This window comes from Nuphar pumila, chromosome 14, assembly GCF_984573655.1.
Source record: "Nuphar pumila chromosome 14, dmNupPumi1.hap1.1, whole genome shotgun sequence".
NCBI lineage: Eukaryota > Viridiplantae > Streptophyta > Magnoliopsida > Nymphaeales > Nymphaeaceae > Nuphar > Nuphar pumila.
The window spans coordinates 88,280,796-88,352,884 of NC_143262.1; the positions used below are offsets into that span (position 1 = coordinate 88,280,796).

General features: G+C 35.7%; 1 protein-coding gene and 1 non-coding gene across 2 annotated transcripts; both read right to left on the bottom strand.

Annotated features, from left to right (window-relative positions):
- Positions 1-1,652: 1,652 nt before the first annotated feature.
- On the bottom strand, positions 1,653-1,734 carry TRNAS-CGA (transfer RNA serine (anticodon CGA)). The gene has a single exon. It is a non-coding gene; the product is annotated as a tRNA-Ser (tRNA).
- Positions 1,735-5,563: 3,829 nt separating this feature from the next.
- Positions 5,564-37,697, bottom strand: CIP111 (Cam interacting protein 111). Its single transcript, XM_089988098.1, has 10 exons — positions 37,166-37,697; positions 36,933-37,091; positions 35,868-36,763; positions 34,109-34,313; positions 32,666-32,873; positions 21,647-22,179; positions 20,982-21,408; positions 7,054-7,134; positions 6,615-6,805; positions 5,564-6,312 (listed from the first exon to the last, which is right to left on the bottom strand). The coding sequence occupies exons 1-10, from the start codon at positions 37,430-37,432 to the stop codon at positions 6,160-6,162; spliced, it is 3,120 nt and encodes a 1,039-aa protein (XP_089844224.1). The 5' UTR covers positions 37,433-37,697; the 3' UTR covers positions 5,564-6,159.
- Between the last annotated feature and the right edge of the window lie 34,392 nt (positions 37,698-72,089).

Below are 72,089 nucleotides of genomic sequence, written 5' to 3' on the forward strand. Positions count from 1 at the left end.
CATTTTTTTTAATATCTTGCAGTTTCATCCTGATTTTAACGATAAACGATGCCTGTTTATTACAGATGCTTGGCCCATTAAAGAATTCTTGCATTGGAATGGTCACTGGCGCAAGAATTCCCATGTCTGAGAATTCTCACCGCCACTTTCCCAAAGACACCTTTGTTTCACATAGAAGTGGCCTTTTCCCTTTTTCCTTACTTTGACTCAAGTTTGGAAAGATTAAAGGATAGTGTCGAGTGGGTGTCAATGGGTCGGGTTTGGTTCGGACCTAGGTAGGATGGGACCAAACCCAGATTTGATTTGAAATGCTAATATTGGGTTTGGACCCAGGTCCAATCAGACCTACTATAAAAAAAAAACTATACTTGGATCCTATAACATGAACCAAACCCAGACCATATCTAGTAAGATAATATTTTTTATCTTTTTTACATTGAAAAATTACATATCTTAGTGAGAAATTCTGGTCAGGCTCGAGCCTGGTATGAAAAATTTCACAAGCCATACCCGGCTCCATATATTAATTGAACCCTTTGAGTTGAACCTGAATTCTAATAAGACCTCCTTGTTTTTCACCAAACCCTGTCACTATAGAGTTTGGTACGGGTTGGGTCTGGGTCAAACCTGGCCTATTGACACCCAGTGATGTTCAACTCAAGCTTGGTTTGGTTAAGCCCTCTTGTAACTAGTTAGGAGTTTGGGTTCGGTTTGTTTAACAAAATGGGATCCATCTTACGTTCAATCTCGGCTTGTTTCACAAATAAACCAACTCTAACCAAACTCATATTGCACTAAACTCGGGTAGTTCACAGACTACCCAACCCTGCCAAGGGGATTGTGATGCCATGGATTTTGGACCTAAGGTGGACAAAATGGATATCCTACCAAACAAGTTGGGGAAATGGCAAGATCGTTTTTTCTAACTTGTTTACCATAAAATACCATTAGTACATCAAGTTAGGGGTGGGCCACCATGGGCTAGGTTTGGGCCATGATTTTAGAATCGGGCTCGTTAGTTACAAGGCCGAAACCTGGCCCATTATATACGTGGGCCGGGCTCGAGCTGGCCCACTGGCTATCGGTCCGGCCTGATGGGCTTGAGTTATTTATTGATTTTTTTAATAATACAAAATTTTTAAAAATTAATTACTACATAGTAACTTGGATAACTATTACTATTTACCTAATTAGTTGCATGGGAACTTGCTATTTGTTAATTGTTACTATTTACCTAATTAGTTGCACTAATTAAGAATTAGTGAAAACTTGCTATTCTCATTGACCCATAATTTTAGTCAAGCATTTATGCATTTTAAGATTGGGCCAGGCCCGGTCGGGCCAGACCAGGCCCACTTCACATTGGCCCAATGGGCTGGGTCATGGGCTTCTCTTCAAACCCGAGCCTGTTAAGAACAGGGCCAAAACCTGACCCATTAGTAAACAGGCCAGGCCAGCCCAGTCCATTAGCGGGCCGGGCCGGCCTGATGCCCACCCCTAGGTCGAGCTTAACTGGAAATCATCTTGATGGTTGGCATCACAGATAGACGGTCCAGATTTATTTGACAGGAGCTTCAGCCTCTCAAACAAAAAATTGAAACGGACTAAAAGAAAAAAAATAGAGTGCAGAACAGTAAAAGAAAAAATTAAATCGTCGACAGCAGGATTCGAACCTGCGCAGGCAAAGCCCAACAGATTTCGAGTCTGTCTCCTTAACCACTCGGACATATCGACCTATTCGATGATAAGGTGCAATATCTTATTATTTTAAAGCATTATAAAATTTCGTTCACCCACCCAATGGTTCTAGGCCCTTGCACAAAAACCTGGATCCATATGTGAATATATATAAAGACCTAAATAATGGTCCAGATTTACTTGGACTCAGGAGGGAGTCTGAATATATATGCTATTTTGTGTCCAGAGCGAGCTTTGACCAGCTGAGCTCAAAAGTGTGCTTACACAGCGTCAGTAGGGGAGTTGTAGAATGCCCCACTTCGTCTGCCGTTTGGGAGCAAGGCTTCTGTAAATCCATTGCAATGGAGCACCAAATCTGTCCCCAGTTTCACCATTTTGACGCCCTTCCAGAGGTAGTTGTTGTCCTTGACTGTTAATGGGTCAGGTTTGGTTCAGACCCAAGTGGAACCAGACCCAAACCTGATTTGAGATAATGGTACCGGGTTTAAATCTGGATCAAATTGGATCCACCATAAGAGAAAACATACCTGGATCCTATAAGGATTAATTATATGAACCAGACCAGGACCATAATCGCTAAAATAATATATTTTTTTATCATTTTTACATTGAAAATTTGCAGATCTTAATTGGAACTCGGGTCGGGCCTGGGTCTGGTATGAAATTTGATAAACCATATCCAGCTCAATATATTAATCGGACCCTTCAGGTTTGACCTGGATTCCAATTGAGCCTTCTTATTTATCACCAAACCCTGACCGTATAGGCTCCCAAATCCTGGATTTTCCATTTTCTCACCAAATACTGGCTCCCAAATAGAGCCTTACTGAAAACCACATCGATATGCAGCAGCAGTTTCCTTGAAAAAAAGGCTGGAAAACATGCCTTTTTTTCTTTATGACAAGGAACCTGCTTAGGAACAGAGGTCGCTTAATGGGCCTTCCCTCCTCGATAGTAAACCCCGGTGAATCCGCAGCCTGCAAACAACACTCACTGGATAGCAAGATGAGGTTCCACCACCTTCCCAAGAATGGGATAACCACTTGGGCGACCTGAGGTGGGATGTTTCTTGCTAATAACAGAAAAAAAAAACAATGTTCAAATGCTGTGTGATCCATGGTTTTACGCTGTCAGGATAGTGATAGTAAGTACGGCAGGCAGAGCCGGTGCGGCTAGGTCTCTGATCATGGGGATGATTTTTTCTTGTAAATATAAAAAAAAAAGTGTGATTCATGAGAACGATAGCATGATTCCATATAAAAATTTTCACAGACAGGTTGGCATTGTAATGTTTCTTGGCCAGTTTAAAGCTTCAACCAATAGGCACGCTAAGCCAACTCAAAACATCTTTGAATTCAAAATCATGGGTTTCCTTATTAAAACGCTCGACCAACTTGTACTTAGCATCATTCGTATAAAAGGATTGGGTGGTCTCTAATAGCCACCTTGCTTCTGTGTCCCTTCGTTTCTGCAAATTCCTTGTAGTAAGTTGCTGTAAAATAAGGAGCAGCTGGAGTTCCTCAAGAGCAGTGAGAAGAATGTGCGGCATTTTAACTGCAAGAAGATCAGATATATCCACGTTAACATGTGTCAGTGACTCGGTGCTGGAATTTTTTTCATAAGATTTTGCTATAATATGCCAACAGTTGATGATCAAGGCAACGCATGCTAAAATCTAGCATGAAATACTGGCAGATTATCTTACAAGTAACCACACTTTGCATTTAGTCTCTGCAACTTTTTCCTTCATATTTAAGCATAGAAACCACCCTAAGATTAGAGACCTAGACGCGTTGGCTCTGCCTCTGGTACTTATGGTCGCTGTTCTTGTAGCATAAAACTCCATGGGCTTATCTTTTTTTTTTCTAAAGGCAAGCTGGGGTTAGGCAGACTCCTACCAGATATCTTAAGCCCCATGTGGCAGAGAGATTCGAACCTGGGCCTTCAGCTTGGCACAGGACACCGCTTAACAAACACTCATGAGGTTAGAGGGAAAGAGTTCGACTGAAGCCTGTGGGACCCACAAGGAAAAAGAAACACCTTTTTGCTTTTTGCATCATGTTAAAAATGGGACGAAAATAGACTTGTGAGTCCTGACACATGGTTGACTGCATCCGACTTGGTCAACCGTGTGTCAAGCCATTAACACAACAGTGTCGTGTCGAGTATCTGTGCGCCTCATGCCAGACAAGCGACCAATTGGGCGATTCCTTGTGTCACTGTGACAAAGGTTATTGAGTTGCGATTCGATGTGTGGCTTAATTTGTTGGATATCCAACCCATTAGTACGTTGGTTGGATATCCTCTCATCATATCCAACCCTGTTGGTTCCCCACAAAATGCATCCGAATCGATATGAAACTGGTAGGGCTGGTGAACGCGCTTTCCGATATGAGCTTGAATTGTTCAAGCTTGGCTCGTTCTTGTGGTGAGTCAGGCCAAGTTTGAGCTCATAACCAGCTCGAGTTCGAACTACGTTGTTTATAGAAAAAATACATTGTTTTCTAGCTGGAAGAAATAGTACAATAAAATGATGCATGTAAAATATATCTAAAATATAGTTCTTACTAAGCAACAAGTTTATCCAAGTCAAGCCCACTTGAGGCGCCTACTTTACAAGTTTTAACGAGCCCTTTATGAGCCAAACATGAACCAAGCCACAAGCAACTCAGATAGTTTTTCAGCCCTAGCCAAGTGCCCCTAAAGTTATGAAGTTCCCTAGTCAAGTCCAACCCTCTTAACCCGATTTGATCTCAACATGACTGAGTCAACCTACTCTAGCTCACAACCCGACTTACCAAACCAAAATTATTTATATACTCAAATTGATTTGTACCCAAATTGATTCGCTTCTGACCCATTACAGACCCACCCCAGGTTGCATCCAAAATGAAGCCTAATCAAATCAAAGGACGGTTGACGAGCACCTATACAACCCAACTATAGTCAACCCCCACTGAAACCGGATGACTGATTTGAATCTAGAATAAATAGCACATCCATATCGAACCCCATTCATCAGTTCAGGTTTGGATCTAACTTTTAGACCCGATTCAAAATCAGGTCTAATGGAACCCAACCAGAAATACTTACCTACTGCATGTAAATGACCATCATTCTCGTTGGTTGTCCAACCCAGAATGTCTATGGGTCGTGGGTCCAGTCAACTGTGTCCTGTGGCCTCTCAATAGACTGGGTCCAAGATTTTATTTTTTTGAAAGGCAAGACTCCTAACAGTTATACAACTATACCATTAGGTTTTGAACCTGCAATGTCCCAACACATGGTGACATGCACTAGCTGCTCCTACCAGATAAGCAGAGCCCCCGTCAGTAGCAGTCCCAGACTTCACCGAGTAACTCATAATTGCATATTGATACCCGCCTGGGTCGGGCTGAGCGGTAGTGGGCTTGGGGAGAAAGTGATGACCCTTTCATCGCAGGTTCGATTCCCACCAGGCATGCAGCTGTCTTTCACTGGTTGGCCCCGTAAGGACTTTGATGTCGATGACCCCACCGGGAGATAAACCACGAAGAGAATATTTGACGTTTAGAAGTATATACTGGAAGAACCATCAGAGACCACTTTTGTAACAACCGATTTCTGTATCTTGAAAGGTTGCTGGAGGTGGATCCGGTAGCATAAAGAAACCTATGGTTATGTATCTTAAAATGACGGCAACCTTGAATCTTCCTTTCTCTATTTCATATCTTCATGACATGATGACCTTTGATATGGTTTAATTGGCTGCAGTAAAGTAAAATGATTCACCATGTGCATTTCATGATGTTTAAGGTGGTTATGTAATATGCAACCATGGGTTTTTTTTTTTCTAAAGAAGCTGTGAAAATGGAGGTCATCTTGGTTTGACTGTCGCCGTACAAAAGAGTCCTGTATTTGAATCAGAATACACTTCATTACAGTTCCTGCAATTGTACACCTTACAGGGCAGTTGCATAAAAGAAACAGGCAGGCGCCGCTCTGATAAATCAAGCAGATTCACAAAGTTAACAGCCGATGTCTGGGATTCTGTATCATGAAATACTATCTGAAAGGCAACTGAGTTCGGTTGATATTTTTGGCTACGCACCATGTTTAAAACAGTTGGACGCATAATTTGTATACCTGATAAAACATAGTTGCTTGATCTCTAACCATCCAAAATCAAACCATCTAAGCCATTGTCAACTTCATCCAAACTCCAAGAAAATTCACATCAAATCAACCCCGGCGATGAAACGTCTAATGACAGTCAGATGATCAGCCAGAATGTTTATCCTGCCAGTGAAACTTCACCAAGAGTAGCGCATTCACCAGAGTTCATTAATATGGATCAGTAACTCTCGATTGAGACCCATTTGCTTAGTTAGGATAATGCCATATTCGAACCACACTGACAAATCTGTGTCATGCACTTCCAGCAGGCATTTTGTTCTACACAGAAGAAATTCATACCATATCTCACTTGAGCTGTTCATCTCCAACATTGATACTCGATACATGCCTCTGAAATTTCTTTGATAACTCTAGGTACGATTCTGTCTTTGAAGGAGGCACTCTCTGAAGTGCAGTCTCAAAATTAGCCATTGATACACTCAACGCATCAAGGTTCTCCTGAAAACAACAAAAGCATGATCTATTCAAGCACATCTTTACATAGAACGGATGTTCAAAAAAGGTGGCTGCAGTCCAGGAAAGAACAACTCAATTCAACCTGAACCTAGAACCACAATGGCTAGACATCCCAGTCCACTGTGGGACAAGGTAATTCAATCATATCCCTATGGAGTTGCAGCATGTCATCATAGACCAAACTCAGCCTGAGACAAACAGGCTCTTAGGCATGTCCATGCTTGTGAGACAAGGAAACTGGACATGGTCGTTCAGTTTCAAAGGCAGAGAAGGCCAAAACAAACCTCTAATGCAGCAATAGCTGCCTCACGGCAAATCATGGAAATATCTGCCCCAGTGCACCCTTCAGTCTGATTAGCAAGCTCAGGTACGCTAACATCAGAACTACAGGGCATTTTACGCAGATGGATGTACAATATCTCTTCCCTGTCTTTTTTGTTGGGGGGTCCAACATACAGCAGTCTATCAAACCGTCCTGTCAACAAAATTGAAGGTAAAAGTTTAGCTTGAGAGACAAATAAAACTCCGATTTTGATAGGATTCTTTTGCATCAATACAGGTTACAGAGACTTGATTGGACCAGTCTGAGCCAACAAGAGACTGAAAACAGTCATATCGTCATTTCAGTCCCAAGTCAAGTCCTCGGACCAAAATACAAGCTTAATAACTGAGTATTGATCATATTCTATAACCAACAGCTAAATAATGACTATGCAAGAGGACCTGGCCGAAGAAGTGCAGAATCAATCTTGTCCGGACGATTGGTTGCTGCAATGACGGTAACACCAGCTCTCTGGTGTAAACCTGAAAAAAAGAAACATATTTGAATTAAAATACCAAGGCGAAGCTTAAGAAGAAACATCAGGGTAAGTGAAATCCACACACTCCCAAAGTAACAGGCACCAAAATCCAACCAATAAAAAGACAAACAGATGGGTTTGAATGTATATGCATTTTGTGGATCTGGGAGAAAACTGAATCCATCGTCCATCATTTGGAAAAAAAAAAGAGGAAAAAAAAGTGTCTTGTATTAGCAGTAGACGAGACAGGTTTAGTAGCAAGAGTGACACAGAACATTGCTTAAGAAATGGAAACCTGAGAATGAAAAAATTTTGTGGGCAACAGAGGATTACTTGATAATCACATTTCACCCTATGAGGTTCAGAGTCTTCAGACCCTTAAAGCAGCACATTGTCTTCTCTAGTAAATTTCTTGATAGATTTCCTACCTAGCTGGATCTGAAACAAAGGATTTGTCAAATAGCCAGCTGTTGTATTTTATGTGAAAGGGATGATTTGTGCACCAGTCATTTGTTTCTCCTTATGCCCTTTTCTTTTTAAGACTGAACATTTCTTTTTAAGACTACATGCTGAAATGGTCGGGCTGAATATTCAACAAGCTATTCACAATCGGGGAAAGAGTTGAAGGGAAAATATGCAACGGAATTTGGAGATGGCAGCATTCATCAGCATAGTGGTATGTGTGGCTAGAAAGGAGTAAGAAAACATTCAAGATGCAAACTAGAATTCAAAAATCAAGTCTTCTTGCACATGATGCGTGGAAGAAAACTAATTTGCATTGGACTAGGGTGACCAATCCTAAATTTGGTTAGGTAGATTTGTTCAATTGTATTTGCTTGGCTTTTGCTTGTTCATTTCTTCGGAAACAAATGCATGTGCATGCTATAGTGTAGTCATGGCAATAATTGTAACGAAGTAAGCGGAATTACAAGAATAAAGTGCAAAAGCAGGTACAAGTCCAAGAGTAGACAATACAAAAGCACAACACAAGCATTAAAGTGTATAAGCATAAGTATACGAAAGGACAATACAAAGAGCCAACAAAGGGCAACACAAGCAAGTAAAAAAACAAGAGATTTATTGATAATATGCTTGAAAAGCATAGTAGAATAGGGGGAAGTATATCTCCTATTTATATACAAAACCAAAGAGGGAGACCATTGGGAGCTCCCCACATAGAGTCGTTGGGGAGCTCCCAACGGTCATATTTATGACCATTGAGGCCCCAACGACTCTATGGTGGGAGGGCCCCAATGGCTGGACAAAAACGAAAAAAAAGAAAAATCTGTAATAAAAATAAATTAATAACTGTTTCTAATAAACAATTATTATTACAAGTGAAAAGAGCAAAATGCCCATATAGGGCATTAACTATTACAATACATGAGAATATATTTATTATACGAATATGTATATATATACTCAACCTCAATATAAACATGTAAATTTAATGAAGAACATGAGGACTCGAAACCCCCTTTTTTATGGTATTCTTGATGTATCTAACAATTCTCAAAACAACACTCATGTGTACAGTGGTCGGAGCATACTGAAACTAACTGAGTGAACTGTATGAGCTATGTCTGACTGAGTGATAGACGAATAAGTGAGTGACCCAACTAGTTGGTGGTAAGGTGTAGGATCTTCAAGCTAAGCCCTATATTCCAGATCTAATTTAGCATTAATCACTTCTGGGATTTTTATCTTCTTTATCATCTGTAATACTAGACTTAGTACAAATATCAACACCAAGTTTCATTTGGGAAAGAATGTACCCTCTGCAAAAATACACAACTTCAATACCTAAGAAATATCTTAAAAAGCCTAAATCAGACATGTCAAAATTTTCTTTTAAAATATTTTTAATATCACTAACTTCCTGCTTGTCACTTTCAATGATAATCATATCGTCTACATAAAGTAGAAAGAATAACAACTTTAGAACTTGTACTTTTGAGAAAAAGAGAAGTATTAATATAGCAAGAATGAAAATCCAAATAAGTCATAACATTAGCCAAGCCTTAGGAGCTTGTTTAAGACCATAGAAAGTTTCCAAATTTTTTCTTTTTTAATACAAAACTCCGGTGGAGGATCCATGTAAACCTCCTCATTTAATTTACCATTTAAAAAATTATTTTTAACATTTAGTTGGTATATAGGTCATGTTTTAATAGATGCAACGACTATGAGTGTCCTAGCACTAATCATTCTAACAACTGGGACACAAGTTTCTTCATAGTCAATGTCATATTCTTGAGAGTACCATTTGACCACTAACCTACCTTTATATCTTTCTAAAATCTCATTACTCTTAGTTTTAACCTTAAAAACTCATCTACATCCTATAGATTTCTTCCCTAGGGACAATAAAGTTATTTCTCATGTTTTAGCCTTTTTAAGGGCTTTAAATTCTATATTCATTCAACCCATTATGAAAGATTTTTGACTTCATTATAGTGTGATGGTTCATGATAGGAATGTAAAGCTATTTGACATGTTTTATAATTTGGTGTCAATGTGTCATAAGATACAAACCTACTTAATGGGTTACATACACGATTAGATCTTCTAATAAAGGGTTTTTCTCAGGATGAATTTTGTGAATATTTTTCTAAGGCATTTAAAGGATTTCTTTGCTCAAGCCGAGTATATATTTATATGGGTTTATCAATAATAACATCATTTCTTATAGGTGATTCTACATTCTAATAATTTGAATGCATATTATTATCATCATTTTCATTGTCAATCAAGGTATTATCCCCGTTATCATTGAAAGAGTCATCACAAGAAGTCAACTCTTCTTGTGGCAAGAGGTCAAATAGAAAAGTATAATCTACTTGTTTTTCATGGTTCTCTTAAAACCATTTTCATTTTCCAAAAATGTTACTTCTTTAGAAACATTAGTTTGTTACTCTTACAGTCAAAACCTCTATATCATTTTTGGTTTACACTCATTTAGTAGATTTTGGAGACAATTTATCTCTTTTATTTAAGAGTACAAAACACTTACAACAAAAAATTCGCAACCTCTTGAAATCGGGTGTTCTTTCAAATAATTTTTTGTAAGGAGAAACATTTTTAAGGATAATGAAACCATTCTATTTAGTAAATACATTGATGTTAGAGCAGCCTTGACCCAAAAACCTTTTGGAATATCTTTAGAAATAAGTAATGTACTAGTGATTTCTATAATATGCCTATGTTTTCTTTTGGCTAGTCCATTTTGTTGGGAAGTTCTAAGACAAGACTTTTGGTAATAAATCTCATTTTATTCTAAATAATTTTGAAACTCATTTGATAAGTATTCACCACCCGAATCGGATCTAAGAATACAAATGTTGCTTTGAAATTGATTTTTGACAATCATATGAATTTTTTTAAAGAAAGAGAACGCATCGGATTTGAAGTTAAGGAAGTAGATCTACACATATCTAGTAAAATCATCGATAAAAATAACATAATATGAATATCCTCATTTTTTATATGACGAGAGAAAGATCTCAAACATCTGAATGTACTAATTCAAAAGGTCTCTTAGAGACAAAAGTTCTATTCGGAAAGGGGATAGATTTCATCTTTCCAAAGATACAATCTTTGCAAATTAAATTTTTTATTACAAAATTTCTCTAAAAAAAAGAAGATACATTTTTTTAGCTTGGGTGTCCAAGTCGTTCATACCAAGTTTCAATATCCTTGACTCAGACACAATTACAAAAAGAATTTGAGAAAGATTTAGATAATTCATAAAGTAGAGATTTATCCTCTTATGGCCTTGCCCAATCTACTTCCCGGACCGGAGATCCTGCACAGAGCAAGCCTTTGATGGGAAGGAGATTTCACACCCATGATCAGAAATTTGAGAAACGGAAAAGAAATTTAAATTTAGTTGTGGAACAACCCTAACTTTTGGTAAACAAATTTTTTGAAAAGTCTAAGGTTCCAATACTTTTAATTTGCAAAGATGTTCCATCGACAATAAAAACATTAGTACATAAATTGGATAGACCATGAGGTGTCATGAAAGAAGGCTCTTGAATCAACGATCCAAGAAGACATACCTGGAGGGTAAGATGAGGCTATCGTGGCACCTGATGTAGATGGAGATTTGAGTAATTGTTAAAGTGCCTCCAATAGTTGAGCAAGTGAAAAAGAGTCGCTTACGTTACTTGGTTCATCCTTCTTTGGTGTGGATTCTTCAACGAAATCCACCTTATTCTTCGGAGAGTCATTCAACTTAAGGCAATTAGGTCTTATGTGCCTTGATTCATGGCAATGATGACAAATCGTCTTTTTATACTTATCATTATAGCTATTTGGCCTCCTAACCTAAAATGTGAAGGCTTGTAAGATTTCACATATTGCAGGGTTTAGAAACGACCAACATTTCATCTCCTCCTTTAATCATACCAAGACGAGCTTCTTCTTGACATATTTTGGCAACAACGTCTTCCAAAGGAAGAGGTTTAGATCGATAGAGGAGAGAAGATCTTGTTCAAATTCGGGCTTAAGCCCATGCAAAAATTGAAAAACATACTTTTTTTTCATTTATTCCCTTCTTAGTTCGACATCCTCACTAACAACCCATTTGGGTTCAAGAGGGATAACTCATCCTCACTAACATTCACGTCTCCTTGTTTGATGGTATATATTTTTTCTTGAAGAAAAAATTGCCTTGCAAGCTCTTTTGCAGTATACATACCCTTCATAAAGAATCATGCCTCATTAGCTTTGCAGAACTTAGCAATGCTGGCACATATTTTGAGCTCAACATTATTCATGAACCATACAAAGATTTTTGCATGTTTACTTTCCCAATCCTCTAACTTGTATTGATGATCTTCAATGGCTTTAATTCAAGCATCTCCTTCCAATGTTTTTTCTTAATTTGCTTCAAACTTAGTGAGTTTGAGTTGAGATTTTGGAATTGAGCCCATCATGTATCCCAAAAGCTTTTTGCTTTTAAGATTATTTTCCATAGCGAACGCCTACATCATATAGTTGGAACTATTTAATTTGGAGAGATCTATTTTTTTGTTCATTCTTTATTTTGACTTGATAGAAAAAAGAAAAGAAAAGATGAAAGACCACAAGAGCTCCTCCACCTTGAGTTTCGCAAGCACCATCAACCCAAAACACTTTCCTAAAGGAGCAAGAGAACTATGGCTTGTAATGAAACAAGGTACAATGAAACAATAGTGAAACAAACACAATGCCAACAAAGGGCTTTAATAAACTCACTTAAGGTTGGTCACTAATGGACCAAATACAATCTCAAAAGAGATAAAAATATCAAACAACACAAGAGGCATACAAACCTATAAGATGGAAAAAAACTCTAGAGAAAACCCTCAATTGCTTCTAGGAGCATTGAGAAATAACAAGGGAGTGAGGCTCTCCAGCACATGGGAGGCAGTCCAACTCTTTCGACTACCTTCCAACAGTCATAAGTAATGACAGTCATATTTTGACTGTTGTGCCTAACAGTCATAATATGACTGTTGGGCAGGTTATTTATTACAATGCTAAATTACATTTTAGTCCCTAGTAGACTGTACTATATGATAAAAGACACAAATACCCTTAATGAGTATTTGAATATAATTTTATTTTTAACACTCCTCAAACTTATGGAGAAATCACCAAAAGTTTACTAAGAAGATACAAAAATTGAGGCAGTAGAAAAGCTTTGGTGAAGAAGTCTGCAATCTGAAATTCGGACCAGACATATGGCAATGTAATAGTCCCCTTCAAATATTCTTCGCGAACATAGTGACAATCCATCTCAATGTGTTTTGTTCGCTCGTGAAATGTGTGATTGTTGGCTATATAGATGACACTTTTATTATCATAGCATAGCTTTGAAGGTTCTGAGACATCAACACCCATATCGGAAAGTAGTTCTCTCATCCACACAACTTCAGTGGTTGTGGTAGCTATTGCCCTGTACTCAGCTTCCGTAGAGGATAAAGACACTTTATGTTGTTTTTTACATCACCAAGAAATGAGAAAATCACCTAAAAACACACAAAATAGTTGAGTGACGGTTATTGAGATCTCCTCTCCAGTCAAAATCAGTGTAAGAAATAAAACTTAAGGATCAAAAAGAGGATAAGAATAGTCCTTTAGATATAGTTTTCTTGATGTATCGAACTATTCTTAATACTGCACTCATATGGATGGCTGTAGGCGCATGTTGAAATTGACTTGCAGAATATATGGCATGTGCAATATCTGGCCGTGTAATGGATAGGTACATTATCGATCTAATAAGTTTTCGATAAGGGGTTGGATCATCTAATAATACTCCATCTTCAACTCGCATTTTCGCATTTATTACTTCAGGAGTATCAACATATTTTGTGTCATAGATTCCTGAATGCTTAACAATATCAGCTACAAACTTGATTTGAGATAAAATGTATCCTCTTGGTGAGTAGGCTACTTCAATTCCTTAAAAGTATCTCAAAAAACAAAGATCAGTCATATTCAGTGTTATAAAAAGCGTTGAGGCATAGCGAGGCGCTCCACCAAAATCTGAGGCGAGGCGTAAGCCTTGAGGCGTAAAGTGTAAGCCTCAAAGTTTTTTTTTTAACTTAAAAAAACTATAAAAAATATCTAAAATTATAAATAAATAAAAAATTCTTTATTGATGAAGCAACAACCAACAAGAAATAAAAAAATCTCAAATAAATATTGAAAAAATATGAGATTAACATGTAAAAATAGCATTAATGCAACAACTTGATCTATGTAAGTATCTAAGAAATAAAACATGAGCATTCATTAAATAAAAAATTAACATTAACAACGAAATGCATATTAGCATTAACAATATCACGTCATAATTAGAAAATGCATTTTAGCATTAACAACCAAATGTTAATATATATATATATATATATATATATATATATATATATATATTAGAAAATGCATGTTTTCATTTCCATATATATAAGGTTGTGACTGCATGTAATTGCATGACTTGATTTTGCCAATAAAAGGGTTTAACGTCACATTCTAGAAGAGATTATTGCTCCTGCGAAATTGAATACATTGAAGAAGTTGACACGGTGATATTAATTTTCTATGAAACGAAGCAACTAATCTCAATGACTTAATTAACGTGGTTGCTTTGAGTGTCTATTAGATTGCAAATTGGTGAACCTGCTAGTAAGGGTGTCAATGGATTGGGTATGACCCGATCCTGACGCATATTGGATCTTATAGGGCCAGGGTTTGGTTGCAAAGAAGGGATTCTGATTAATTATTCAGGTTGGACCCATGAGGTCCGATTATTATATGGGTTGGGTATGGTTTATAAAATTTTATACCAAACCAGGTCTGACCGGAGTTTCGGTTAAGATTCTCAAATTTTCAATGTAAAATAATTAAAAATATTATTTTGCCAGGTATAGGATGGGTCTAGTTTATGTAATTTTTATCGGATCTGGGTATAGTTTTTCTTATAAAATCCAGTTAAACCCGAATCTTGATCTGATACCTACATTACTTAGTCGGATTCAAGTTTGGACCCACTCATTTTAACATAGGTCCAACTGATGAGTTGTGGAGCCTGATTCAGAGTTTTTGCCCTTACAGTAAGGGAAGTCCGGGGGAATATTTTTTTTGGGCTTATGTTTGAAACCCGGTGTCTTATGGATAAGACCCGATTTGTTTAGGTTTAGGGTTGTCTCCCTTGCCTTGTATAAATTCTTGCTTTTCTTTTTCTCTTGTATCTATCGAGAAAGAGCAATAAATTTTTTTCCTCTTGGCGACCGTGGTTTTTTATTCCCTCTCGGATTTGAGGGGAGGTTTTTTCACATAAATCTGTGTGTTCTTGTTGTGTTTTGTTTCCTTCGGTTGTTTCTTGCTCGCGGTTTTCGTAACACCAACCCATTGACACCCCTACCTGGCACTGCCTCTGCATTTATCATGCCCCTTTTTTTATATTTATACATAGAAACCACCCCTAGGATCAGAGCCCTAGCCGTGTTGGCTTTGCCGGACGTACTTACGGTCAGCGGGCTTGAACAGGGTAGTAAATGGCCTTTTTACTAGCAGCTTAGTAAAAACTTCATAAAAAAAACCTAATTTTTGGTCAAATGAAAGCTTTGACCCTCATTTGACTAAAAAATTCAAGGCATGTACGCCTCGGCTTGAGGTGTGCCTCGCTTCGAGGCGTGTGCCTCGCCTCGAGGCATGTGCCTCGAGGCGTGTGCCTCAAAGCCGTTGCGCTTTGTACATGCGCCTCAAGGCATAAAGCCCCTTGCCTTGAGGCAAGGCGCGCCTTTTGCGCCTTGAAGCGCGTTTTTAATAACACTGGTCATATCAAAGGATTTTTTAAGCAAAATTTTAATATCATCAATTTTCTTTTGATCATTTCCTCTGATGATCATTTCATCAACATACAAAAGAAGAATGATCAATGAGGTACTTGTAGATCTCACAAAAAAGAGCATTGTCAGTGTAATAAGATTTAAATTCAAGTTTTAATATCGTACCACTGAACCGATCATACCATGCTTTAGGGGCTAGTTTAAGCTCGTATAGGGCTTTTTGAAGACGAAGGATCATGCCTTTTTCAATAGACAGACCAGGGAGAGGATCCATGTATACTTCTTCATTTAAGTTTCCATTCAAGAATGCATTTTAACATCTAACTGATATATCGGCTATTTTAGAATGGATGCTATAGTAACTAGAGTTTTAACTTCATACGAGCTACTGGGGCAAAGGTCTCTTCATAATATATATCATACTCTTGAGAATATCCTTCTGCAACAAGTCTTGTTTTATATCTCTCAAGAGACCCGTCAATTTTTGTTTTAATTTTAAACACCCATCTACACCCTATTGTCTTCTTTCCGATAGGAAAAGGTTGAATTGCCCAAGTGTGAGCCTTGTGTAATGCATCAAATTCAATTTTCATAGCTTTAACCCATTTGTTTATATTTTTAGCCTCGTTATAGTTGGATGGTTCATGATAGGAATGAATGACTAGAAGACATGCCCTGTAGAGGATTCGTATGAGACAAACCTACTTGGAGGCCTATGTGTTCATTCTGACCTTCTAACACTAGTTTCTTCAGTATTTGTTAGTTGATTATATCTGTCAAGGGCACATGAATGCTCCACAATATTTCACCTAGAGTATTGAAGAAGATCATGAGATGGTTCACTACTTGAGTCATTAATAGAGTCGAAAGTTTCAACATCACTACTAATACCCTTATTGAGTAACAAATCAAATAAGAAAGCATACTCGGATTCTTCCTTAGGAACATCAAAATCAAATCCATTGTCATTTTCTAAAAAGGTAACACTTCTCCATATCCTTTTTTATTATCAGCATAACCAAGAAAGACACATTTTATGGCTTTAGAAGAGAGTTTGCTATATTTTTCAAGAAACACGAAGCATTTAGAGCCAAATACCCTTAGCCTTTTTAAACCAGGAGAAATTTTAAAGAGTTTTTCAATAGGAAACTTGTTTTCCAAAGTTTGAGAAGGCATTCTATTTATTAGATAGACTGCGGTTAGAGCAACTTCAGCCCAAAATTGCTTTGGAATTTCTTTTGAAATAAGTAGAGTTCTAATAGTTTCAATGATGTGACGATGTTTTCTTTCATAAATCTAATTTTGTTGAGGTGTCCTAGGGCATGATTTTTGATGCACAATTCCATGATTTTTAAGATATAATTGAAATTCATTTGAAAGAAACTCTCCCCAAGAGTCAGAGCAGAAGACTTTAATATTTGTTTTAAATTGATTTTTAACTAGATTATAAAAGTTTTTAAAATGTGAAAAAACTTCGGATTTGAGTTTTAGAAAGTAAATCCAAGTATATCTACTAAAATCATCTATAAATGTAACATAGTACGAATAACCACCTTTTAACATAACAGAAGCAAAACCCCACACATCCGAATGCACTAATTCAAAATTTTAATGTGTCACAGAGGTTCTAGACCCAAAAGGTATCATTTGCATTTTTCCAAGTATACAATCTTCACATACAAAACTTTTATCTTTACAAATTTTTTCCAAAAATGGAAAAAGAGATAATTTGGATATACTTGGGTGTCCTAATCTTTTATGCCAAAGATCTATATTAATGTCTTTGACATGATTACAAAACAAGTATTTTGGTAAACACAGGAAATCCATGTAGTAAAGGTCTCCTCGTCTATGGCCTTGCCCAATCAACGTCACTGATTGGAGATCCTGCACCCAACACGCTTAGATGAGAAGAATACTTTGCAACAATAGTCAACAATTCGAGAGACCGAAAAAAGATTTAAATCCAGTTTGAGAATGACTCACTTTTAGAACAAAGAATTTTTTTAAAATATCATCAAGGTTTCCTAAGCTTTTGACTTTTAAAGAGGTACCATCGACAGTTGACACACATGAGAAATATGATTTAGTGCAATCGGATAATAGAGACTCATTATGAGTCATGTGGAAAGAAGCACCCGAGTCTAGAATCCAAGAGGTCTTACCTGGAGGAGACGAGGAAGAGATGGTAGCCCCGAATGTAGGTGTAGCCTTAAGAAGTTGTGAGACGGCTTCTGCTATTTGAGCAAGATTTAATTCATTGAAATTGCCCTCTTTTCTTGATTCTTGAGGTTCTTCACTTAAGGCGGCTACCTTTTTAAATTTTAGACATTCTGGTCTTATATGTCCGGGTTCCTTACAATGATGACAAATAATTTTACCTTTGCATCCTCCTCCGTTGTGTCCTTCCCCATTGAACTTCTTCTCAAAGTGAGGTGGTTTATATGTTTTCACAAAATTTTTGGGTCTTGCCATGGCAAGGACCTCATCATTAGACTTGTAAATTCCAAGTCTTGTCGCTTCTTGACAAATTTGAGCAAGGGCCTCACTTATTAAATTTGAGACATTCCGGTCTTATATGTCCGGGTTCCTTACAATGATGACAAATAATTTTACCTTTTTATCATCCTCCGTTGTGTCCTTCCCCATTCAACTTCTTCTAAAAGTAAGGTGGTTTATATGTTTTCACAAAATTTTCGGGTCTTGCCATCGCAAGGACCTCATCATTAGACTTGTGCATTCCAAGTCTTGTCTCTTCTTGACAAATTTGAGCAAGGGCCTCACTTATAGAAGGAGAAGTAGTCCTATGAAGTAAGGAAGATCTTACTTGCTCAAATTCCGATCGAAGGCCATAAAGAAAGGAGAAAAGATTTTCTCTTTAGATTTGGGTCTTTCTCATATCAATAGCCGAACCTTCCCATTTTGGTTCTAACATGGCTAATTCATCCCAAATAGGAGATAAAATACCGTAAAAATCCTTACACTTTTATTTCCTTATTTTGAATTACGTACCTTGTCTTGAAAATAATAAAGTCTAGCCATATCCTTTTGGATAAAGGTACTTCTTAGAAAGCTCCATGTGTCACGTACCTTCTTGAATTTGATGATATTGGTGGCAATCTTGAACTCCATGGTATTCATAAACCATGAGAGTATTTGTGCATTGCTTGCCTCCCAATCTTCCAATTTATTTTGGTATTCTTCCAAGGATTTTTCTTTTTCTTCTTCGACAAGGCTTTGACTTGATCTCCTTCTCTTCTAGTCAATTTGAGTTGTGGTTCACTAATAGAACCACTAACAAAACCCCGCAATTTTTTTTCTTTGATATGATTCTCTATAGCCATCGCCCACATCAAATAGTTGTTTTCATTGAGTTTGTAGGTGATGACGGTGGCAGACTCTCAATGATCAAAGAACACTTCCTTAACGAGATTCTCCTTCTTTCAAGAGCCTAGCTCTGACACCATGTAATGAAACAAGGTACAACGAAACAATAGTAAAACAAACACATAAACAACAAAGGGCTTTAATAAACTCACTTAAGGTTGGTCGCTAATGGACCAAATACAATCTCAAAAGAGATAAAAATATCAAACAACAAAAGAGGCATACAGGCCTATAAGATGGGAAAAAACTCTAGAGAAAACCCTCAAATGCTTCTAAGAGCATTAAGGAATAGTCATTATTATGACCGTTGGGTGGCAGTCCAAGTCATATTTTAACTGTTATGCCCAACAGTCATAATATGATTGTTGGGCAGGTTATTTATTACAATGCTAAATTACATTCTGTACCATATGATAAAAGATAGAAATACCCTTATCAGGTATTTGAATATAATTTTATTTTTAACATGGCTATGATACCATGTAATGAAGTATAATTACAAGAACAAAGTGCAAAATCACATACAAGTCCAAGAGTGGACAATACAAAGGCACAATACAAGCACCAAAGTGCATAAGCACAAGTCTTGTCAGGGAAAATACAAGGAGCCAACAAAGGGCAACACAAGCAAGTTAAATAATAAGGGATTTAGTGATAATATGCTTGAAAAGCATAGTAGAATAGGGAGAAGTATATCTCCTATTTATATACAAAACCAAAGAGAGAGACCATTGGGAGCTCCCCACATAGAGTTGTTGGGGAGCTCCCAACGGTCATATTTAAGATTGTTAGGGCCTCAACGACTCTGGTGTGTGTGTGTGTGTGTGTGGGGGGGGGGGGGGGGGGGGTGGGGGGGGGGGGGGCAATGGCTGGACAAAAAAAAATACAAAGTAATAAACATAAATTAATAATTGTTTCTAATAAACAGTTATTATTACAAGTGAAAAGACCAAAATGCCCCTATAGGGCATTAACTATTACAATACATGAGAATATATTAAATATACGAATATGTATGTATATATAGGGGTGGCAAAACCTGACACGACCCGCCAACCCGCCTCTTAGGCGGGTTCGGGTTGGGCTTAAACTAACCCGTTTAATAAACGGGTCGACCCGCCTAACTCGTTTATTAAGGGGGTCGGGTTCGTGTTAGGGGTATGCCAACCTGGCTGACCCACTTAATAAACGGGTTAGGCAGGCGGGTCAACCCGCCAACCCAACCCGCCAACCCGCCCACCAACCCACCAACACGCCAACCCACCCCCACTAACCCGCCAACCCATTTACCCGACCCAACCCGTTTATTAAACGGGTTGGCGGGTGGTGTCGGGTTACCTGTTTAATAAACGGGTCGGGTTCGTGTTGAGGTATGCTGACCCGCCAACCCGTCGGGTCGACCCGCCAACCCGACCCGATTGCCACCCCTGTGTATATATACTCATTAACAAATAATATCAGAACAAAACACATATTTCTCCAGAAAAAAGTGCACTTGCATGCTAAAATCATAGTCACAAATATCAATATCGGATATATCTCGGTGAGACTATTTCTCGTGATATTATAAGTTTGGTGATAAATCTTGGAAAATCTCAGGAAAATATTAGGGCTTAAAATATATATATATATATATATATATATATATATAAAGTAAGAAAATATGATGTTTAGATAATAAAAAATAACAAAAAATGCAAAATAAAGACGAAAAACACATTTAACAACAACTACGCCTTCATCCCAAAACAATTGGGGTCAGCGATATGAACCAAAAAAGAAACACACATTTAAGATGTAGAAAATACATAAAAACAGTATCAATAATTGATAATATCACAATAGTATCATGAGAATATCGTGTTATTCTCGTGATAATATCACGATATTATCAAATGGGCGATATTTTCAAAACATCACAATATTTTACCTATAGTATCGTTTGCTGAAAATACATAATATCGCGATATTTTGAAAATATCGCCAATATTTGTGACTATGGCTACGGTACCGCCATGGCAAACAACATCAGAGTTCAGGAGTAACAAAACAGTAGCAGTATCAGAAGCACTTATACAGGTGGCAGCAATAGAGATATCACAAGTTGCAAGGATTTACTCACCATCCATTTCAACAAGAAGTTGACTCATCACCCTGTCAGAAACAGATGCTCCATCACTGTCATGTCCACGAGCTATAGCAAGGCCATCAATTTCATCAAAAAATATGATTGATGGAGCAGCTGCTCTTGCCTTGGAAAATAAAGATTTAACCGCTTTTTCAGACTCTCCAACCCATTTGCTGAAAAGTTCTGGACCTTTAACTGCAAGAAAGTTCAGATGTGCTTCAGAAGCTACAGCCCTGGCCATTAGCGTTTTACTGCAACCTGGGGGACCAAACATCAGAACGCCTGAAGGTGGATGTGTTCCAATACGCTTAAAGGCATCTTGATGTTTCTGTGGCCAAACTACAGCTTCTATCAGTTGCTGTTTGGCCTCTTTTTGTCCACCAATGTCACTCCAGGAAACTTTAGGAACCTCTAGCAATACCTAACCAGCAAAATTCATCCAAACAGAGCAATAGATAAGGAAAATTTATTTGCTGATGCTAGCTTAAATCACATACCGAGATAGGCATGCACTATTATGTTCTTGGGTGACACACCCAAGAATAGCATAACCATGTTTGCGAAAATAAGTGCAGACACAGTTTACCATAGAAAACTCAGCTCACGGATCCAACATCATTGATTCATTACAATAATTCAGACTTCTAAAAGAGTAGTACCTCTCTCATGGCACTGGGTCGCACTTTCATCCTTGCTTGTTCAAAATCATGGAGGGTTAAATTGAGTGAAGATTCTCTGATCGAGTAACAAGATCTAGCTTCTTGTTTTATATCTCCATTGGAGCAGTGTGCATTTTCAGAGGTATTACTTTCCATATGCTGCTTATCTTCACTAGAAAACTTTGATGAAATAGACAAATTTGAGAATGCTAATGAGATGTGATCTACTTTGTTAGGGGTAGCCATATTTTCATCTGGCAAAGGCCGAGAACTATTTTCATCTACCAGTGAGGCATCAGGAAAGTGCCTGAGCTGCTGTACAGAGGAAACTGAAGCACTGCGTGCATCCTTCAACTTAATGTATCGCCGAAGAGAAGATAATGCTGCCTCATTGCAGAGAGCAGCTAGGTCAGCACCAACAAATCCATGTGTGCTTGAAGCAAGAGAAAGAATTTCTGCATCAACAAGGGAATGCTTCATTTCTCTAAGAATAGCATGCAGTATTTCAACTCTCTGACTTGGAGATGGCACACCTGAGAAAGTGTAAATTTACAAGTTACATTCAATCATGGTTGTGCATTTTCCAGCATATACTAAATAAAAAAACATAATATCGAGGCACATATTGAGAGAGAACGAAATGTAAAGGTTAGCTTCCACAACAACCCACTACAGCTCCATAATAATTCTGATGAATGAATCCCAGCTCTACAATGAATACCAATGCAAAATAAATTTTCAATTGCTTGTACAGCATATGATCAAGACAACAAGGAGATGCAAACTAAGTTAACTCCACACTCATGCACCACTAGAGTGAACAATTGTGAATCGTTAATAGAGAATCAAGCACAGACGACTATGATGGTCCTGAGTTTAAGATCTCAGCAAGTTTTTTTTATGGCTAAGAGATGAAGCTACAGCGAGATGATCTATATTAAGATTCAGGATTTTTTTTACATGTCTAGAAGACTACTTTTCATGTTGGTCTGAGCCCTATCGTGATGTTAAGGACTTAGGAGTCAACAGCGAAATTTCAAAATGTTGTGGTGCAAAGCTGCGATCTCTCTTAGTGCGATATTATTAACCAGAACTCTCAAAATTACTTTGTGTTATCTTGTTTTCTTGTAAATTCCTGCCCTAAGTTATCCTATTATGCTTCATACAGCTTCTCATCCTACCTTGGAATTCAATAATTCTTGATGTGTTGCAAGAGATACATCCTAAGTTATATTTTTTCTTATAAAGAACAAACTCTTCCCTAATTTGCTTCTTATTTACTGGGGACAAGTTATGATGGGGTTCACCCTAAATAGACTCTCTGGTGGCCAAGCGACACCATTGTTTCTACCTAATTCCAGTAACACAAACCAACATCTTTCCAGTCTTCCAATCATAAACCTATTGGCCACTACATTGAACCAAGAACAATTTCTATTGCACTTTTCCCATAATGCAAGCACTGACAAGCCCTTGAACATCATGACTGGACAAAAGAGCATGCACATGGCCTTCATCGGGCGACAGGTGTGACCTTCCATAGGGATATCCAGCAAATACAAGGCCAACTTGTGCTTTTTCCTTTAAATTTATGGTTCTTAATGTGTTTAGACCATTGTCACTGATATCGCCGATATTTTGAAAATATTGTGATATTATTGGCTATTTCAAGGTAGCCGATAATATCAAAAATATATCGTGATATTCAAAATATCGCCGGAAACAAAATATCGTGATATTTTTTGAGAAAATTTCTTCTTTTTTATTTTAAGTTTGCATTTTCTATTTTTTTGTTCTTTTATATTTTAAAACCTTTAAAGCATGTTTCTTTATATTTTTGAAAGAAAAATAATGCAAAACTTATTATTTTCTTACTTTTTTTGTTGTTATTTATATTTTTTTCAAAATTTTAAACTCCCGAGATATTCTCGAGATTTATCAACTTTTGAAAATCTCTTCGAGAAATTAGCTTTAACGACACAGGTGACTATGGTTCAGACAAGGGATGTAAGTACCGTATCATACGATACTGTACAATACATACCATAACTTTGGGAGAAACTGATACGACAAGTGTGTATCGTATATGTATCGGGTGTATCATACGATACACCTTCGATGCACTTTAAAAAACCAATAAGTTATATTTTTAATTTTAGGGTTTTAAATACCTCTTGAGGGTCGACTCCCTTATTTGTGTAGAAGTCATTAGAGGGGAACCAATGCACCCTACAAGTCGTGAGAGCGACTTGGGGGCCGATCCTTGCACAAGAGAGAGGACTTTTGTGATTTTCTCAAGAGTGCATTTTGTCGAGCAGGCGAACGTCGCGGTTGTCAACATTCGTACCGGTTTGTTATGTGTGTGTACACTTGTCGAATATTTATATGCCTATATTTTTATTTAGTTGTTAATTAGTTATCTTTTATTTTAGATCTTTCGATGTCGTCTTCACGTTCATCTTATAGAGATGATCTTGCATGGCAACACTGCAGAAGCATGGATGATGTACCACGATCAAGGTCATCATTAAGATGTCTGTTTTGTGGTGCTATTATTAGAAGTGGACTCAAGGTTGTCAGACTAGAAAGCAGAAGCGGGAAATGATACAGGAAGCGGAAGCGATGCATTTTAAAATGTATAGGAAGCAGTAAGCGAGAAATAAAAAAAGAAATAAGAATTGAATGAGAATCAAAATGACATACAAATAAAAACTAAAATAAAAGTGATTATTCTTAAATTTCATGATTCTTTAGTGTAAGAATTAAATTTTTAACAAAATCTAAAAATGATAACTACCGATTTAGAGAAAGCACATGGAAGTGAGCGAGAAGAGTGAGAGAAAACACAAAAGACACGAAAAGAACACATAAGAAGAATAGATGATGCCCGTGGAAATAATAGGAGAAACATGGGGGAATCGAGGTTCTCATCAAGTTTCGAAAGCGAGGAATATCACGCTTCTGAATCGAGTTTACGAGAAGTGGGCCTCCCACCTATCGAAGAAGCTTCCAGTAACTCTATAGACTGTATAGATTTAAGCAACATATTGCAGGTCTTCGTCAAAATGTATGTCCATGTGATTATCCATCTATTCTTGTCATTTTTCGTACTGATTTTATTATTGAACTAGAAGGAATTCAAAGAAGAATTCTACAAAAATGTTGAAGGGCTTCCAACCATTATTCAAGATTCTTAAAATGATGATGATGACCCACTTGCCAAAAAATAGTCGAAAATAAAGAGATCATTGAGCAGTAGTTAGATGCAACACTGAGGAATTATTGTTCTAATGCTTGACAAATAGGCTCTAGAAGATAGTTTAGTTTTAGGATCTTTATAGTTTAGAACTTTAGAGATGAAGATCGGCATGCAAGACATTGGTTAAATGTAATGCTTTCAGTTATCATGAACTCTTAGTTTAGTTATGACTTATGACATTTTAGTATGACTTGAATGTTAATTTAATATTGTTAATTAAGGCTTTAATTGTGTTTAAAATTTAAATTATGTAGTTGTCTTTTATTTACATTGTCAGTTATCAGTTCATAGATTGTTATTAATTTTTGCAGGAGGAGAAGAAGAAGATGACGATGATTATTAAGGCTCGGCAGGCTCGACTCGCCCTTGACCCATCCCACCCTGTTGAGCCCCGCCCTGCCTTGCTCCATCTCAAGCCCCGAGCCCTTTCCTCTGTCTCTCTCTCTCTCCTATGTAACCACAACATGACAAAACTATTGTTGTACCTGTGTTGACATTGGAGCAGGTACGAGGCATAGTGTGGGTTAGGTCCCGCACTACGCCTCGTTTCGGGTCTACCACACACCCAAATGTCTGTGGTCAAACTTGGGTCAAAGGGGTGGGGCCATTTTGGTCCCGCCTCACTCGACACTTAAAATCCCTCCCTCTTGATCCTCAACCCTAAACCCTAGACTTTCCCCATCTTCCCCTTCTCTATCCCTTGTAAGAAAATGGAATCATCAAACAAGCTTCAAATGCTTCTTCACGAATAAACTCTCTCAAGAACCATGAAGGTTCACACACAAAGCAAACACTTAAGAACCACTAAGGTTCACACACAAAATACCCAAAAGAGAGATTACAAATGGGAAAGTGAAGAGTAGATTTCATTCAAGTGGGATAAAACCCACAAACCAAAACTAAAAATTCAATGGGGTATCTTCCCATATTTATACACATAATGAGAGGCCTAGGGAGAGTCGTTGGACACTCCAACGGCTCTAAAGCCATTGGAGTGTCCAACAACTCTTTTGGCTTTTGCTTTTTGAATTAGTCAAAAAGCAAAAGGTCTACACTAAGTCCAAAATTTGTAAAAGAAACTAAAAAGTAAAAAACTAATTATCCTGTCCTATTGTAACTAAACTGAAAAAAAAAATTATTACATATGATGAGGTATTTACATATGAGATTATCTATGAGATTACAATTTTAACATCCCTTGCCCTCCTTCCCCTCTGTCTCCCTCTCCTCTCTCCCTTTGCACTCTCGATTCCCCTTCTCTCTCCCTCTGTCTCTCGATTCCTGTCATCCCCTTCTCTGTATCCCTTTCTCTCTCTCTCTCTCTAGAGAGGAAAGGTAGTAAGAGAGAGAAAACAGGGAAGGGACTAAGAGAGAGAGGGAGAGCGTACCTCCTCCTCCTCCTCTTCTTCTTCTCTTCTTGCTACAAAAGGAACAGAGAAAGAGAGAGAGGGGGAGCATACCTCTTCTTCTTGTTGCAACTCTCAAGAGAGAGGAAAGGGTGAGAGAGGGGAAGAGCAAGCGCGTGCGCGCGCGCGCGAGAGAGAGAGAGAGAGAGAGAGAGAATAAAAAACAAAAAACAAAAAGGGAAAGCGCTACGCCCCTTCCCCTTTTATAACACATGCCTTCGTTGACCAAGTTTCGACAAGTCCAAACTTGGTCAATGAAGCTGAGAGAAAGGTTTGGACTTGTGCGTGCTAAGCCTGGGCTCAGCTCGGTCCGTTGTGTAGAGCCCTTACAAGTTGGGTCGGGTCAGGCTCGGTACCCGACATGAGTCAGGTTCGAGCAAGGTTGGTCCAGGCTCGGATCGAGCTCAAACCCGATCCAGACTTTATTGACCACACCGGGTGCGACATGTAATGAAGTATGTGAAAATATAACCCAAGAATGCTTAATGCATTCACAATGTCCTATAATGGATAAACATTAGAGCACAAGAGAGATAATAAAGAAGTCCACTACGAGACAATACAAAAAGGCTTTAAAAAGCTTAAACAAGAAAATGTAAAGAACTTTATTCAAGAAGAGCTCTTCAAGGTTAAGAATACAAAGGGGAAAACCCCTATTTATATACAATGAAGGAGGAGAAAAAGGGGAACCATTAGGGGCTCCCACATGGTGTCGTTGGGAGCCCCTAACGGTCATATTTATGACTGTTGGGGGTCCCAACGACTTTATGCGTGGGACCCCTAATGCATATAAAAAAAAGGTATATTAAAAAAAAGAAAAAAAGTAAAAATAAACTACCTATTAAAATAGTTGTTTCTAGAAACAACTATGTAAAATGACCAAAATACCCCTATTGGGTATATATATATATATTAACACCCCCCTCAAATTTTACGGGGAGATGACCGAAAGTTTGCTAAGAAGAAAAATAAAACAGGGAGCAGGAAGAGCTTTAGTGAAGAAGTCTGCCAACTGATACTATGATGTGACATATGGCAGGGTAACCGTTCCTCTCAAATATTCATCACGTACATAGTGGCAGTCCATCTCTATATTTGTGGTGCGCTCATGGAAGGTGTGATTGCTGACAATGTAAATTGCGCTTTTGTTATCGCAACATAGCTTCGAAGGACCAGAGATGTTTGCACCTGCACCTATGAAAGGACTTTGTAACCAAACAAGTTCCATAGTGGTAGTTGTCATAGCCCAGTATTCGGCCTCAGTAGAGGATAGCGACATTTTCTGCTACTTCTTGCATCTCCAAGCAATTAGAGAATCTCTTAAAAAAACACAAAAACCAGTAGTGGAGATTTTATCATTAGGGTTTCTTCCTCAATCAATATCGGTATAAGCAAGTAAATTTAATGATGAGGATGATAATAGAAATAACCCTTTAGTGATAGTATTCTTGATGTATCTGACAATTCTTAGCACAACACTTATGTGAACAGTTGTAGGAGCATGTTGAATCTGGCTAGGAGAGTCAACAACATGAGCAATATCTGGTCTGATAATGGACAGATAGGTGGGAGAGCCAATGAGTTGTCTGTAGAAGTGGGATATTCTAGAAGAGTCTCATCCTCCAAACTTAATTTAGCAATGATCACTTCAGGAGTTTTCACCTTAAAATTCAGATTTAGTACATATATCTGTAGCAAGTTTCATTTGAGAAAGTATATATCCTCGAGGAGAGTATGCATCTTCAATTCTTAAAAAATATCTTAAGAATCCCAAGTCAGACATATCAAAATTATTTTTTAACATTATGAACACCAATTTGATCATTCCCTGTTATAATCATATCATCTACATAGAGTAGAAGAATACCAATACTAATTTCTGCATTTTTCACAAAGAGAGCAATGTCAGTATAGCATGAACAAAAACCCGGACTAGTCATGACATCACTAAATCTATCATAATAAACCTTAAGAGCTTGCTTAAGACAATACAATGCTTTTAGAAGTTTAAGAGTTTTTTTCTATTCAATGTTAAATCCCGGCAGAGGATCCATATAGACTTCTTCATTTAGTTTTCTATTAAGGCATTTTTAACATCCAATTGATATATAGGCCATTTTTTAGTTGATGTCACAGCTATTAGGGTCCTAACACTAGTCATTCTAGCCACGGGTGCAAAGGTTTCCTCATAGTCAATAACATATTGTGAGTATCCTTTAACTACTAATCTTGCTTTATATCGTTCTAAAGTTTCATCACTTTTGGTTTTAACTTTAAAACCCACCAGCATCCAATAGGTTTCTTGTTGGGAGGAAGTTTAACTATTTTTCAAGTGTTAGCTTTATTAAGAGCATCTATTTCTATATTCATGGCTTCAATCCAATGTGGTATATTTTTTGCTTGATTATAACATGCAGGCTCACGATGGGAGTGTAAAGTTATTAAGCAAGCCCTACAATTAGGTGTTAGTATTTCAAAGGACACAAACCTATTTGGTGGAATGGATTCTCTAGTTGATCGTCTAAGAGAGGTTTCTTTTAGAGACCCATTATTTTGAGAAAATTTTTCTAAGGTACTAATAGGTTTATTTTGCTCACGCCGAGTATAAACTTAAAGGTTTTTAGAGTTATCAATGATATCATCACTACTTGATGATGTTTCAATATTAGAATTTTCATGATGTGTCATCTATTATTTCAAAATGATTCAACGAATCATCACTAGAATGCATATCTTCCATTGGAGAAAGATCATACAAAAAACATATGGTCAATTTCATTTTTCTTATCAAGACTTTCAAAACCATTTTCATCTTCTAAGAATGTTATTTTCACCGTATTCAAGGAAAACACACTCAATTGCTTTTGGAGACAACTTATCTCTTTTGTGTAAAAGTACAAAGCATTTGCAATCTAAAACATGTAAGCGATTGAAGTCAGGTGCCATGTTGAGAAGTTTTTTATAAGGACAAATATTTTTCAAAGTAGATGATGGCATACAATTTATTAAATAAGTGGAGGTTAAAACGGCTTCGGCTAAAAAAAATTTGGAAATATTTTTAGAAATAAGTAATGTTCTAGCAATTTTTACAATATGACTATGTTTTCTTTCCGCTAGCCTGTTTTGTTGAGGTGTTCTAGGACAGGATCTTTGATGACAAATTCTATTTATCTTTAGGTAATTTTGAAAATCATTAGATAGATATTCTCCACCCGAATGGGATCTAAGAATAGATATATTGCTTTAAAATTGATTTTTAACTTTTATGCAAAACTCTTTAAAAAAAGAGAAACCTTTCAATTTAAATTTAAGAAAATAGATCCATACATACCTAATAAAGTCATCAATGAATGTTATATAATATGAATAACCACCCTTAGATATAACTGAAGATAGACACATCCGAGTGCACCAATTCAAAAGGTCTTGTTGAAACAAAGGTTTTAGTTGAAAATAGAATAGATTTCATTTTTTCAAGAATATAATCTTTGCAACTCATATCTTTTTCTTTACAAAATTTGTTCCCAAAAGGAAAAAGATAGATTTTTTAGTAGCTTAGATGTCCAAGTCTTTTATGCCAAGTTTCAATGCTCTTATCTTAGACATATGTACAAAATGAGTTTGAAGGAAGAGTCAAATAATCCATAAAGTAAAAGCCTCCCTTCATATGGCCTTGCCCAATCCGCTTCCCGAACTGGAGATCGTGTACAAAGCAACCATTAAATAAGAAAGATATTTCACATACATGGTCGAAAATTTGAGAAACTGAAAAAAGATTTAAGTTTAGTTTTGGAACAACTCTAACTTTTGGGATAAAAAAGTTTTGAGAATTTTTGGGATCTAGTGTTCATATACTTTTTATTTTTTAAAAAGTTCCATCGGACGTAGAGACAAGATATTTTTGAATTGATGCATACGATGCTCCCGAATCTAAAATCCAAAAATATGTACTGGGTGGTGATGTAGAGGCAATGGCAGCACCCGATGTAGAGAAGATAGCTTTGAGAATTTGTTGAAGAGCCATGAAAATTTTTCCAAGTGTATCTTTAAGATCTCCACTCTTACCTTCATCTTCATTTTGGTAGTTGATTCTTCGATGGAAGCAACCTTATGAATGAAAGTTTCATTCAATTTTGGGCAAGCGGGTTTAATGCGACCCGACTCATTACAATGATGACAAACAATCATCTTTCTACCTCCATCGTAGTTATTATTGTTGGTATAGTTACCTTGCCTCCCAAAATGTGGAGTTTATATGTTTTAACATTGTTGTCGAGTTTAGACACAGCTAAGACCTCATCAACACTCTTACTCATGCCAAGCCAAGTTTCTTCTTGAATAATTTCGACAATAGCATCCTCCAAAGGAGGAAGAGTAGATCTATGTAGAAGAGAGGATCTAACTTGCTCAAACTCGGGACGAAGCCCAACTAGAAATTTAAAAAACTTTTTTTGTTGCATTTGTTTCTGCCTAAGTTCCACATCCTCAATGGCAACCCACTTAGGCTCTAAGAGTGCTAATTTATCCCATATAAGATTTAAAGCACTATAGTAATCTTGAATGCTTAAATCACCTTGTTTGGTAGTTCTCACTTTTTCTTACAAAAAATATGTGCTTGCAAGATCTTTTTGGGTATACATACACTTCATAAAGAACCAAGCCTCATTGGCTTTATGAAATTTGGCAATGTTGGCACATATCTTGAGTTTTACATTGTTCATGAATCATGCAAGAATCTTTGCATGATTGCTCTCTCAATCTTCCACCCTTTTTTTATCAATGGCCTTGAGGCGAGCATCTCCCTCAAGAGCTCTCTTGACCTCCTTCTATCTTAGTGAGCTTTAGATGAAGTTCGGGAATAGAACCCATTACATAACCCCAAAAATATTTTTCCTTTGAGATTATTCTCCATTGCAGATGCCTACAACATATAATTCTTGCCATTGAGCTCGAACGAGAGATCAATCTTGGATTTTATTGTACGGACAAAAGAGAAGAGAGAGCGAGAGCGTTGTCACGACTTCAACTCTAAGAACCGTATGGCCCTCCATGTAATAAAGTATGCGGAAATGTAACCCAAGAATGCTTAATGCATTCACAATGTCCAATAATAGAAAAACACTAGAGCACAAGAGAGAGATAATAAAGAAGTCCACTATGGGACAATACAAAAAACCTTTAAAAGGCTTAAACAAGAAAATGTAAAGAACTTTATTCAAGGAGAGCTCTTCAAGCTTAAAAACACAAAGGGAAAAACCCCTATTTATATACAATGAAGGAGGAGAAAAGGGGAACCACTGGGGGCTCCTACGTGGTGTCGTTGGGAGCCCCCAACGGTCATAAGGGTCCCAATGACTTTATGTGGGACCCCCAATGCATATAAAAAATGTATTTTAAAAAGAAAAGAAAAAATAAAAAAAGTAAAAATAAACTACCTATTAAAATAGTTGTTTCTAGAAACAACTATGTAAAATAACCAAAATACCCCTATCGGGTATTTCATATATATATATATATATATATATATATATATATATGTGTTCATACATATATTTTAACACGATGGCCTATTTGGCGAGTCCATGTGACAGTATTTTGTTTTTGTTTTTGTAATATGAAAGTACAAGTCTTGTGACATATTCTTAATTGCAAGTCTTATGTAGCTAATATAGACATAAATGTTTCATATGTGATTTTATGGTTGTATGTTGTGCAATTCATCATTGTTTCATGTGTTATGATTTTTTTTAGAAATTTTGCTAATTTTTCTATTTTTTCTTGATGTTTTTGGAATTTTTGTAAATTTTTTCTTAAAAAATTACAATATGATTATGATATGATACAGGCTAATTTTTGCCCAACCGATATGGGTAATGATACGATACTTACAACCGTGGTTTAGACTGTTCAGACCTTGTTTTAAACTATTTATAGACGGGTTATCTTTGTAATTGAACACTTGAATTAGATGAAATCAGTTACTCTTTTCTCTTAATTTTTTATTTTCATCCTTATTTCTTGCATTTTCCATTAATTTCGTGCATTTCTACATAAAGCTAGTGGTAATTGTAGTTTTGTAGAATTTTCCTGTAGATTCGAGATCAAATCTACATCAGATCATTGCATTCTAAACGGGCTCAAAGTCCAGAAAGGGAAGCACTACAACAAGACAGTCACCCAAAAATCTTAACATAAAAAAATCAGTTCATAATATAAGCAAACCAACACAGTATGTAAGAAAAAGTCAACACATACATTAAAGTTAGATTCAAGTTCAATAAGTACTCAATATGCAGATTACCAACATATGCATGCCTTGACAATCTGTGCTTGAAAAAAATAATTACCACACACCGATTTCAATTTCTCGGTCAAGCCTTCCAGGCCGTCTCAAAGCTGGATCAATACTGTCAGGACGGTTAGTAGCAGCAATTACAAGGATCCCATCACTTCTCGTAGCCCCATCCATCAAGTTCAATAATGCAGCAACTATTCTTAGTGAGAGCTCTTCACCACCATCTTTTCGAGCAGGAGCAATTGCATCTAACTCGTCTATAAACACCTTGACGACATAACCAAATTAATTGTATGGACAGTTAACAGTTGACTCATAACAGCAAGAATAACAACTTTTTTGGGGAATTCAATAAGCATAAAATCCTTGATAATATCTCTTTCTCTCACGTGAAAAGCCAAAATAATTTAACCAAACTCAGTAATTTCGGTAGTCCATATTAGAGATACTTCATGTAAACCCAAAGAGTTGCATCCAGCAACAAACAAGAACATGACTTAGTTTAGGATCTGAAGACCCTAAACGGCAACTGGAAAGTATGGTGTTAGAATAATAGCCTCCATAACATGAACATATGATTATACCAGACACATTAAAATTAGATAAGAATAATGAACCATATAATCCAGTACAGCCAATAAGTTCTACCAGTAGTTATACTGTTATACACATCTTTCAAGTACATAAATAACAAATGGCATAGTAATTGAACAACAAAACATCAGAAAATCATAATTTATCATGCTACCAGCTACTTCAAGAACAAATCATAATGTGCTCCAGTATTTGGATAGCATTCCATTGGTGTGTGGTTTATATCATAAATTTTATTTGATCACAAGATAGAACAAGAACAAAAATCCTCTGTTCAGAAATCAAAATGCACATGCAAGCACCAAAAAGATACAGTAACACCGATAGCGTGATAGTGCAATACAGCCTTAGTGATACATCTTAGAATAGAAATGAACTTGACAAAAGCAAAATACCTCTCAAGGAATGTATCCTATGAATATGAAATTTTCCTGAAAACAATCAGGAAAAATTGATGCTCTACAAGCCATAGATTGTCATGAAATAATTTTTTGTGGTTCAATAAAATAGCACCTAAAATCAAACTAATACAGCATGCAAATATGTGTAAAAAAATCTACAAAGAAGAAAGCCAAGGGCGAAGCAGATTTGGACATTAAAGATAAGCAATAATGGTCATTTGAAAACAAATTCGATTGAATCCCATCTAACTTGTGAATGTGACAGCAAGAAAGCTGTCACAGATTAGCCTAAGCACCAGGATTTGTGCTCATGCATAATCCCCCACCCAGGTCTCTATACACTAACTCAAACTGTATATGCACAAGCACATGCACACATATCCAGAAAGAGATTAACAAAAAGGTGTTGTTCTAAAGCTTTACTTTCACATAGAGACTTTTTTCCCTCATCTTTCAGTTCATTTACTCTATTTTACTTGGAAATACAAAAAAGCTAGAATTTCTTACCACTGAAGGAGCAGCCTGTCTTGCAGATTCAAATATTGCATGAAGTGCTTGTTCACTTTCTCCATAGTATTGACTAATGATCTCAGGCCCATTTATGCAGAAAAGTTTGACACCAGCATGATGAGCACAGGCATAAACCAATGATGTTTTTCCGGTACCTGGTGGGCCGTGAAGAAGAATTCCTTTTGTTGGCTGTAAACCCATCCTGATATATTGATAGCCATAGGAGTATCACGCTTTGCCTAGATGTAATGATGAATATTATGGAAACAAATCATAAGGTTCTCTATATAGTATTGAACTATTGTCTATTGATATACTGACTTATACACTGACAATTGTAGAATTTCATAAGAAGTTGCATTCACAAGTCTAAGCGCCCAAAGATGACTTCACAGAACTAGTACTATAAATGACTCATGGCAGGAAATAGATTCAGAAAGTTATTGACAATTAGCAGAAGGATTATACACCACTGCCAAATCATAAACAAGCAATCATACAATGATACGAAAGAAAACATGCTGCCAGATGAAATAACCAAACATATCTCAAATGCCACATTAGCATCTTTGTGAAAACTATAAGAGACTCCTAAATTGGCATTATGTATGACACATTCAACAATGAAAACTAGTTTCAACTAGTAATCAACAATAAAGGATCTATTCCCAATCATATCAAACCATGATTACAGATTATACCATATATACAAAGTTCAACATTTCAGAAGAAAAGGAGTACCTGTGTAAACTTGAGTAATACCAAAGTTACCAGAAGCTTCTTAGATAGGTGGGAAGCTCCCTTCCTGGAAACTCGCTCTGGAAGCGCGATACTCCTCGCTTCTAAAACTTGATGAGAACCTTGATTCCCCCACACTTCTCCTATGCTTTACACACGCTTCATCTATTCTTCTTATATGTTCTCTTACTCAACTTTTCATGTTTTTTTATGTGTTTTTTCTCACACTTCTCACTCACTTCCATGTGCTTTCTCTAAATTGGTTGTCATCATTTTTAGATTTTGTTATAAATTTAATTCTTACAATAAAAAATCGTGAAATTTAATATTAGTCACTTTTATTTTAGTTTTGTTTGTGTTTCATTTTGATTTTCATTCAATTCTTATATATATATATATATATATATATATTATTCCTCGCTCGCTGCTTCCTATATATTTTAAAATGCATCGCTTCTCGCTTTTGCTTCCCATATTGTTTCCCGCTTTCGCTTCCTAGTCTGACAACCTTGATAATACAACCAAGTGAAGTAAAAAGACAATCAAATTACAACTATGCTAATGTCCAAAATAAAGACCTCCCCAGATAGCCAAACTACACTTGTACACATAGGATATACACAAAATGGAATATGGCTGAACCATTCACAATTCCATTACTTGCTTTCCTAAGGGATTATGTTACACATAATCTAAGAAAGAATAATATTCAGTGGCCTCAGACTGAAAGAAATGTTTCATTTAGATGATTCATTACCGTCAATGAAATCAGAAATTAAGTACAGCAGTGTAAAAAAGAATCATTGTCCTGAGCAAATTCCTTTCATTTCAATCATGTAGTAAATGATGCACACAACTAAAAACAAATACATATGAAGTTCTGTTAGTGGAGTTCACTTTACTGATGAATTTTATGAATGCTAAAGTACAACTGAAAAATCCTAGAAATAAGACATAGGCAAAATTGAAAAAGTAAAAGTCAACTGAGACATGCATATAAGACAGCAAAGAGTAGAACCTGGATAAAGTCTCTCTCTTGATCAACGAGAAGTTGATTATTTCTCGTATCGTTTCAAATTCTTTTGATAGACCACCCAGGTTAGATATACTAAATTCCTCCTTGTCAATGTCTCTGTTTTCACCATCATTTATTGCTGACCTCCCTGAATTTGGGCTCTCCATTATAGCAGTAGATAAAAACAAACGTGTAATTGTCTCAGAGACAACCAATAAGGCAGTATCCATAGTTTTCACTGATCTATGATCAAAATTCTCGCAATGCAGCAACTCATTCCCGGTCTCGCAAGCCAAATACACACTAGAATTTCCAAGAGAAGATTTACTTGTAGATTTGACACGGAAGAAACACATCTGACCAAACATTGGGATCGATACAAGGTTACCAGGTAGCAGAGTACGTGAAAGCAACCATCTTTGCGAAACAAGCTGTAGAAGCTTCTTCATCTTTTCATCTTCCAAAATGCCTGAAATAGAAGATGAATCCATCTTCGGTATAGAAATCTCCTTGGGCACCACGAGCAATGAACGCTCCTTGCTTCTGCTCCAGAGCGACTCTCCTGATAAAGGAGACCCAAAAGATGAGAGCCTCGATCGCTGCGTTAATGGTGTCTTAGGAGATAACAGCTTCCCATCCTCGAATTGTTTCGATTCAATTGAAACCGGCGACAGCATTTCCTTCTTGTCAACGAGGCTGGGCCTCGAGGGAACAAACTTAAGATGGAGATCCACGCACTTGCAAAGCAAGATATGCTGGGACCCCGACGACGATGAATTATCCAAGTTTTCATCAGGAGCACGGGTTTCAATGGGCGAGATGAACACAATTCTCCCGATCGGAGGATTGCCGATGGTGCACGATAAATTCCATGAAATTCTCGCTCCGTTCTTCGGAACCTGCAATGAAACGCGACCAGGGAATCAGTCGCTGAATAATATTGAGAGAACTCACGATCTCTTTGTTGAATTTCCTAAGAAATTACATAGAGAGGAAGTGCTTCCACTACTCTTAGTTTCTCCCCAACACTCTTAACAATTGTCCAGCAGATTCAGTGCCCACACTAACCTTAGAAGACGGAAAAACAGCAGTGAGGGCGAAGAAATTGCCCAGTTCATCGCCTGCGGCATCACCAACATCAAGGTCGAAGCGCTCCGCACACGCATTCGCCAAAGAGTCGAGAGGGAAGGCACTGGAGGTGTCCTCCGCGGACGCGGCCAGCGAAACCTGGATTGAATAAGAAACATTAGCTTGCATTCAAGGTCACCGGCAATGGCGAGAACTGAAAATTGGCAAACTACCGCGACGATCGAGCCACTGCACAATTTGGCGGACATCATGGCAGATTCGGAGAGCCAGATCGTCGCGCCGGGCCATTTCGACTGCGGCTCGATCTCGGAGACTTCAGCCGGAAACACGGTGCTTGAAACGAAGGATGGGAATCGCAGCTTGGCTTCTGCGAGTGCCGAGGACTCCGGGGCGCCGCCATCGGCATCGCGGCTCGCGACGGGCGATCTCGAAGGCTTGGGAGACGGCGCCTTGGTGGGTCTTCTTTGCTTCGACGACATGATTCCTCGCGCTGTATAGCACAAGGAGATCTTCTGAAACGGAAGAAAATTCGGGAAGGTAGTGCACGAACACGCTTAATAATCCAGAATTTCAGGATAAACTGGGAATTTGCACTGGAATCCAGAGGTAAATTCCCAACATATCCCACTTTTCTGGATAATCTAAGAACTTGCACTGCATTCCAGAGGTAAATCCCCAACATAAACCCTAAACCCTAAACCCTAAATCCTCTCTCTCTCTTGCGAGCTCAATTTTTATACCACAGGGACACGCCATTTTGGTTGCTTTTAATATTTTTAAAACCATATTTTATTGCTTTTAACTTATTTCAATAAAAAATCATTTTTAATATTAAACTATTTAAATAGTAGTTTTTTATTGATTAAAAATCTTCGTGTCCTCGTATCCCATTTTTGAGAAAAGTTTCGAACTTCCACTCGAGTCTACGAATCATTGTGACAGGGATTTTTTTATCATTCATATTGTTGGATCCTTGGTCCGAGACGATCCGGCCCACATTATTGGGTTGCTTATTGTGGGTCAGATCCATAAGAAAGTGGCCGGGATTGCCAGATCTGGATCCAAATGCATTTAAAGTTGATTTGGAGCCACATTGGGTCTAACACTACTGGATTAACTTTGTCATGTCGAAAGCAACAGACGATGATGCCTGCTGGTATCACAAAGTCTTGAAGACAGACCCGAACCTCTAGTAAAGGCCAATCTAGATCCGAATCCGGATCTCCTTTAACAAAATGCATGATGAACACAGAGGTAGGGGATGTCAATGGGTCGGATGGTATCCGACATCTGAACCAAATTCAACTCTGATTAGTCAGGATTCGGTAAAAGAAAATCGGATTATCAGATTTGGAATTAGTTTAGGATTCAATATTACATTTTCTCTATCTGAATCTGACGTTTGTCCGATAACAGTGGGTGAATACGGATTACTTTATATATACATATATATAGTCAATATTTGGTTTTATTAAGTATAAATCAGCTTATTTTCATATTTTTTTTTTTTTTTTTTGGTAAAGTAGACCTTATGATGTGATCTATAAGGTCTTTTTAGTAGAAAATGAGGTTTAAATCATGGAATGTGACATTTAAGCAGGTTTTGTAAGGGCATAAAAAATCTACAACCCACGATGCATTAAAATTTTATGACTCAAACCTATGATTTTTAGTTGGATAGTTTTGTGCTTTCAATCATGCTAAATATTAACTCATATATATATATATAGGTTAATCTAACATTAAACTAATTGTGTTTAGTATTAGATGGAACCGTGTTAAAATGACTAAAATATTTAAAAAAAAAACAATATTTTTTAAAAATGCAAGTTTGTTTTTTTAAGCAATATAGGTCCTTTGAAAGAAAAATGAAAAGTCAAGCACCTTTTTTCAAAAAAAATATTTTTATAAATCTATCAAAGTTTTTTTTTTACCTCAAAAAGTAACCTTGCATTCTGAAAAATATCCTTATAATAAGGTTGAATCTATCTAATGTTAAATATAATTAGTTTAATATTTTAGTAACCCATATATATATATATAGAGAGAGAGAGAAAAATATGTAAGTTCCAGACTATTTATCACCTAGATTGTCATAAACTTCTTTAAAAAACATTATTGCATTTGTCTAATGCTTAATCCAAACACGTCGTTGATTGTTTACTAAGAACTATACCTCGAATCAAATCAATTTAACAAGAATTCTTGATTTTTAATTAACGTCTATACAACAACAACTACTACGCCTTCATCCCAAAACAATTGGGGTCGGCGATATGAACAAAAAAAAATCATTTTGGGTCTTCCACATGAATCCTTCTCCTCCAATCATTTCTATCCAATGCCATGTCCTCGGTGAGGTTCAAAGCATTCATATCCTTTCCTATCATCTTCATCCATGTCTTCCTAGGCCTACCCTGACCTCTTTTAACTAATATATTTTTCCATTTCTCCATCCTTCTAACTTGAGCATCATTAGGCCTTCGCCGAATATGTCCAAACCACCGTAAACGATTCTCTCTCATCTTATTTTCAATGGGTGCAACGCCTACCTTTTTACGTATCTCTTTGTTCTGAATCTTATCTTTTATTGTATTTCCACACATCCATCTAAGCATACGCATCTCAGCTACACTTATTTTTTGAATATGATGTCTCTTGGCAGCCCAACATTCTGTACCATATAGTAAAGCGGGCCTAATAGTCATCCTATAAACTTTCCCTTCAACCGCAATTGCATTCTACAATCGCACAACACTCCAGTTGCACTTTTTCATTTCATCCACCCAACCTTTATTCTATGATTTACATCTCCATCAATTTCTCCATACTTTTGAATGATAGATTCCAAACATTTGAAACAATCATCCACCAGTATTTCTTGCTCACCAAGCTTTACTACACTCTCATCACTACTTCGTTGCTTACTAAACCGACATTCCATATATTCTGTCTTACTCTTACTCAACTTAAAACCTCTTGCTTTCAATGTCTGTCTCCATAATTCTAACTTAGCATTAACCCCAGCTCTAGACTCATCAATCAAAACAATATCATCAGCAAACAACATACACCGCGACACATTTTCTTGAATCGATCTCGTAAGCTCATCCATCACTATAGCAAATAGGAAAGGGCTTAAAGCATATCCTTGATGTAACCCAACCGTTATAGAAAAAGTGGTTGTCACCCCTCCACAAGTGCGGACATTGGTTACTACTCCTTCATACATATCTTTAATCATACTAATGTACTTGAGAGAAACACCTTTCTTCATCATTGTCCACCAGAGAACGTCCCTAGGTACTCTATCATATGCCTTCTCCAAATCAATAAAAACCATAAGCAAATCTTTGTTCCTCTCTCTATTTCTCTCAATAAGTTGTCTAAGAAGATGTATAGCTTTAATTAACGTCTATGCATCATTAATTTTTTTATTTAATTAAAAATACATCTAAACATGAAAATTGTTTAAACCAATATAGGTTTTCTACTAAATAAAACATAGAGATCAAATTTATGCATTTTAAGTAAAAAGCATATGTAAATATATTTTTTAAAAAGGGTTTGTGATGGTTTGGAAGATAAATGATTTGAAACTTACACATTAGTCTCTCTCTATAGCTTCAAATGCAAAATCTAACCCTTAGATTATGGTTAGCAATGACCCGACACTCAAGAAATAAGTGGTAGGTTGTTTCCTCTGGGGTCTTGCAAAAAACACATTGAGACACATGCTCCAACCCTGCCTTTTCATCCTCTCGTGAGTATATAAACGATATCCTACTGCTAGACAGAGGGTGAGAGCAGCTATAGGGACGTGATTTTCAAACTAGATTAGATGATGCAATGGAAAAGAAATACCTTGCATCCTAAATCTCTACTTGACATCTTTAGATGGCAACTTAGGACTCGAGTGCCACAACTACAGATCTTCATTACTCGCTTGCCTCTTGGTTGCAGTAACCAGGTCCACATTATGAGGGTTCTTCGCAAGGAGAGGAGAATGAAGGGCGTCCTGATGAAGGAAGCATGAGTTCCTCATTGATCCATCCAACATCTCTGCAACAGTGATAGAGCAAAGGCACTTTAGCTTAAGCTTAGTTGATAATCACCCACTAAGTTGACCAACAAATAACAACCAACCCACAGATCAAATCAGAAAAAGAGAGAGCAGATCAAGTGATCTGAAAAGTGACTTGGCATCGTCATCACCCACAATGTACACAAGGACCATGAAGTCTTTGTGAGATGAAGCAATGGACGATGAAGATGTCGACTCGCTTCCTTAAAGTGATTTGACAAATCACCTACTATGCTCTCAGAAAAGGGTATTGCTCCCATGTCCCACTTGCCACTGTGCACCATCCACAATAAGACATTCCCAATGACTTTCTTCCATGCTCAAGAAATGGACGGTTAGGACACCAACACCAAATAAGACCAAGTGGCTCATACTTGGTCATCATCAATTGAACCCATGGACTATTTTGCTTAGATGCTACCATCCAAGCAAGCTTAGTCAGAAAGACAAGGTTAACCTCCTGCAATTTTTTAATGCCCAAACCACCTTCTACGGTCAGTTTACACGCATCATTCCATGCCAAGAGATGGGGACTCTTACCTTGATGAGATCCATTCCATAAAAAAACACACATAAGGTGCTCAATCTTATGCTCAACGTAAAAAAAGTCATCCTCTAACTAAACCATTATTGAGAAATTTTATCATAATTTTCAAAGTCTACATTGATGTTGTTGATTAGAAAAAAACACAACAAATCAGAATCACCATAGTTTGTCTGCCAATGCGAAACCCAAGGCGAGAAGAATGCTTCTAGTTAAGTCCTGAAAAAGAGTGCCTGAGTCATCCACTGAAGCCATCATTATAAAGGTTTCAGAAGAGGATGGTCCTACCATGGTTCCACAAAAAAAAATTCATATTGTGTTGAAATCAACTATTGATTCTCTTGCCTTAAATATATAAGAGGTGCTTGAAATTCTTATTGAAGAGGAAGACCTTGAGTATGATGATGTGATGAAAGTTTTTGACTTATCTAACTTGGTAGATGCACATGATCATGCTCAGATAAACTGTCTAGAAGATTTCTTAGGAAGCTAAAATTTCTCATGTCTTTCTTGAGAAAAAAAATTTGTTAATGAGATTCCTCATAATAGCTCAAAATTTGTTGAAAGAAGATGTAGCCTCATCATTCCTATGCTCATGTTGTTTATCAACCTTTTGGTCTAAGCTTGGACCATGAGTAGCATCTAACAAAGAACCATTTTTGCAAGATTAGTTTAAACTTCTACCTCTAATGTTGAAAATGGTGGAGTCACCTATGATTTGCACTATACAAAAAATCTATGCTGGGTCAAGTGAGCCAAATGGTCAACAAATGTTTGATAATATAGAAGATTAACATCATCTCTCATTTTACATAGCCACATCTGGGTTAATATTTGAGCAAAAGTTTAAATCATAATCATTTTCAACATTGGAAGGGAGGATGATAAAATCAAAATATAAGTCAAGAGAAACATGTCATGAACTTATCCTCACAACATTTGTAGTCTATCGCTTGGTCATATCCAAAGCGCACCTTGTTTTCTACATCGGGTCAGAGAGTCACAAGAGGTAAAACAACACCATTTGGATCAGAATTGCTTTTAAACTCTTATAGTATGAAGACATGCATCCATTATTTTAACTTTTTTTTTAATGTGAATAAGTTGTTTAATCATCTTTTGTAAATAGTTATTTAAAAAATTAAAAAAAACAAACTTTTTAAAAAGATTGCCCTTTTTGCTGTAAAATTTTTATCATTTAAATGAATTTTGTCAAACAAATCATTGCATTTATGAGAAGTTCACATGCACTTCATCTCACTCATTGTATTATTAACAATGGTCAATTTTTTATTATTATTATGAATATAAAACTTAAAGGTCGAGTCTTTTATGAAAAGGCAACATAAGATGATTACACTTACAGTGAAATATAAGGGTGAATTTCTTTATGAAGTCTGAAAATAACAAAAGATGAATCATATAAGCGCATGTATAAACTTACATTCTTTGGTTTAAGACCATGATGACCCACTTAGAGGAAAAACTCTTCAAGATGAACGATAACAAGACTATCTTATGTTTTGTCTTTTCGTCTCATCTCCTCCTTTGGTCAGTCATGTACATTTATCCATCTTATGCACAAATATATTTTGCTTGTAAGTCTTGTTTTCAATATCCTTGAAAATGACTAAGTATGTCATCTCATTTTACAAAGTAAAAACTATCCATTCACGCCTTATCTTGGGGCAATGTTATTATTTTATGAAGATGAGCATAAAAAAAAAGAGTTTTCACAAAAAAGAAATGCTAAAAATGCCAAAAAGTAAAAAAAGACATTATTAAAAAAAGAGTGAGAATACTTCAAAGATTTCAACACTTCTTCTGTCATTGAATATCTCAAGCAAGAGAGGCCTAGGATTCCTTATCCACTTGCTTTCCTTTGAGCCTCACATTAAAAAATGTCATATCCAACTTCTTTTATTACCCCTTTTAGTTCTCATGATACCCAAAGTTTGAAAAAAAAAGGAAAAAAGTTTATTTACCTTATTTTTTTTTATCTCTTACCATTGTTATTATCATTTATCTTCATTATCCAAAGTTCAATAACCTATGTCCCATTTGTTTCTTTTAAAGTCTTTGGAAAATTATTGACCCCTATTCAATATGGATAAGTTTGATGCAAGCCTTAGAGTGAGGAGGTTAAAGTGCATTAGAATGAAAAGTCTCATACTTTTATGTGCTCGGAACTCTTGTTTTCAGACCTGGATGGCAAAAAAGTTTTGCTCATTTATCGATTTCTATAGTCTCAATCTTTATGAAATTAAATTTATATCTATTGAAACATGAACTTATATATGCACTTCTATGACTAGTGGCTTTAGCATTTAAAGGCCAAACAAAGATTTATTCTAATAAAAAAGCATGAGTTTATCTATGACTTCAAAATTAAAAAGTAAAATCAGATCAACATTGGCAAATAATCAAACTGCTACTGAGTAATGCAAGTCGCACATACTCACTTTTGCACTCACTCTTCTAATGTCTGCAACACTTTTCATAGCAAGTATATAGTCAGATGAAAATTTTCTCTTTCAAAAAATTTTCTAAGATTTTTTAGCAAAAGGAATAGTTTCTTTTTCGTTTGAAAAAAAATAGAGCATCATTTCTAGACTTAGGCCATCATTCACAATACATTTCATAAGTCTTACCATGGTACTTAGCACTATGTCATGTACTACTGTCATTCAATCATCTTTGTCTTGTCAGTTGTTTGTCATAAAGTTCTTTAACATCATGATTTGATTATCTCATCAATATTGCATTCATTCATATTGTCTCATTTGACCCACAAAAGTTTACAAGTTTATCCTACAACAATATTTGTTTTGACAAAATTTTCTGCAATATTTATCAATTTTATATAAATTGGTTTTCTCATAATGCATGGATCAATGTTATAGATTTTACAAGAAGTGACATTTTGAGTTTTTTTTTTTAAATGTCTTTGCCTTACTGCATTTTGTCTTGCTTGTTTTATCTTGAAACCGATGATTGGTCGTCAGCAAGAATCCTCCCCCCCACCTTGAATGATTATCCATTACGTTGAGAAAACCCTTGTGTGAAACAAGGTTTCTTTTTTGTCTTTGAGACCAATGATTGGTCATTGACAAGACACTCCCATCTTGAATGGCTAATCATCAAGCCAGATAATGAGAAATACATTATGATAACATAATCTCTTTTTCATAAAAAATGACAATATTGACTTCAAGCAATCTAATGCCAAGTATGTTTTGCATTGTTTTTTCAAAATTTGATCTTTCATGAGTCAAAAAATTTATCCTAAAAACTTGCTTCAGGATCATCTTAATCAAAATGGGTCAAATCAAATCATTTCATCATGTATTATCATGTCATGTCATATGCATTTTTCTACATATTACTAACAAGTTTTCTTATAGCTAACATAGTTCTTAAAAACCCAATTGTCCCATGACCCATTAGAAAAAGACTACTCAACCCTATTTTAAGACCATCCTATAGATAGATGAACATTAGGTCTATATGTTGTCCCACAGATTGATGAAATAATCCGCAACACATCTGAAGAGCACATAAACCATCATAAACCCATCCTTGATCTAAATGTTCCTTTCTAAAACAGAATCATTTTATATCTTTCTAAAAGTGCAAAAATATATCAAGTCTTTTTTCATTGCTTTTGCCCTAAAAGTTTGCCTCTATCTTTGTATTTTAAAAAAAGAAGTCTTTGTTTTTGTCAAAATTATTAGTCGCCTTTCATGTGATTTTCAAACAATAAGGTACTTATTTCTTTTTTGTCTGACCTCGTTCAACAAAACTTTTTACTCACAACACCAAGTTTAAGGGAAAACCCTCATGTGGGATAAGGTACTACATTAGTCTACAGTTCAACCGCGCTTGGCCAGACCTCTTTACCTATACAATAGTTATCACAAGAGTCCCTCGTGTTAAGCTATATACACACTTTTAGCTATCATCTTGCACAGTCACATCGTTTATGTTTTTGTCTTTATTAAGATATCTTTTTTGAAAACTTTGTCTGAGCCAACTTTGTGCTCTTTTCAAAGCTTAAGTTCTACTTCTTTGTTATTGACCTAGCTTCGTATGCTCGACAACAAAGAGAGACATTTTGTAGACACCCAATTTTAGACCAAGATATTTTTTATACCAAAATCTACTCACCTTAACTCCACCCATTCACATTTTAAACTCAAACTTGGATATTCAATTGCAAAATCAATTATGAAACTCCTCTACAAAATGAAAATCATATCTTAAGCAACCTACCTTGGATAAATCTTAGTCGTTATATAAAAAATATCTCACTAAGAGTTGTCCATTGTAATCTGAATCAGATCCAAAAAATAAATCTCAGATATGTACAAAACAAGATTTAGATTCACCAGAAAAACTATAAATACAGAGCCACCCCCTATTTCATTTTCAAGTGTTCGTGTCTCTACTCTGCTAAAATCTCTAAACTGTTTAGCCTAGTCGACCAAGTTTGGGACCCATATCCTCTATCTCACCCCTCTTTTGAAGCCCACACCTAGTTGAAGTGTTGTTCGTACTTCAACACTTGTCAACAAAGTAGAAAGGGCTACCTAAGCTCGAGGTGAGATTCAGTTCTTTCTTTTTTTGTTTATTTTATATCGTTTATTAAGTTTGTATTTTCTAAAGAATATTATATTGTTTGTATGTTATATGTTTTTCCTGAGCATTGGTGGTTTTCATCATCAAGCTTGTTTTTTTTTAGGAATTCATGTTCGAGGTATGCCCATATTTGCAATGCAAGCTCCAACAACAATGATATGCAACCCTTAATCCGGTCGATCTTTGCTCAACGGAGGAAGAAAAATGCAATATCTTGAAGAACGGTTCTCATAATCTTCTCAAATTTAAATTTGGATCTTGGATTCATTTTCTAAAACAAATATTTTTGGTGAAAAATTGTATTTTAAGCTTTTAAAAATTAAGAAGTCCATAATCCCAAAGAAGGGTTTGAAGATAAGGATGACATAGGGGATGCGTGGAGTCAATTTGGAGCAAATTGGTTCCACTCATCCCCTCATTAGGTGATTTAGTACCTTTCACTCTCTTCTTTTGTGTCTTGCTCAACAATCAAGATGTTCTTGCAGCCACAACTGGACAACATAGACCCGAAAGGCTGCTTTGTCATTACATTACATTATTTTCTTTTTTTTCTTTTATGTATTTAGGTATTTTTTATTTCCACTCGGTGAATTTACATTTTTACCCACCGTACCCTCAAGGGTGCAGACCCTAAGGCCCATAAGCCACAGGCCCAAGCACCAAGTCCAGCAGGTTCAATCTGCCATCCGTTTAGAAAATTTGTTCATTATCATCCAGATATAACAGCCGGAACCGAATCCGAATTCATCTAAGGTGTGTCCAACCCGAACTCAAATTTTTCCAAGGGTGCGACAATATATAATGTGTGTGTGTGACATATCCGCTCTCGTGAAAAAGGCACCCCTTATTAGCATATTATCTGGACCCCTTCTCTAATATAGCAACAAATGCATGGACAACATGACTCTCAACTACTTGATACATAGAGATGCAAGTGCAGGACCTCTCCCATCCAACTTTATTGATGTTTTTTGGGATGAAAAACACAATTTTAAACATTCTAAATTTAAAAGTTATAGGCTATTGATTTTTCGACCATTTTTTTTTTGGAAGAAGATTTTTGAAACCTTAAAAAAAACTACTTACATGTCAGAATCCAAAGATTTTTTTTTATTGAAAGACAGAATCCAAAGATACAAAAGTCCCTCACTACTAGTTAGATCGTTAGAACACATCAGCATGATCATAATTAAAACAATAATTACAAGAAAACGGTGAAAACGGATAAATCCATGAATGTGTGTGCGTGTGTGGTTACGTTGGTACGAAAGAAAAATCATCACCAAAAACTACTAGCACCAAAATCATCACCAAAGTCGTGTTTTAATTGATTTTATTGGGGTGCAAGAAGAGTTATGGTTTCTAATTTCCACCAATTTTCATTGATTTTGCCATGCAATTAGACCTCTTAGCTTTTACGTTATAGTTGTGTTGAATACTACTAGCACCAAAAACTGATAAATTGGTCATTCGATATTTTAGCATTTAAACTTGGGGACAATGAATTCTGGCTCATAGCTTTGCTATTTAAAACTGGGCACTCAATGCAGTCGTTTCATGTCCAAACCAGCCATATAAATAAGTAGGTAGATGGCTTGAGGAAGGTGTCCTACAAAGAAGCATATCTAAAGGCAACATCAGGGAATATGGAAAGCGGTAAGGCCTTGCTTTTGGTATTGTTGGTGTTGGCTCCATTGGCCTTGCAACAGGCCCAGGCTCGCGAGCCCTCGGACCTGATCGACCCGTTTCTTCCTCCCATAGTGACTGATGACAGACTCTTCAACTGTTGGCTGAGGTCGGCTGGTTATGGGTCCGAGTATTCCGAATTCGTAGAGAAGGGAAAGACCCCAAGTGACTCGGCCTGTATGGTCCTCGTTAGGTTCCCCAGCGCATGCCTGAATGAGTTGCACTATATCCTGAAGCTGCCTTTGGATGCCACCAAGTCTCTAAAGTCGGCCTGTGGGGTGGTTCCTTGTCCATCCCATGACCACTCTAATTAGTGAATTTGTATGTGAGATGGAAAGGAGAGAGCTTCTGCACTTTGGCTCTAATTTCTGAATTTGTATGAGAGGAAAGGAGCTCTCTCTCTCTCTCTCTCTCTCTCACTCTCTGGGCAAGGAGAGAGCTTCCTGCTGATGCTACCTATCCTTTGTCGCAATCTGGGCAAGCGGCTCCGGCGTGAGCCCATTTTATCTGTCTAATGTTCTTTTCTCTTGTGCTTTCTTTATTTGTTTTGGCTTTTGTATTTTGTTGATCTTCATGAGTGGTAATGTTGAATTACTTTCGGCTCTCTCTCTCTCTATCTATCTATCTATCTATCTATATATATATATATATATATATATATATATATATATATATATATATATATATATATATATCAAGCCGTTGATTAATTTATTATGGCTCTAATTTGTCTCATTTTCTTTTCTTTTAATTTTTTTATGAATGATCATCAATTTATGTTAATATAGTGTAACCTGCAGCCATCCATGAGTAGAATGACCGATCTTATGTATTAACATCAGCCAATGTTGAAAGTTATAACTGAACCAGTTTAATGTCAGCCAATGTTGAGGATCCAACATAATGAATGAAAGTACCACAGCAGAGTGTCGCCCGCGAGGCCAGTGGGGTGTTGTGAGGGTGCTCAGATGAAGGCGCCGGATCAAACTCTGTCGGGGTATGGGTGTGTCCGTAGTTTCAGAGGTGGGCCACATATGGCAGTTTGTTTGTGGGGCCCCATCCAAGGTTTTTCTCACTTCTGGGATGGTGCCGCTTCTTCATAAAAAAAAAAACAATAAATCAATGAAAGTAGGCTTGGAAAAACATGTCATTTTCAAGCCGGTAATGAAGTGTACTGTAACCATCTTGAATTTAGAAAAGCAACATGATGTTTAGAAGTTGCAATTAAACAAAGACAATGATGAAAGAAAATAAGTAAAGCAAAAAGTAAGCCAAAAAAGAAATTAAAAAAAAAAAAACTATTCTTCATTTTAAAAATAAAATCGCGGAATCAATCTGGCATACCAAATCCCTCAGGGTGGTCTTTTTCATTTTATTTTTAAGAAAGAAATTTTGTTATTGGCCAAAAAGGTCTAGCTGTGTAATACACTAATTTGTAGGCGAGCAATTGGCCTAAGAAAGGAGAACTAGAGAGCCAAGCCTCCAATTTCATACCCTGATCTACAATGAACTCAAACCAGTTAGTCATCTAAGTGTATTCTATGTTGGGTTGGGAACCGGATCCGCCCATGATGGGCGAGATTCGGACCCGGCTACCAATTGAGAGAGGGGCCGTTTGATAACCGCCCATCATCCCCTCTTCAAGAAAAGGGTTTTCTCTCTAATATGCCAAATAGACAGAGAAAGAGGAAAAATAAAAAAGAAGAGAAACACAAAGAGGAGAACTGTGTTAAGGTGTATGCACAGTGCTTGCACAGTGAGCACAAAAAGGAGAAAAACGTGAAGAAGAAAGGTATCTTCACAGTTATAGAACATCGTGGAACATTTGGACGGTGGATACGCCATTAATTCTCTCCAAGCGAGCGCACGCATCCGTTGAGCAAAAACAAGCATCATCGATCCTTTGCGGAACTAGATATTAAGCATCTCTACTTCATTCCTTCTAGGCTTACGATTCTTAAACTCTCATGTACAAGCTTAATTAATTGGAGTAAAGCAAGGAACGCGTTTCAACTGGATCGTGCTTAGGGGTCAAGCATGCCCGTTGTCTCTTTTGGGCGATAACGTACCATGAAATCTTCTAGAAACAAGTCCCCTGGTCTTTTTTGATGGCTCCGTAACTTGCTGATCCGGATTTTGATCAAGACCAAATCCTGGAGGAAAAATTGGGTCCATGTCCAAAGTGAGAGAGGGCTCCCTATTCATATATTAGTCGAGGGGGAAACCCGTGTTCTGGTGGTGGGACCCAAGCGAGATTAATGCTCTGTTGTATGACCCACCCACCCCCAAGCAGCTAAAACCACTCTGCCATCCCGGTGCCATCAAAATCCCATCAAAACTCTGAAGTTAGACACTAATTCATCAGATATCAGCACTAATGCACCTGATCACATCATACCAACACTAATGCACCGGATACCAGCCCTAATGCACCGGACATCTCTCAGATTATTTAGCGCATTCCATTGCAGAGCAACTGATTGACAAACCAATTTGAAACAATTTCTCAAGAACATTTGCTGTCTTGTTATGGGTTGAATCATCCTATTGCGTTTCCATGGTTATACTCATTCAGATGGCAGATGGGATGGGTTAAATCATCAATCTTCAGCAAGTTTCAGCATGAAAGATGTATTGGGTATACCTTACATGATGAGCTTCTTGAAGTTAGGTTGAATGAATAAAAAGGCTTATGTCTCTGTTTGTGAATGGGTTTGGTGGAAGGAAATCCTCCAAGATGTTAGAGAGCACAACGCAGGCGAGATGTGGTTAAGGTGATAGAGAATATGCACTGCAGGGGAGAATCAATAGTCATCTGATCGTGCACCAAACAGTCGGTTTCTTCCTTAACTTTGACAGATTCAAGTGTGTTAGGGCCTCGAAAGAGTGCATCATCACTGTGGTGCACCTTGGTCATCTTGGGGTCTTGGGTGATGATCATTGTTATGGAAGGAAGGTGTCCCTTGGGGTCTTGGGTGATGATCATTGTTATGGAAGGAAGGTGTCCCTCTGGCTGTAACTGTGGTCTGTGATTGATGTATCAGGTGGGGGCCTGCCTAACCTTAGATAATCAATCAAAAAATAAAAAAGGGAACCCAAACCTACTAAGCCAAGTTCAAACTAGTTTATTTACAAAAATAAATAATTGTTTCTAACTTGTCAGCAATAGCAATAGGATTGAACTCTAAATTTATTTCTTGCAATTTAAACACTTTGAACCATTTTTATGCTACGACATAAAATATATTTCTAATTAGTTAGTGAGCCTATACGAGCAAAGTCCAAACCTAACATTGGTCATTCATTCAAGTTTGTCAGGTCTATCACGAGATCTTAACTAGCCGAACATAAGTCAAGCCACCATACCAAGCACAATAGTGTAAGCACGTTATAGTGCAATGCAGCCTTGCAAACATGTACATGCACTAACAAAACAGTTACGGAAGCCTTCCTGCTATCTTGTCAGCTTAATTCAGCTAAGACAACATGATATGCCAAACTCAATGGCGAAGTCAGATTTACCGTGTGTATGTGTGTGGGTAGAGAGAGAAATGTTGGTTCCTTCTAACCGTCCATAAAGTATGGTCAGTACTGATTTCAATGGTCCAAGGATGAATCCGACCCAAAGGATGCGTTCAACATGATCTATTTGCATGGAATTTATTGTTGGATCAAGCTTTTTTTCAAAATAATAATAATAATAATTTTATGTGCTTTAAAATTTATAAAAATGTTAAGACATTGATTTTGAATCCTTAAACCTGTTAGCATGTCCTAATCAGACAATTCATAAGCTGATTCCTACTAAAAAACTATGTAGATCACATCTGTCAGGCCAGATTCCAAAAAACTGTCAAAAAAAAAAAGACTGTCCACACACTTACTGTTAGGAGGAACCAACCACCTATATATATATATATATATATATATATATATATATATATATATATATATATATATGCATTAGTAATGATAGGGTGCTCCCAAAGCACCTACTCTCACTTAATTTCAATTTTTTTGAGCTTTTTTGTTGATCAGATCCTATAGATATGATCTGCAATCATTATTTAGTGGAATACAACTTCTGAATCATGTGATTAGGTTTTTTAAGATCTTCAAAAATCAGCAGCTCACAATGTACCAAAATTTTATGACTTAAAAAAACCTATTTTGATGTCCAAAAAATATGATCTATAAGGTCTGATTGAGAAGATGCAACCCACATCTATGATTTCTAGTATGTAACAATAGGTGTTCCAGGTGAACATACTCCCTCAGGTGAACCATTGGATCCTTTTCAATCCAATGGTTTAGATGATAGTTAAAAGTTTGACCTCCTTGAGGTTTTCAAAAAAGAGGAGGAGACGAGCAGTTTCCAAAGTTGAATATGGTGTTTACTTTGTATAACGCATGCACCAGCTTGACCAGCACATATCACATTCATGTGCAATCTTTAACAAATTTAAAACAGGAAAAAAAGAGATGTCTAAATAGGGTTGAACTAATATTCTATGTATCCCACGAAATGTGCTTTAACCCACTCGCTAGCATAGGTAGGGTTGTCAATGAGCGAGTCAGGGTTGACCCGGACATGCCCATATAACTAATAACCGGATCTTGGTTCGGGTTGAGGTTTTGTTAGGTCACAAAAATAGAATCTAAAGCCGGAACCTATATAATTTTAGAAATTTATTTCTATAAATCTCTCTCTCTCTCTCTCTCTCTCTCTCTCTCGAGAGAGAGAGAGAGAGAGAGAGAGAGAGAGAGAGAGAGAGAGAGAGAGAGAGAGAGAACTGAACATAATAGGCCCCATTTCTCATTCTGCCCCATAGGTTTTAAGTGTTCTATGATAGATCTAAACCGTTAGATGAGTTGAGCATGCTCAATTTAGTAAGAATCGACACTTGGATATGTTTTTTGATGAAAAAATATATTTTTATGAGCCAGGAAAAGTACCTTCATAGCCATTGATTTTGGATCACCAGAAAAACCTATATACAGGTCGGATTGCGATGATCCAAAAGCCGATTCTCGCTAAACAAAACCTATAGATCACATCTACGATGTTAGACACGAGAAAAATACTTAAAACTACGATTTTTGAAGTGGCCTAACAAAGAAGGGGCCTAAGGAACACATTTCTCAAATATATATATATATATATATATATATATATATATAATACTCAGGTTGAGTCGGGTACCCTGCAAAAAAGTCGGGTCGGGTCAGGTACATGGCAAAAATCATGGCCCTAACCTAATCCACATATTGCTCAGGATGGGTTTAAGTTGACCCAAATATTATTCAGGTCAGCACTTGTCCATACCTGAGAATTCAAATTCCGGTTGGTTTGGGTACGTGACATCCTACATATAGGAAGGTTTAAATTGCTTCTACAACCTAAAATCAAGTAAGACTTGAGCCAGATCCAGTCTCAACCAACTGCATCTTGGTGGACTCACATAACTATATGGCCCAAGCACCGAAAATTGAGCCCGAACAAACCTTATAAAAGATTGAGTTAGGTTCAATGGGTCACTATTCTTCATGGCCTGTTCATTACTAACGCAAATTACTTGGGTCAGCTTGGACCAACCCTTTGTACCGCTTTTTTCACTCTCAAGATCAAAGACCTAGCAGTGTTGGCTCTGCCCGCCATACTTACAGTCACTGTCTTGACAACATAAAACTCCATGGCTTTACCAATTTTTAAATCATTATTAAAAAGTCTTGTGTGCACAATGGACCTTTGATCTCACTTAAGCTCTATGGCGAGGATCCACAACTGAGACACATGACACATTCAAGTATGGAGAATATAGTTCATCCAAGATAGAGATACTAGTAATGCCATGCATGTGTGAACATGTTCATCTATGCATGGCATCAATATCACTTTGGTAACTACTCATGTGATCTATGAATATGCAACCGACATCTAGGATTTCTAATATGTGGCAATAGGTGTTCCAGGTGCACCTACTCCCTCATGTGAACCATTGGATCCTTTTCAATCCAATGGTTTAGGTGATAAATAAAAGTAACTGCTGTTATTTAACTTGGCCGGTGATTGCTGTTGTATGGCCAGATTTATGTAAAACATGAAAAAACCCTTCGAAAGCTCTGACATCCTAATCAGTTCCTTTATTTTTTAATTGCTGTTATTTTACATGACCAGTGAATGCTGCCATTCATGTTGGCTGTTAAATGCCATCCTCACATGACAGTATATATATATATATATATATATATATATATATATGAAGAATGTTCATTTGTTTATTTTGGTAGTGTTGGTGTTGGGTGCATTGGTGACTCAGTTGCACACACAGACTCTAGGGCCCTTTTCCTTTGATGCAAGCACCCCTTCTCCCGAAAGTACAGACCAAGTGGTTACATCTCTATCCCCATCACCCATCTAATGAGAATATTTGTATGTGGAGGGAATTGAGAGAGATTCTGTAGCTTAGATCTCTCTGTTTCTCTCACTCCCTAGTTGATTGATGTTGGGCACATATATGCTTCATGTATTAGAGATTAGTAGTTGCTAATAATTAGTTTATTTGTATGTAAAGGGAAAGGGAGAGATTCTCTCTCTTATGTATCTTCTCGATGTAACAGAGAAGGATCTTTGCTCATAAATAGCATCTTTTATTAAGAAAAAAAGTTAAAACTATGTCACAGGGATATGGGCACGACCAGTGGAAGATCCAAGATTTTGCTTAAAGGGAAGCAATTTTTTTTATAATAAAATAAAATATAAAACTAAAATATATAAGGGCAATATAAATTTTTATATTTTGTTTAAAAGGGGGGCAAAAAGGTTTTATAATAAAATAAAATATGAAACTCAAATATAAATGGGCAATATAGATTTTTATATTTTGTTTAAAGGGGGCAAAATGTTTTTTATAATAAAAAAAAATATAAAACTAAAATATGCAATATTTTTTTTATATTTTGCTTAAAGGGGGGTAAAAATTATTATAAAAAAATAAAATTTAAAACTAAAATTTAAAAAAGGGCAATACAAAATTTTATGATAAAATAATGGAATTTTTTAAAACTTTAAGAGGGGCTCGAGCCCCTCCTTGCCGCCCCTGTGCACGACCCAGCCCGCTGCTTGGGTGTAATGTGCAAGAGTTGGAAAATCTAAAATTTGAAATATGAAACACAAGTTCAGTGACAAATCTTGCAAGATATATGAAATATTGTGAGAAATTACACGAAAGTTAAAAATGATAATATCTCTCAAGTTTTTTGACAAAAACATAAATATCATGTTTTAAACATGATATTTATGTTTTGATTAGCAATTTATCATGAAAATGTGGTTTTTATTTTTAATTGTCATTTTCTTCTCAATTTTTATTTTAATTTTTTTTCTTTATTTTTTATTTCCAAGAATTTTCCAAAAAATTACAATATTTTGAGAAAAAATAAATTTCTCATGAGTTTTGGCTTCCAATATTTTGCCATTTTTTACTTTTGTCACTATGGGTATAAGAATGACAGTTTTTTTTAAAATTATTACTCGATAAAATTTTGGGATGTTTTGATATTTAGAATTGTATTTCTTATTGAAATATTGTTAGAAAGTACTAAAAATTATTTTAAAATGTTACATTAATATTCATTGTATCTGTGTCTATGTCAGGGTATCATTTCTAAAAAACTCTACCAGCTTACCAATTTCTAAATCAATATTAAAAAGTCTTGAAGGTAAAATGGACCTTTGATAGCACTTAAGCTCTATGGCCAGGATTCATAGCTGAGTCACATGGCACCTTCAAGTATGGAGAATATAGTTCATCTAAGATAGAGATATTAATAATGCCATGCATGTGTGAGAATGTCATTCATCCAAGATAGAGATACTAATAATGCCATGCATGTGTGAGCATGTCATTCATCTATGACATCTATCTCCCTTTGGTGACTCCTCATACAGGTTTACAAAGTTAATAACTCATTTGTGTTTTTCACTTTAGAAACCGCCTCTCCACCCCTTTTGTAACCCATAATAATTATGATTTCACGAAATCAATTTTTAACATTCATTTCAATTGTTAGATTGAAAATAATCAATCATTTAATAAGAATAAGTAGGGCCCCGAGAGCCCCCCCATATATATATATATATATATATATATATATATATATATATATATATATATATATATATATATATATATATATATAGAGAGAGAGAGAGAGAGAGAGAGAGAGAGTATTCGCCATGACATCCAATGAGTTTTTTTTTAAAATTAATTATTGTCATTTAACTTGGGCAATGAATATTGGCTGGTGACTTTGCCATTTAAGTTGGATGTTGAATGCCATCACAAGGCAGTTTCATCTAAAAAATATGAAACTAAAATATAAAGGGAAAATATAGATTTTTATATTATGTTTAAAGGGGGCAATAAGTTTTTATAATGAAATAAAATATAAAACTAAAATATGCAATATATATTTTTTATAATTTACTTAAAGGGTGCTAAAAAAATAGAATAAAATAAAATATAAAACTAAAATTTTAAAAAAGGTAACACAAACTTTTATATAAAATAATAAAAGAAATTAAAACTTTAGGAGGAGCTCGAGCCCCTCCTCGCCACCGCTGGGCATGACCAAACCCGCGGCTTGGGTGCAATGTGCAAGAGTTGGAAAATCTATCTTTTGAAATATGAAATACAAGTTTAGTGACAAATCTCGCAAGATATATGAAAATATCGCAAGAAATTACCCAAAAGTTAAAAAGGGTAATATCTCTCAAGTTTTTTGACAAAAACATAAATATCATGTTTCAAACATGATATTTATGTTTTTATCAACAATTTATTATGAAAATGTGGTTTTATTTTTAAATATTTCTATTTTTATTTTCTTCTCAATTTGTATTTTTATTTGTATTGTTTTACTTTACTTTTTATTGTCAAGATTTTGCCAAAAAATTACAATATTTTGAGAAAAATAGATTTCTTGTGAGTTTTCGGCTGCCAAATATTTTGTCATTTTTTACTTTTGTCACTATGGGTACAAGGATGGCATATTTTTTTTAATCTATTACTTGATAAAAATTTGGGATGTTTTGATATTTGGAATTGCATTTCTTATTGAAGTATCGTTAGAAAGTATTAAAAATTATTTTAGAATGTAACATTAATATTCATTGTATATGTATCTATGTCAGGGTATCAATATAAAACTCTATGAGTTTACCAATTTCTAAATCATTATTAAAAAGTCTTGGGGGCAGAATGGACCTTTGATCGCAATTAAGCTTTATGGTCAAGATCCACACATGGCACCTTCAAGCATAGAGAATATAGTTCATTCAAGATAGAGATACTAATAATGTCATGCATGTGTGAACATGTCATTCATCTATGACATCCATTTGCCTTTGGTGACTCCTCTTACTAGTTCCCAAAGTTAATAACCCATTTGTGTTTTTCACTTTAGAACCAGCCTCTCCACACATTTTGTAACCCATAATAATTATGATTTCAAGGAATCAATTTTTAGCATTCATTCAAACTTTTAGATAGATAATAAGAATGAGTAGGGCCCCAGAAGCACCCTATATATATATATATATATATATATATATATATATATATATATATATATATATATATATATATATATATATATATATATATATATGAGAGAGAGAGAGAGAGATTCGCCATGACATCCAATGAGTTTTTTTTATTAATTGTTGTCATTTAACTTAGATAATGAATATTGGCTAATGACTTTGCCATTTAACTTGGATGTTGAATGCCATCACAAGGCAGTTTCATCTCCAAAATATGAAACTATAATATAAAGGGGCAATATAGCTTTTTATATTTTGTTTAAAAGAGGCAAAAGTTTTAATAATAAAATAAATATAAAAATAAAATATGTAATATTTTTTAATTTTGCTTAAAGGGAGGCAAAATTTTTTTATAAAAAAATAAAATATAAAACTAAAATTTAAAAAAAAGATAATATAAATTTTATATTAAAATAATGATTTTTTTTTAAATTTTAGGTGAGGCTCGAGCTCCCTTCTCGCCGCCCCTAGGCACGACCCATCCCACTGCTTGGGTGCAATGTGCAAAAATTAGAAAATCTATCTTTTGAAATATGAAATACAAGTTCAGTGACAAATCTTGCGAGATATATGAAAATATCGCAAGAAATTCCCCGAAAGGTAATATCTCTCTAGCTTTTTGACAAAAACATAAATATCATGTTTTAAACATAATATTTATGTTTTTATCAGCTATTTCTCATGAAAATATGGTTTCTATTTTTAAATATTTTTATTTTTATTTTTATTTTCTTCTCAATTTTTATTTTAATTTTTTTACTTTATTTTTTATTGCCAAGATTTTGCGAAAAAAATTATAGTATTTTAAGAAAAAATAAATTTCTCATGAGTTTTTGGCTACCAATATTTTGTCATTTTTTACTTCTCACTATGGGTACAAGGATGGCAATTTTTTTAAAATTATTACTCGATAAAATTTTGGGATGTTTTGATATTTAAAATTGCAATTCTTATTGAAATATTGTTAGAAAGTATTATAAATTATTTTATAATGTCACATTAATATTCATTGTATATGTGTCTATGTCAAGTTATCATTATAAAACTTTATGAGCCTACCAATTTCTAAATCATTATTTAAAAGTCTTGGAAGCAAAATGGACCTTTGATTGCACTTAAGCTCTATGGTCAGGATCCAAAGCTGAGACACATGGCACCTTCAAGTATGAAGAATATAGTTCATCCAAGATAGAGATAGTAATAATGTCAAGCATGTGTGAGCATGTCATTCATCTATGACATCTATCTCACTTTGGTAACTCCTTGTAATGATTCCCAAAGTTAATAACTCATTTGTGTTTTTTACTTTATAAACCGCCTCTCCACCTATTTTGTAACCCATAATAATTATGATTTCAAGGAATCAAGTTTTAGCATTCATTCCAATTGTTACATTGAAAATAATCAATCCTTTAATAAGAATAAGTAGGTTCCCAGAAGCACCCTATACATATATAGAGGGAGAAAGATATTCGCCATGACATCAAATGAGTTTTTTATTAATTTGTCATTTAAGTTTGGGCAATGAATATTGGCTAATGACTCTGCCATTTAAGTTGTATGTTGAATGCCATCACAAGGCAATTTCATCTCTAAATTATGAATCTAAAATATAAAGGGGCAATATAGACTTTTATAGTTTGTTTAAAGGGGGGAAAAGTTTTTATAATAAAATAAAATATAAAACTAAAATATGCAAAAAAATATTTTATATTTTGCTTAATAGAAGGCAAAATTTTTTTATAATAAAATAAAATATAAAACTAAAATTTAAAAAAGGACAATATAAAATTTTATATTAAAGAAATAATTTTTTTTTAACTAAGAAGGGGCTTGAGCTCCCTCTTTGCTACGCATGGGCACGACCGAGTCCGCTGCTTGGGTGTAATGTGCAGGAATTGGAAAATCTATTTTTTAAAATATGAAATACAAGTTTAATGACAATTTTTGTGAGATATATGAAAATATCGTGAGAAATTACCCAAAAGTTAAAAAACGGTAATATCTCTCTAGTTTTTTGACAAAAATATAAATATCATGTTTTAAACATGATATTTATGTTTTTATCAGTTATTTGTCGTGAAAATGTGGTTTTTATTTTTACTTTCTTCTCAATTTGATTTTTTATTTTTTTACTTTATTTTTATTGCCAAGATTTTGCCAAAAAATTACAATATTGTGAGAAAAATAAATTTTTATTGAGTTTTTGGCAGCCAATATTTTTCCATTTTTTACTTTCATCACTATGGGTACAAGGATGACAATTTTTTTTTAATTTACTGCTAAATAAAATTTTGGAATGTTTTGATATTGATATTTGCATTTCTTATTGAAATATTGTTAGAAAGTATTAACAATTATTTTAGAATGTTGCATTGATATTCATTGTATCTGTGTCTATGTCAACGTATCATTATAAAACTTTATGAGCTTACCAATTTCTAAATCATTATTAAAAAGTGTAGGGGGCAAAATAGACCTTTGATCGCACTTAAGCTCTATGTCCAAGATCCACAACTGAGACACATGGCACTAACAATGTATGGAGAATATAGTTCATACAAGATAGAGATACTAATAATGCCATGCATGTGTGAGCATGCCATTCATCTATAACATATATCTCTCTTTAGTGACTCCTCGTACTGGTTTCCAAAGTTAATAACTCATTTATGTTTTTCACTTTAGAAATGGCTTGTCCACCTCTTTTGTAACTCATAATAAATATGACTTGAAAGAATTATTTTTTAGCATTCACTTCGATTGTTAGATTGAAAATAATCAATCGTTTCATAAGAATCAGTAGGGCCTCGGGAGCACCCTATATATATATATATATATATATATATATATATATATATATATATATATATATATATATATATATATATATATATACAGGGGCGTAGCTAGGATTCATGTGAGGGGGGGGGGGGGGGGGCAAACAGGGGTGTAACAAATAAAAAATTATTTGTGCGATAGTCAGAGCCCCCGAAAAAAAAATTTTTTGAGACAAAAAAATGGGTACAATTATTAATAAAAATCTATTTCATATAGACAAATCAAACTATTTGCTGCAGTCAGGGCTGGGTTAGGACTGGACTGGGCTAAAAAAATGGATAAAAATCTATTTCATATGGAATCAGGGCTGGGCTAGGACTAGACTGGGCTACAAAAATGGATAAAAATCTATTTCATATGGAATCAGGGCTGGGCTAGGACTGATCTTTTAAAAAAAAAACAAAAAAAATTAACTGTTTCGGGAGGCAGGACTGGGCTACAGCCTAGTCCTGCCCCCCCTAGCTACGCCCTTGTATATATATATATATATATATATATATATAGATAGATAGAGAGAGAGAGAGAGAGATTCGCCATGACATCTAATGATTTTTTTATTAATTATTGCCATTTAACTTGAGCAATGAATATTGGCTAATGACTTTGTCATTTAAGTTGGATGTTGAATGCCATCACAAGGTAGTTTCATATCTAAATTCTGAAACAATCTAAAAAGAGGCAATATAGATTGTTGTTGTTGTTGTTGTTGTTGTTTAAAGGTGACAAAAGGTTTTTATAATAAAATAAAATATAAAACTAAAATATGCAATATTTTTTTTATATTATGCCTAAAAGGAGCAATACATTTTTATAATAAAATAAAATATAAAATTAAAATTTTAAAAATGGCAACACAAATTTTTATAATAAAATAATAAAAAAATTTAAAACTTCAGGAGAGGCTCGAGCCCCTCCTCGCTGCCCTGGGCACGACCCAACCCGCTGCATGAGTGTAATGTGCAAGAGTTGGAAAATCTATCTTTTGAAATATGAAATACAAGTTCAGTGACAAATCTCGCGAGATATATGAAAATATCGCATGAAATTACTCAAAAGTTAAAAATGGTAATATCTCTAGAGTTTTTTGATAAAAACATAAATATAATATTTTGAACATGATATTTAGGTTTTTATCAGTTATTTATCATGAAAATGTGATTTTTATTTTTAAATACTTTTATTTTTATTTATATTTTTTACTTCATTTTTTATTGCCAAGATTTTGCCAAAAAATTATAATATTTTGAAAAAAAATAAATTTCTCCTCAGTTTTTGGCTTCCAATATTTTGCCATTTTTTACTTTTGTCACTATGGGTACAAGGATGGTAGATTTTTTTTAATTTATTACTCAATAAAGTTTTTGGGATGTTTTGATATTTAGAATTGCATTTCTTATTAAAATATTGTTAGAAAGTATTACAAATTATTTTAGAATGTTACATTAATATTCAGTGTATCTGTGTCTATGTCAGGGTATCAATATAAAACTCTATGAGCTTATCAATTTGTAAATTATTATTAAAAAGTCTTGGAGGCCAAATGGACCTTTGATCTCAATTAAGCTCTCTAACCAAGATCCACAACTATTATTATGATTTTATCATATTTCTACTTTGTTTATGTTGTGTTATATGAAGAACATTTGTACTTTGATATTTGGGGACGTAAATTTTTAGGATTCAGATAAGATATCCAAACCTGTTCGAATTTGGCAATCAAAACAAGATTTGATTAATAATAGGATCTGGATCCAGTATCAAGTTGTGCATCCAAATCCAACTAAGATCACATTTCATCTTTCTTAAGCACATACAGAGTTAAACATAGAATGTGTTTCAATCACAGTTCCAATAATGCTATTCTAATGACAAGTTCAGTAAAATCTTACAAAATGGTGACTTTCTTCAAGTTAGTAAATTGCTGATCAAGCCACAGAGTCAGAGAGAGTTGTGGTTGAATTCAACTGGCCATAGTTTGTAAATCACAAAAGTAGTTTTATTGTGAAAAATAAGTACTATTAGTCATTTATGTGATAAAATAAATAAATCAGTGGTTTCTTCCAGACATTAACCAATGCATCACTGAAAGCAAAAAGAAAAAAGAAAATTATGTGATTCAATGAATCTAAAAAAGTCATATTTTGTCTTCATCTAAGTTCACATGCATTTATATGTACATGTTCTTTGTTTACATTTTTTAAAATTAACTGACAATTATAGCTAATGAAATTAATTTAGTGCCTCAAATTTACTGATCTTTGTGTATATTTTAATAGAAATTGAATTGTCGATACATTGACGATCGGAAGCAGATCAGGTCATGCTGAGCATGAGCCTTTTGCTCATGCGAAAATCGCAGCCGTGGGAGACACCATTGTAGATGAAGGCCATGTCTCACTCCTCTTTTCTGTTAACGGCATCAAGTTTGGTTTTTGAATGCAAAATAAAAATAATAATAATAAAAAGGAAGTCGTACAAGACCCCAAAAAGCGTCTCTCTCTCTATCTCTCGCTGTTGTGAAGGTGGAGATGCGCAAAGATGCCGAAAGCCCCTCTCTAGTCTCGTCTAGTCTCTCTCTCTCTCTCTCTGTTGTGGAGGTGGAGATGCGTAGAGATGCCAAAAGCCCCTCTTTTATCTCTCTCTAGTTGGTGTGGAGGTGGAGATGTGCAGAGATGCTGGAAGCCCTCTCTCTCTCTCTCTCTCTCTCTCTATATATATATATATATATATATATATATATATATATATATATATATATATATATATATATATATATATATATATATATATATATATGCTGTGGAGGTGAAGATGATCGATGCCTTAGAAGCCTTCTCATTGTCCCGTGGAGCTAATTGATGCAGGAATCCATCTTGTTCCACCCTTCTTTCGAGGATGCTAGAATCCACTTGCTGCCCCTATCCCCACATACAACTCTGAGCCACCATTGCACTCCTTTATCCTTTCATCACTGTAGAGGAGCGGATCAATGGCATAAGTTGGTCACTCACCCTGTCCCCATCCCATGTTTCTTATGTTTAGCAGAGGGTCTCCTTCCTCTTTTTTTTTTTTCTGTTTCATAGGGATACATGATGAAATTTCTTTTATTTTTATTAAAAAGTGAATATTAAGTGAATCTATTCTAGTGATGAAAGGATACATGGTGAAAAAACAGGTGCACTTCATCATTATGCATAGTAAATCCATCCCATACAAAAACAAGAGAAGAATATGACGATGAAGTAAACACCCAACTATCAATTAAAAACCCTAATAACAAAACCATTTTCGAGCTTATAGACTCTTTAGACAACAACAACCCCAACCAAATCCTATAATTTTTATGAAACAGAAACGTAAACCCTAGAACCTCCAGAATCATAGAGGAAAAAAATATTAGATTCACCTAATATTAACTTTTTAATAGAGATAAAAGAAATTTCACCATGTATCCCTATAAAACAGAAAAAAAGAGAGGAAGAGAGTGTATCTTCCTAAAAATCAGAAACAGGGGACCGACTTACGCCAACAATCCGCTCCTCAACAGTGATGAAAGGATAAATGAGCGCAATGGTGGCTCGCAGCTGTACGTGGGGATAGGGGCAACAAAGGGCTTCTGGCGTCCACGAAAGTAGGGTAGAGCAAGATGGATTCCAGTGTCAATTAGCTCCATGGGACAATGAGAGGGTTTCTGACCCATCGATCATCTTCACCTCCACAGCAGAGAGAGAGAGAGTAGAGAACAAGAAACAAGAGAGAGATGAGACAATAGAGGGCTTCCAGCGTCTCTGTGCATCTCCACCTCCACATCAACAAGCGAGAGATGAGGGCGGGGCTTTTAGCGTCTCTACTTCCACAATAGTGAGAGAGAGACTAGACAAGACGAGAAAGGGGCTTTTTGACATTTCTGCGCATCTCCACTTCCACAACAGCGAGAGAGAGATGCTTTTTGGGATCCCGTACGGCTTCCTTTTTATTATTATTATTTTTATTTTGCATTCAAAAACCAAACTTGACTCCATTAAAAGAAAAAGGGAGGGAGACGTGGCATTCATCTACAATGGTGGCTCCGACGACTGCGATTTTTGCATGAGCCGATGGCTCATGTTCAGCACGACCTGATCTGCTTCCTTATCGATCTAGCCACCAAGTGGTAAATCTAACTGTGCCGGTTTTATCATGGCTAACACACCATCAGATTTATTTTTGAGATGATGAAAATCAACGGCTCACAATTCTTCGAAATAAGGGCAGTTTAGAAATAGCATAAAATATTTTATTTGAGTCTACTTTAACACATGAAAATGGTAAATAGGACATGCTAAATGCATCCAAAGGTTAGATTTCACGTTTGGAGCTTAGATCTATGTAAATAAAGTGTATACCATTGTAAGTTATAGTGGTACAATACCCATATATATATATATGTGTGTGTGTGTGTGTGTGTGTGTGAGAGAGAGAGAGAGAGAGAGAGAGAGAGAGAGAGAGAGAGAGAGAGAGAGAGAGAGAGAGTAACTATGCACGGCTTAGGTGTGCTTGCCTGAGTGTGCTGGTGTTAGACATTCTTTTCCAGCAATTCAACTAGGCAGATATGTTTGGCTTGTTTATTTTGCTAGGAACAGGCCTTTTATTGATGCTTTTTGGGACGAAAAACACAATTTTAAGCATTTGAAATTTGAAAAGTTATAGGTTCTTGATTTTTCAACCTTTTTTTTAAAGAAGATTTTTGAAACCCTAAAAAAACCTGCTTACCTGTCAGAATACAAAGATTCTTATTATTGAAAGACAGAATGCAAAGATACAAAAGTCCTTCCCTACTAGTTAGATCATTAGAACACATTATGATAATTAAAACATTAATAACAAGAAAATGGTGAAAATGGATTGGGATCCATTCTCACGGATAAATCCATGAATGTGTGTGTGTGTGTGTGTCTGTGCACACACACACACACACACTATATGGGGGTTACGTTGGTACGAAAGAAAAATCATTACCAATATGAATTAGTAACCGTTTTAATTAATTGATTTTGTTGGGGTGCAAGAAAAGTTATGTTTTCTAATTTCCACCAATTTTCATTGATTTTGCCATGCAATTATACCCTTAGCTTTTAGGTTATAGTTGTGTTGAATACTACTAGCACTAAAAACTGATAAATTGGTCATTCAGTATTTTACCATTTAAACTTGGGGACAATGAATTCTGGGTCATGGCTTTGCCATTTAAAACTGGGCACTCAATTCTGTCGTTTCAATAATTTTTTATTAATTGTTGTTATTTAACTTGGAAAATGAATGTTGGCTAAGTTGAATGTTGAATGACATCGCAAGGCAGTTTCATCAACAAACCCAACTATAAATATGTAAAAAGCCTATGAGATGGCAGCCGTGGTTTGAAAGAGCGATCAAGAAGCACATCTCAGAAGCAATATATCATCATATATATCAATATGAAGAGCGCTCAGATGTTGCTTTTGTTGGTGTTGGTGCTGGGTGCATTGGTGAGCCCGCTGCAGGCACAGGCTTCAGGTCCCTGGGCTTCGGGTCCATGGGCTCCAGGGCCCTTTTCCTTTGATGCAAGTGCTCCTGCGGCCGATGAAGCAGACCAAATATTTGCGTGCCTGTCGACCTTAAGCAAATATGGCTCAGAGTATTCAGACTTTGTAGAGAAGGGAAAGACCCCAAGTGACTCGGCCTGTGAGGCCCTTAAGGCCGTCGTTCATCTTCCACAAGAATGCTTAGATGTATTGCCCTTTGTGTTGAACACCACTGAGACTGTCGCCAAGTCATTAGAGTCGGCCTGTGGGGTGGTTAGATCTCCCTCTCCATCACCCGTCTGATTAATGAATCTGTACGTGCATGGAGGGAAAGGGAAGAGATTTTGAAACTTGAATCTCTCCCTTTAAGTAGTTCATTGATGTTGGGCATGCATCTCCTCTTTGTATTAGATATTGGATCTTGCTAATAAATAGTATCTTTTTTGTTAGAAAAATATTGATAACCTATATCACTGAAATTTGGGCACGACCCAGCATGCAACCTGGGTAGGGGGTTCAGATCAGGTCATTTGTCAAATGATATTTTTTTTTTCATCTGATAAATCCTGTCCGCTGAAAGATGTTCTATGATTATTTCACGTGACACTCTTGTTTTTTTTGCCCATACATCACCGGTGTGTCCAACCCGAATTCAAATTTTTTGAAGGGGCCAACAATATATAATGTATGTGTGACATGACATCTGCTCTTGTGAAAACAGGCACCCCTTATTAGCATATTAGCATGACCCCTTCTCTAATATAGAAACAAATGCATGGCCAACATGACTCTCAACTACTTAAATACATAGAGATGCAAGTGCCGGAGCTCTCCCATCCTTGCATATACAACTTCATTGGTGAGCGGGTGTTGGGGATGGATCATCTGCATCAACCGCTCTACAGACAGCCTCAAGCCTCTTAGCAGCGTAGTGACAAAAGTTAAAAGCGGCAAAATATCGGCAGTCAAAAACTTGGGAGATTTTAAAACATTTCATAAATCTCGGAATTATTTTTGAAAAATCTCGGCAATAAAAAAAAATTTAAAATTTATTTTTTATAAGAAAAAATAAATAAAAAACATTTTAAAATAAAAAACTTCGGGGTTTTGTTAAAAATGTAAATCTTGTGATATTTGTCACGCTTTGAAAATCTTGCTATAAATTGCCGTTTTAAACTTTCATGCAATTTCTTGCGATATTATAGCAAGATTTTTATAAATCTCATGATATTTGTCACATAGTCAGCGTCCACAGGCAGGTTCAAATATTTATTCATTGTAAACTATAGTAACATACTAAAATACTAAGTGTTGAGCAGAACTTATGTTGGTATATAAACGATGATTTTTGTACCATGAACATATATATGGCACTTGTTTTGGTTTCTTGTCTATTTCATGAACAAAGGGTGATATTTTTATGGTTAGGTCTTAGGATAGGTTATAAAAAATGTGAAAGTTATTACCAAAGTCATAAATACCGTCAATATCGTTGCAACATTTTCAAACTGCTAAATTTCCGATAAATCATGATACTGCCAAACATTGCATATTTCTAACATAACATAATTTTTCTTGTGAGTACTATCCTTTTAGCTTTTATGATTTTATCATATTTCTATTTTGTTTATGTTGTGTTATATCAAGAACATTTGTAGATTGATATTTGGGGACCTAAACTGTTAGGATTCAAATCAGATATCCTAACCTAATCGGATTTGGCAGTCAAAATGGGATCCGATTAATAATAGGATCCGCATCCAGTATCAAGTTGTGCATCCAAATCCAACAAAGATCACATTTCATATTTCTTAAGCACATACAGAGTTAAACATAAAATGATTTTCAATCACTGTTCCATTAATGCTATTCTAATAACAAGTTCAGTAAAATCTTACAAAATGGTGACTTTCTTCAAGTCAGTAAATTGCTGATCATGCCACAGAGTCAGTGTGAGTTGTGGTTGAATTCAACTGGCCACAGTTTGTAAATCACAAAAGTAGTTTTATTGTGAAAAATAAATACTATTAGTTATTTCTGTGATAAAATAAATAAATCATTGGTTTCTTCCTGACATTAACCAATGCATCACTGACAGCAAAAAGAAAAAAGAAAATTATGTGATTCAATGGGTCTAAAAAAGTCTTATTTTGTCTTCATCTAAGTTCACATGGGTTTGTATGTACATGTTCTTTGTTTACATTTTTTTTAAATTAACTGATAGTTGCAGCTAATGAAATTAATTTAGTCCCTCAAATTTACCGATCTTTGTGTATATTTCAATAGTAATTAAATTGTCGATACATTGATGATCGGAAGCAGATCAGGTCATGGTGAACATGAGCCTTCTGCTCATGAGAAAATCGCAGCCGTCGGAGCCACCATTGCAGATAAAGGCCTTGCCTCACTCCCTTTTTCTGTTATCGGCATCAAGTTTGGTTTTTGAATGCAAAATAAAAACAATAATAATAAAAAGGAAGTCATACAGGACCCCAAAAAGGCCCTCTCTCAGCTGTTGTGAAGGTGGAGATGCGCAAAGATGCCGAAAGCCCCTCTCTCAGCTCGTCTACTCTCAATCTTTGTCTGTTGTGGAGGTGGAGACGCGCAGAGATGCCAAAAGCCTCTCTCTCATCTCTCTCTCTCTCGTTGGTGTGGAGGTGGAGATGCGCAAAGACGCTGGAAGCTCTCTCTCTCTCTCTCTTGTTTCTCGTTCTTTTCTCTCTCTCTCTCTCTCTCTCTGCTGTGGAAGTGAAGATGATCGATGCGTTAGAAACCCTCTCGTTGTCCCATGGAGCTAATTGACGCAGGAATCCATCTTGCCCCACCCTGCTTTTGAGGACGCTAGAAGCCCCTTGCTGTCCCTATCCCCACATACAGCTGCGAGCCACCATTGCACTCCTTTACCCTTTCATCACTCAGATCAATGGCGTAAGCTGGTCACTCGGCGTATCCCCATCCCTTGTTTCTGATTTTTAGCAGAGGGTACCGTGCTTCCTCTTTTTTTTTCTGTTTCATAGGGATACATGGTGAAATTTCTTTTATCTATGTTAAAAAGTGAATATTAGGTGAATCTATTCTTGTTTTTACTCTATGATTTGGTTTTAGGTGCCTCTATATTTTGGTGTTTCATAAAGGTTCTACGGTTTACATTTCTGTTTCATAAAGGTCATAGGATTTGGTTGGGGTTGTTGTTTTCTAGAGAGTCTATAAGCTCGAAAATGCTTTATATTTTTGTTTCATAGAGGTTATTGAATTGCATTGTTTCTGTTTAATCCTGTTGCTTTTCTTCTTCTTAATAGTGAAATGCATAAAGATTCCTTGTTCTGCAGTTACTTTCATTCACTACAAGAAAAATGCATATTAGTGACGGATGCTATTCGTCGCTAATCCATCGCAAATTCTGTTGCTAACTTGTTTAGCGACAGATTCACAATGGATAGCTTCCGTCGCATAATCTTAGTCGCTAAATTGTGATGGAATTTATCTGTCGTCAGTTCGTCGCTATTTAGCAAAGAATTAGCGACGACTTATGTCCGCCGCTAGTCCATCGCTAATTAGCAACAGACCGGCGACAAATTATATCCGGATATAATCCGTCACTAACTTTTGGTCGGCACGTTAGCGACAGATTAAAGTTCGTCTCAAACCATCGTCTGATTGAAATTGGCGAGGGAAATAATTTGTCGCCAATTTAAAAAATAAAATAATTTTTTTTTGAATTATGAAACTCGAGAAAAATTTCTCGTAATACAATTCATATAACCTGCTTATAAAAAATAAAATACATATACAGTTGAAACAAAATTAACACAGGTTCTAAGTTAAACAATAAGATACAGTCTTTGCCAAGTTATAATTAATTACAAGTACATCAAACAAATTAAATACATGAAACTAATCATCCTCTAGATTCGAGACATCATCCTCTTCATTTTCTCGACCTACCCCTCCCTTCGTACCTCCGTCAGCTCCTCTACACTGATCAACTCCAGCATCATAAAAGAGAACTAAACTATTAATATTTATAAACAAAATATAAACAAAATGCTCATATGTGTTATAAAACAGTCAAAAACTTGCATATTAATTCTATCATGCTCATATGTGTTCTAAGGCAGTAAAAAAACTTTATATGTGATTCTATCATGCTCATATGTGTTCTAAGGCAGTAAAAAAACTTTATATGTGATTCTATCATGCTCATGTGTTCTAAGGCAGTCAAAAAACTTTATATGTGATTCAATCATGCTCATATGTGTTCTAAGGCAGCAAAAAAACTTTATATGTGATTCTATCATGCTCATATGTGTTCTAAAGAAGTAAAAAAACTTTATATGTGATTCTATCATGCTCATATGTGTTCAAAGATAGTAAAAAAACTTTATATGTGATTCTATCATGCTCATATGTGTTCTAAGGGAGTCAAAAAACTTTATATGTGATTCTATCATACTCATATGTGTTCTAAGGCAGTAAAAAAACTTTATATGTGATTGTATCATGCTCATATGTGTTTTAAGAAAGTAAAAAAACTTTATATTTGATTCTATCATGCTCATATGTGTTCTAAGGCAGTAAAAAAACTTTATATGTGATTCAATCATGCTCATATGTGTTCTAAGGCAGTAAAAGAACTTTATATGTGCTTCTACAGTTGCAATTGATTCAATTATTGCATATACATTGCGTAGTGAAACAAGGTTTAGTAACTACAGGTGTAACAAGGCTGTAGCTGATCTTTCAGTTACAATTTTGGGTGATGCCCTGACAGCTGGCCTTAAGTTTGAGGACAAGTTGATGATTAACAAGAGGTTCAAGGTGGTCATGTTCGGTGGTGCTATGGCTGGCAGAGGAGATGTAGCTTATGGTGGTAGCCTGAAAGCTACTCTCAAAGACAAGGATTATCCCATTGGTCAGTCGTTATCTATTCTTGGTCTCTCTGTCATGGACTGGCATGGGGATCTTGCTATTGGATGTAATCTATAGTCTGAGTTCCCTGTGGGAAGAGGCACAAACATGATTGCTTGTGCAAATTTGAACAACAGAGGTGCTGGGCAAGTTAGTTTCCGGTTGAATAGCTTAGAACAGATTCAGATAGCTCTTATTGGTTTGCTTCTGATGTTGAGAAATATTATCAAAATGGGTTATTCAATTCTCAACTCATGCAATAATGTCTATCAGAAGCAACAACCAACCAATAATTGAAACTAATATATTGAAATCCCTCAAAAGTGAGTGAAATAAGTTGTTGACTCATGTTCTCTTTCTTCAAACAAGTGCTTTATCCAATATATAGTTTATGTACTGGCTTTCTGTTTCTTTCTAGGATTTTGAGTTTTATCCATTAGAGCTTGGTTAGGATAGGTTCTCACTTATTTCTTGTTTGTACTGCTTATGGGGAAAGTATCATTCTAGTTAATTTGGATTTGGGTTTAAAAATCATGAGGTTTCAGTTCTTTTTCTAAAGCTTTGAGAATTTTATCATGAGTTTATCTATATGTTGGGAGTATAATCAATTTTATATGAATTAAAAAATTTTGTTATTTTTTCTCATAGAGGATGAAAGCACTGGTTTTTTTACTTTGTACTTTAGACACGTTATTGTTGTTTGCTTGAGTTTCCAAATAAATGAATAGATGGAAAAACAAAAAGCATAAAGGGTGAGTTATCTTGTTGTTCTCATATACTGTTATAGAGAATTTTCTATGAATACAGGTGATAAAGTTGTTTCGATGTGTTGTAGAGGGGACAGTTTCTGCAAGCAGTATATGAACATGAATTTGAGTACCAGATTAATGCAAGATCAAAATGTTTCTATTCTTTAATTTTATTTCTTTATTTTTTGTTTTGAAGCTTGCAAGTTTTTATTAGACAGAAACTAAATGAGGCATATGTAAAAGCTATTCTGATGCATATGCCTACATTTACAAACTTGTTGATTTTCCAGTATGTGTATGAACTACTACTTTTTCATTCCATTTAATCGGTAGACAAATATTCTCTTCAAGTATTTGTGGATGCATAGCATTTTTGTTCTAGATATGCAGTGCAGCTCATGGAATTGTTGAATATGTTATGGAATGTCACTTAAATGATTTTTGGAATTTGTTATGCTATATTTCTAGTTTGCATTTACATGGATCCTTGCGAGATTCAGGACACGTTTCATCTTGTCTGTGTGCTTCTTCCATGTGTT

Excerpts from the sequence above, each read along its gene's own strand:
- CIP111 (XM_089988098.1), bottom strand. The coding sequence starts at position 37,432 with ATGTCGTCGAAGCAAAGAAGACCCACCAAGGCGCCGTCTCCCAAGCCT. Across the intron at positions 37,092-37,165 it reads GCAGTGGCTCGATCGTCGCG|GTTTCGCTGGCCGCGTCCGC; the intron begins GTAGTTTGCCAA and ends TATTCAATCCAG. Across the intron at positions 7,135-20,981 it reads ACTTCTTGTTGAAATGGATG|GTTTACACCAGAGAGCTGGT; the intron begins GTGAGTAAATCC and ends TCTTTTTTTCAG.